The sequence below is a fragment of the Euleptes europaea genome, chromosome 18 (genome assembly GCF_029931775.1).
Source record: "Euleptes europaea isolate rEulEur1 chromosome 18, rEulEur1.hap1, whole genome shotgun sequence".
NCBI lineage: Eukaryota > Metazoa > Chordata > Lepidosauria > Squamata > Sphaerodactylidae > Euleptes > Euleptes europaea.
Genome location: NC_079329.1, coordinates 31,260,103 through 31,321,061, shown reverse-complemented (window position 1 = coordinate 31,321,061; position 60,959 = coordinate 31,260,103). Strand labels below are relative to the sequence as shown.

Below are 60,959 nucleotides of genomic sequence, written 5' to 3'. Positions count from 1 at the left end.
GCTATTTTGGAATGTATGGTGAATCTGATATGTTTGTTTGCTGTGGTCTGTTGGCTCAAGGTAGATGCAAGGAGGGCAGGCCACCAGTTCATACAACAGGTAGCTTGAAAATTTTCTCCGGCCTTTGCATACTCCAGTTCATAAAATTCTCAAACTGGGTCTCTGAACATCATCTCTTGGGGATGGAGATGATAGGGGGTGTCTACTCTTTCCCGGTTACATATTCCATCTATAGAGTTAGACTAACATGCTACTGAAATTCCAGTTTGACACTGAATTTGTGTTTCCACTTTGTGCCACACCCACATGTCAGTCAGTGGGGAGATAGAAATCTGCATTCAGTCAGGCACTGGCTGGAGTTGCCTTTGCTTACTGACTGGGGCCTAACTGTAACCTGCAGAACATGTTGTGGTATGTAAGAACTTCCTGGGACAGGAAGGTACGCTGAACCATTTTTAAGCAACATGTTATTACCTTAATGTTCAACTGCACATAGAGGAAGGCCTCATGGAATTTTTCTTTAGGGCAGTTGTGGTTTGTAAACGTAGTTGCAGCGGCAGCTGATCACACTTTCCCCAAGATCACTGAACAGCCCCTGAAGAGTCTTAAATATCGCTAAGCACATAACACTACATGTATAAGCAGAATCTAGAAACCAAAGCCATGTAATGTTTTTCATTAAATAAAATTTATTATAATTATAATTATTGACCAAAATTAGAACGTCACAAGCTTTGGACTCTAGAACTCTTCATGGAGCTGGATGTTAAGGGGGTGGGAGAAATCTCTTAGGCTAGGATCTTAAGGGCTTTTCCGTAGAGCCCTGTGTGGCCTGATACTTTTTAAATCACCCAGTCCAGCCTGGAGATTTGAAGAACACTAAAATGTACACACTGTGACATATTGTTTGGGTTGGTCTTAAAAGTTACCTACTTTGTCTACTATAGCCATAAATTATATCCCCAAATGCACAAAGAACTATCAAATTATCAATGTGTGGAACTGTCAACTTTGCCAAGCTATTCCTCTCACCTTAATTACTTACAATACTTATAAGTTCACCTTTGTCCCAGTAATTTGGGGCCCAAGGGGGCTAATGGCGTATGATTAAAGCCATTTTTAAAAGAACTTGCTTACTACAGCAAAGCAGCCATTTTTTTCCAGGGAAGCTGATTTTGGTCGTCTGGAGATATACAGTAATAGCGGGAGATCTCCAGGTGTTACCGGGAGGTTGGAAACCCCAGTGAAGGGGTAGGCATCACCTTATACTTATAAGCCCAAAGCAAAATCCAACCCTCCCCAAAATACTTTTTTGTAAAGACCAATCAAAATGACACAACCCAGTTGCAATCCGCCCCAGACTAACTCCAAACTAAACCTGTTGACATCTGTCCACCCTGCATAGGCTTGAATCTATCGTGCAACACGTGGCTTTGGCTTGTGGAGTCTTCCGGGGAGGAAAACGAAAGCCCTCCTTCTGGGCGGGGCTAAGTAAGGACAAAGAGACGATTGGCTGAAGGTCGAGACTGCGACACCCCCCCCGGAGAAGAGGGGGGAGGCACGTCACGCAAGCTTTTACGAGCCGCGCGAAGAGCGGCGATTGGCTGTAAGGAAGAGGCGCGGGCGGGAAACAATGGGCGGGGCCCAGGAGAAGAGCGCGCGCGGAAGGTTCGGCTTGAGGCGAGCCAATGGGCGGGGTCAGGGGGGACAGAGTCGGCGATTGGCTGGAAGGAGCCCACGAAAGCCGATGGCTGAGCCAATGAGTGGGACGCGGGCGCGCGGAGGAAGGGATTGGCTGGAAGGGGCGAACGGGAGCCAATGGGCAGGCCGGAGTCGGTAGTGCGTCAGAGTGGGAATTCAGACAGCGCGGGAAAGAGCGGAGGTCGCTCGGGGAGGCGGTTTTGTCGGAAGGGTCGACTCGTGTCAGGTGCGGCGTGGGAGTGCTGGAGGCATTTGGAGGTTCGTGGAGTCAAAGGCGCGGGGTTATCTGAATGGGGCTCCTTGCTGCAGGGTTGCAGCTGCATAAGGCCCGCTTAGAGAAGCCATTCGGACTTGGGTGGGGGCCCTTCTGTTTAGACCACTGGTTCCCAACCGGGGGTCCGTGGACCCCCAGGGGTCCGCGAGAACTAAATTAAGGTCCGCGAAACAAAGTTATAAACCCATAATAAATTAATCTTTTCAATTAAAAGTTTTCTATTATAAAAAACATATTCAAATATTATTCTAAGTTTAATGTTTAACTAACAGTTATGATTAAAATTTATTTTCAAATTCTCGGAATTTTTATTTTGAACCTTGGGGTCCCTGCACCGAACAAAAAAGTCCTAGTGGTCCCTGGTCAATAAAAGGTTGGGAACCACTGCTGTAGAAGATGATAATTCACAGTGGGTAGCCGTGTTAGTCTGTCTGCAGTAGTAGAAAAGGGCAAGAGTCCAGTAGCACCTTAAAGACTAACAAAAATATTTTCTGGCAGGGTGTGAGCTTTCGTGAGCCACAGCTCACTTCTTCAGAAGTGATATACTTTTTGTCGAAGGCTTTCACGGTCAGAGTTCATTGGTTCTTGTAGGTTATCCGGGCTGTGTAACCGTGGTCTTGGTATTTTCTTTCCTGACGTTTCGCCAGCAGCTGTGGCAGGCCACAGCTGCTGGCGAAACGTCAGGAAAGAAAATACCAAGACCACGGTTACACAGCCCGGATAACCTACAAGAACCAATGATACATTTTTTGTTAGTCTTTAAGGTGCTACTGGACTCTTGCCCTTTTCTACTACTGTAGAAGAAGAAAAAGAGTTGGTTTTTATATGCCGACTTTCTCTGCCACTTAAGGAAGAATCAGACCGGCTTACAATCACCTTCCCTTCCCCACAGCAGACACCTTGAGAGGTAGGTGGGGCTGAGAGAGCTCAAAGAGAGCTGACTAGATCAAGGTGACACCCAACTAGCTTCGTGTGTAGGAGTGGGGAAACAAATCCAGTTCACCAGATTAGCCTCCGCCACTCACGTGGAGGAGTAGGGAATCAAACCCAGTTCTCCAGATCAGAGTCCACTGCTTTTAACCACTACATCAGGCTGGCCAGCGTGGTGAGAGCCAGAGTGGTGTAGTGGTTACGAGCAGTGGACTCTGATCTGGAGAACCGGGTTTGATTCCTCACTCCTCCATGTGAGCGGCGGAGGCTAATCTGGTGAACCGGGTTGGTTTCCCCTCTCCTCCACATGAAGCCAGCTGGGTGACCTTGGGCTAGTCACAGCTCTCTTAGAGCTCTCTCAGCCCCACCTACCTCATAGTGTCTGTTGTGGGGTGGGGAAGGGAAGGTGATTGTAAGCCAGTTTGAGTCTCCCTTAAGTGGTAGAGAAAATCGGCATATAAAAACCAACTCTTCTTCCTGGCTCTCCTGTACAAAAGGCTCCACAAAGTCACTTGGATAAATTATTGGGGACTTTGGTCTGTACTACTGTGTATAGCTTGCTGAAACTAGGATCCTGCAATGGCATCGTAGTCCTGTATTTGCATCATTTAATGTGTCATGTTATTGCTCATGCTCTGCGTTAGTGCTATCTTTTACTATTTATCTGTTTGATTTTTACCCCATCCTTTCCCAACCAAAGTTGGGCTCAGCAGGTAACAACAAATAAAATACATACAATTTAAAATAAATACACTAAACAGCATATAGGTCAGCCTTTAAAAATTATTTCCAGCATTAATATTTTAGATTAGTGTGGTTCCAGACTTCTACAATCCTATTTAATTGTTTATTGAATGTCCTGTCTGTCGATTGACTTGTGAAGCCTCTTTATGAGCTTGGGTGTGAGACTGGTCCAAGCTCTCCTGGGAAACATTTGTGGCCGAACAAGGAAAAATCCTGTGCCGGTCTCTTCTCTCCCTGCTCCTTCTGTTACTAAATATAGGCCCTTGCATCGCCCCTGGCTAGGTTATCCAATCACAGAAAGGAAAGCCTATATTTTTAATTCCCAGGGGATAACTGTATAAGTTTGTTCTAGTAAAATTACATTTATTTCAGAGTAACATTCATCAAATGCGTGTAGTCTAGCCAGTCCTTAGGCCAACTTGGGGGGGGGTTACTTTAACAACCTAGATATGAATGCCATGAAGAAACTGGCATCTGGAACCCAGAGCTTACTGCCAGGCCACTTTAGAAATGAAGAAGAGTTGGTTTTTATACCTCGTTTTCTCTACCCTTAAGGAGTCTCAAAGTGGCTTACATTCCCCTTATTATCCCCACAAGGTAGGTGGGGCTGAGAGAGTTCTGAGAGAACTGACTGGCCCAAGGTCACCCAGCAGGCTTTGTGCGGAGGAGTAAGGAGCTGAACCCGGTTCTCCAGATTAGAGTATGCTGCTCTTAACTACTACACCACGCTGGCGTTGTGAGTGTTATAATAGTAGCCCAGCGCCCTTGCTTCAATCATTCTGTTGGTCTGGACTCAGTCCACTTAGTTCTCTGTACTTCCCTATTGAATCTGCTTAACGTATCTCACACTGTATTTTCCTCGATTGGGTTGTTTGTTACTCCAACTCTATTAACAGTTTGTAGTACTTTGCACCAGCTCTGAATGAGCTGATTAGTCTTTGATCCTTGCTTTGCAATGGAGTCTTCTTGTAAGTTCTCCCCCTTTTCTGTCGCTTAAGCTCTTTCGGATGAACGCTGTGTGGCATCTGAGCTCTGATTTACAAAAGCTGGAATAAATGCTGTTGGTCTTTAAAGTGCTCTGGGACTCCTGTTTCGTTTTGCTCCAACAGACTAACGCTGCTGCCCCTTTGGAATTATCCATTAGGTGATATCCTCTGGTTTGGTTGGCTTACAATTAAAAGCATGGTGTAGTAGTTAAGAGTGGTGGTTTGGAGTGGTGGACTCAGATTCTGGAGAACCAGGTTTGATTCCCCGCTCCTCCACATGAGTGGCGAAGGATAATCTGGTGAACTGGATTTGTTTTCCCACTCCTACAAACGAAGCCAGCTGGTGACCTTTGGACAAGTTACAGCTCTGTTAGAGCTCTCTCAGCCCCACCTACCTCATAGAGTGTCTGTTGTGGGGCAGCGCAGGGAAGGTGATTGTAAGCCGGTTTGAGTCTCCCTTAAGTGGTAGAGAAAGTCAGCATATAAAAACCAACTCTTCTTCTTCATTAATGGAATAGAGATGTATTGATTATTGGTGCTTCCCCAATCCCCCCAAATTATGGGGGGGGGGGAGACTTGCAAATACAGCAAAGTCCAAGGATGGCTATCTTTCACGATGGCTAGATGGAACTATGCAGAGAGACACTAGGCTTTGCAGTGTTGGAGATAAACATCTGGGCGGTCCCTGCCCTCATGAGTTGCTTGTGTGCTTCTGAGAAACTTTGCCCAGTTGTGTATGGAAACTAAATGGTGACCTGGATGCTTTAGCCTGTTGCAGAAAAGCTGTCATTACATTAAGAGACGGGTAGACTTAATTAATGACTTGCCTGCTATCCACAGTTTAAGCTTCTCTTCCTGTTCCCATACACATACACACTTTGAGAGGCCGTGAGTCTTCTGATATGGCTTAAACATGGCAATACCTGGCAAGTGCAGGGAGGAAAAAGCATAGAGGTGGTGTGAGCAAAGAGAATGAACGCTTAGAATCATAGAGTTGGAAGGGGCCATACAGGCCATCAAGTCCAACCCCCTACTTAATGCAGGATGAGCCTAGAGTGTCCCTGACAAGTACTTGTCCAGCCTAAAGTGTTTGTCCAGCTTAAAGTGTTTGAGCTCAGCTGGATCTGTAGTTCATCTGGGGGCAAGGTTTATCTGGGAGACGGAACTAGTATCTGGTTGGCCACTGCATGAGACGGGATGCCGGACTAGATGGACCACTTGGCTGATCCAGCAGGGCTCTTTTTATGAGTTAATCCACTAACTAGAACGGTCATGGGCCTCAGGCCAGTCTGGATCTTCTGCCCCTGACTCAGCTGTGAGATCTTGAGCATTGCTTGCTAAGTGAGGAAGGGGAAAGTATTCTACATGAACGCTGATTCTCACTCCCAGTTTGTTATTGACATAGAAACAAGGTGTGGATGGGAGGCAGAGCAGTTACAGAGCTATTGTGATCTGCCCCCCCCCAAACTTGTCCACTAACCTCTCTGCTCATTTGTGTACCAGATTCCATGATGCGCGGTACCAGATCTCAGTCCCGATGCCAAAGCCAGAACACCATCAACTTTCCAAAGCGGAAATCCACCAGAATTCTGCATAAAGAACTGGAGAATGAGAGAACTTCAGAGCCGGACCCAGGGCCTCTGGCTGCCTCACCACGTTCCTCCCGGAAACAGGTCTTGCCTCTGAGCCCTCGGAAGCGCCTAGGTGAGTTGTTGTCCTTTCCCACCTCCAATGATGTAGCATGGTGTTAACCAAGTAATGGAGCTCTGCTAAACTACGGTGGGAATTGAGGCGCTATGCCAAGATAAAAATTATTTTTAAAAATAGTGAAAACAGCACAATGGCATTTCCTACGGTTACAGCATATCAGCCTTAGGAAATGCCATCGTGCTGTTTTAACTGTTTTTAAAAATAATTTTTATCTTGACATAGTGAAAATATAATTTTATTTAAGGCGCTATCAATTTATTTTGTTTATCCCACCCAACCTTGGGTACCCAGCATAGTATGGTGTTAACCAAGTAATGGAGCTTTGCTAAATAATGGTGGGAATTGAGAGTTTTCACTAGGCTATGGCAGCAGCGAAATACTTTTTGGGGTAATTCAGCCATGACCTCTCCAAATTAGACAGAAGGCTTGAAATTTAATTAAAAGATTGGTGCCAGATCTTGGGTAGACATGCAGCAGCCCAGTGGTATGTACTGTTAGCTCTACTGAAGCTAACTGCATTCCGTGGGCTTCAACGGGATCTTTTAGATCGTTTTGCTTTTAGAAATTAGGTAGTCCTATCTGAAGAAATATTCTTGAAATAATATATATGCCTACATAAACACAGAGTGTTATTTACAAGAACAAGGCAATTTTATGTCTTCTGAACTTGGTTTTGTTTAAACAGCAGGAGACACACAATGGTATTTTTTATTTAACTTCATTTATACCCTGACTTTCTCCCCAATGGGGGCCCCAAGCAGCTTACATTGTTTTCCTCTCCTCTGTATTATCTTCACAACCACCCTGTGAAGTTGGTTAGGTTGTGAGGGTGTCACTGGCCCAAGGTCAGCCAGCAGGCTTTCTTGGCAGAGTGGGGATTTGAACCTGGGTCTCCCAGATCCTATCTTGATGCTGTAACCACTACACCATGCTAGCTCTCAAGTGGTGAGCTTAGTAGAACTGTTCATTTGTGAATGTATACCATAAGGTCAGGAAAGAAAGGGTCAAGCAGGGTGTTTAATAAATACTGATTGTACTTTTTCAAAATGATCATCAGTGTTGGAAGGTTTCTTTTTTAAGAAGGAAAAAATCTTCAGAAATTAATCTAAGTTAGAAATAGATGTTTTTATAAAGGGAACAGGACCGTAGTCCATGCTGCTGTTTATGGTATGTATTATCTGTTTATTTTGTGTCTTACACTGCTCCTACTGCATTGTGTTCTAACTGTAATTTTATTCTTAGTAGTGTTGGATATATAATGTTTTTTACTTCTTTGCGTCTTTTTAATTACTGAAATTCTAGTCCTATTGCATTGATTAACAGATCTCATGCCAGCGTGGTGTAGTGGTTAAGAGTGGTGGTTTGGAGCTGTGGACTCTGATCTGGAGAACCGGGTTCAATTCCCCGCTCCTCCACATGAGCGGCGGAGACGAATCTGGTGAACTGGTTGGTTTCCCCAGTCCTACACACAAAGTCACCTGGGTGACCTTGGGCAAATTACAGCTCTGTTAGATTTCTCTCAGCCCCACCTACCTCACAGGGTATTTGTTGTGTGGAGGGGAAGGGAAGACGATTGTAAGCCGGTTTGAGTCTCCCTTAAGTGGTAGAGAAAGTCAGCATATAAAAACCAACCTTCTTCTTCTATTTGATTGCTTTGTTTAAACCACGTGATCTGCCTAGAGCCTCAGTGAGAGAGGCTGCAAAGTGAATAAAATAAGTGGATTCTGTGTAGACCGGAAGGCAGCCAGCCTGCCGAGTGTTCATGAATTGTAGGCTTTCGGGAACCTTCACTTCCTCCCATTGCAGTCATTCTCTAAACTAGCTTCCTTTTGCGTTCCGTAGGAGAAGACAACCTCTGCAACATTACCCAGGTGTTGACTTGCTCCCCAACTAAGCAGAGTAAGAAAGAAAACAGCTTCTCGCCTGCCTCTCCCAAGGGACAACGTTTACTCTTCAGCGAACAATCAACTACCAAGACTCCAACGAAGAGTACCGGTTTAGTCCCTTCTCCCCTCCGTAGGTGCCAGGAGACCCCCAGGGCTCCGCTGCAGGGGCACCCTAAAAAGAAGTTGGTGTGTACTCGTCTCTTTAAGCAAGAAGGTAGGCTAAAAAGATTGCATGGGGCAAATGGCCTGGGTTCGGTGCCTTCCAAGTTGTCACTTTTAAACTGCTTCCTGGCTTGGTTAATTGCAAAGTTGTTTCCAAACAAGATGCTTCCACTGTTGCAGTTCTGTGAGAGGGTTTTGCATCTCGCACAGAATATGCTCAGAATATGCCCCAGAGTTCTTTGGAGTGGCGTGTCCAAGACAGTTAAATTACTCAGATTTTTAGCACGGATCTGGGAAATTGTACCATTTTATCTTGGATCAAGCAGTCGGTCAAAGTGTTACAAGCAAATTATATTAATGAAATTAATTATTAGGGATTCTTTAAACATCAGGAGGGATCCCCTGAACATGTTTCCTAATTTCCCCTTTCTTTGCATGTATTGATTGGATTCATAGGTCACCTATTAAACAGCTGGTGACAAAATTCAAAACTCCAGTTCGTACTTCAGTATTGTAGAACAGCCCCAAAAGGATTACCACTTGGCTTTATTGGGCCATGGTTTGTCTAGCTGAGCAATCTTTTTTCAGCAGCAACCAGATAGGACCATAACATATTCTGATAAAAGTTACATACCAATGGATTAAACATGGTTGTTGACCTTTTGGAATTTATTTTAGCGTTTGTTCAGTGTGTTTTTTTTTACCTTATCTGATGGTTTGTAAACTTACTGATTTCATTGTATTTAGAGTCTGGTTGCCTTCACCACTTTGAGATGCAGTATATAAATTTAATTTGAGTTTAAAAAAATAAGGGGCCATGAGTGAACTGTCATGGTTCCTTTCCTGCAACCAGTTCAAGTTCTGGCAGTTAACTGTGTGGCGGAAGGCAATTCTACCACTTTTGTGTTGGTCCTTGTTTGCCTGTGTCATTGTGTGTGTTAAACGTGCTTTGTGTTTAAAATGCGTTTGTTTATGCAGGCACCTGTTACCAGCAAGCAAAGAGTCTCCTGCACACCGCTGTTCCAGACCAACTGCACGCAAGAGAGAAGGAGACCCAGTTCCTACATCAATTCCTCAAGGAGCACGTCTGTGGAGAGAAGCCTGGAAGTCTTTACATCTCTGGAGCCCCAGGCACGGGGAAGACCGCCTGCCTCGGCAGGGCCTTGCTGGACTTGAAGGTAACTCCGAGGTCTGAACTTGGGCGCAGACCTCTTTTAAAAGCTTTGCTATGAACTGTTATGCCAGAGCAATCATTTCCCACCTCTGGCAATCTGCACTGAACATTTTTATGTCGATGTTCGGAGCCCCTTTTGTGTGTCATTTTCGACCCCTTGCTCCTGGACCCTTTTCTTAACTGCCGTTCTGTGAAAGCCTGTGCTCCTGTCTCTTCCTTCATGCTTTCAGCACTTTGGGACCTGTGGTTCAGTGCAGACACCTAAGCAAAGCATGGTTGAGGGGTAGGAAAGGTTTATAAATCGTGGTTGGTGCAAACTGTGGCTTGATGTGGTCTCAGAATGTAGCGACGATCACGGTTTACCCTTCAAAGGCCACTGCGTTGTGGAGACAGATACGGACTAAAGAATTTCAGTGCTGAGAAGATGGAAAACAAAAACAGACCAACATTTCTAAACCACAGCTTGCCCATTGTAGTTTTGGTCTCCCAAATGTCCAGTTCATTTTAACTATTGCTGCCAGGAAATCTAAATGAATCTTATGAGAAAACCAGTTCATTACTCCTCAATTGGACAACCTACGCTGTTGGACATTGATAGTCCAGTCAGTCAGTCGACCTTTATTGGTATATACATCGATAGTCCTTTTGGGACTACTTTCAACTGGAATTTCCCCCCCATTAGGCAATTCCCCCACCCCGTTTACTTTCTTTTTCCTCTCCCCAAGAGAGGAGAGAAAGAGAAAATGAGAGAGCCAAGCCTCTGGCTGAGTGGGAATTCTGCCCCAGGGAATGGCCACAAGGAAACGTGAAAGAGGAGGATTTAAAGATAGAGGGTTTTTAAGGGAAAAGGAATGAATAGAGACGGAGTACGCCTATCCTCCGTCTGCTGAGCTGGGTATGTGGTCTGTTTAGATGATCAAAAGGTTCAAGGTAAACATGAACACATGAAGCTGCCTTGGTCCATCAAGTTCAGTATTGTCTACTCAGACCAACAGCGGCTCTCCAGGATCTATTAATTGGTGTTGCACTCCCCTACAAAGTTCTACTCTGCTTTCCCTCCCTTTTGTCTCTGTCATAGGGGGACCTTGCAGGGAGCAAGATCATTGTCCTGAACTGCATGGCTCTGCAGACCTCCCATGCTGTTTTCCCGGCGGTCGCTGAGCAGCTGGGCCAGGCAGAAACAGACAAAACAGCCCGGAGCGACATTATCAGGAAGCTGGAGAAGCGGTTGACGGCAAAAAGTGGCCCCATGGTGTGAGTAAAAAAACCTCAGGACGGAAAGCTTTCAACAAGCTGGATTTAAGCAAAGGTGGCCTAGGACTTTCCAAGGTGGCATCAATAACGCTGGTGTTGTGGCTTTTGGGTGGGACCTGCTACTAGTGCGCATGAGCAGAGGACAAAGAGCCATTTCTCTTTCCTCTCTTTGCATACAAGTTGAGAGGAGCCTTAGGACGCAAGGTGGGGGTCATTCAGCAGTGGCGAGGATTCCTTCATAGTTCTAACCAGTGTGGTGTAGTGGTTAAGAGCAGTGGTTTTGAGCGGCGGACTCTGATCTGGTTTCCCCACTCCTCCACATGAAGCCAGCTGGGCTAATCCCAGTTCTCTTAGAGCTCTCTCAGCCCTGCCTACCTCACCTGGTGTCTGTTGTGTGAAGGGGAAGGGAAGGTGATTATAAGCCGGTTTGATTCTCCCTTAAGTGGTAAAGAAAGTCGTCATATAAAAACCAACTCTTCTTCTTCTAATCCTTGAGTTGTTCCACACTGCTGGACACCTCCCAGTGCTCAGCTTGTGCTTCCTGCCCCCGGCTTCCTTGGTCTGTTGTTCACTGCCCCAGCCTTGACACTGGTGAGGTCACACCTCTGGCTCCCTCTTTTCTCATCTTGTACTTGTGATGTGATACATTTTTATTTATTTATTTACGCTCTTATATCCTGCCCTCCCCTAAAATTATTCCAATCCTTTAAAAGCCCCCAAAACAATCATAATGTCTAAGTTATATTCATCATTCATCTTTCTGCTTAGCGGGTTCCACGTTGTCATGTTCTGGGTGACTCTGGTTAGGCCCTATTCAGATACAGGTGTGTTCTTAAGAAGCCCTTGGCGTCAGGTTAGTGTTCCTAGTCCAGATTATTTATCTCCTGGCAAGAGGTACGCCTCAACGTTTTTGGTTTGTTTTGAGTATAGTATGCAAGTAGAAATAATTTCATTTTTATTTATTTTTATTCAATATATACCCCGCCCTTTCTCATCCCAAGATGGGTTCAGGGCGGCTTCCGACAATACATGCCATGCAATATACGTTAAAACATAAATTAAATTGCAATTTACAACACATCCAGTACAGGTTACAATGGCTGTCCAATTTATACCTACTACTACAATAGAATTCAATCCCAAAGGTGAGGAAGCCCATCATAATATAGGCAGAGGGCCAAAAGATAGTAAAAAGAGGAACGAGGGAGGTGGAAAAGGGGAAAGGGAGGCCAATTGATTGATGAAACGGTCGCTTTCATCAGTCCTAGAAGAATACTAGAAACTCGTGCCTCCATTTTCTTCTTATTGAAGCATAATTATTTTAATTGTTTACGTGAACGGTTAAAAAAAGATACCATCCATTGATTCTACATGGATAATTAAAGGAAAGCAATTAATTGGGCCGTTTATTTCTTATCAAAAGTAAGTGGGTGTTTTGGATGCTTAGATCAGGGGCCCCCGACCTTTTTGAGCCTGTGGGCACATTTGGAATTCCGAGGCGGCATGGTGGGCGCAGCAATAAAATGGCTGCCACAAAATGGCTGCCTCAGGAGGCGGAGCCAGCCACAAAATGGCTGCCACAGCTTAATTTAAGTAACACAGTACATGTTCTTGTGCTGTGGTGGCAGCTGCTGCCAAATCAACATTTTTTTAAAAATCTGCAAGCCAATCAGAAGCCTTGCTGGGCAAAAGCCCTGCTTGGCCCAACCCACTTCCTAAAAACACTTGGCAGGTGCCAGGAAAGGTGTCTTTGGGTGCCATGGTGCCCAAGGGTACCACATTGGGGACCCCCTGGCTTACATGGTGGTTGGAAACATGTTCTTGTGGTCACAGCTTGCTTCTTCTCTCCCATCCGATATAAAAATCTGCACAGGTATCTTTATCCCTAGCAGGACTGGTGCTCACATGCTGCGGCCTTCTCTTTGCAGTTTGGTTGTGCTGGATGAGATTGATCAGCTGGACAGCAAGGGGCAAGATGTGCTCTACACGGTGTTTGAGTGGCCCTCCCTCCCCAACTCCCGGCTCATTCTCATTGGTGCGTATTTGGAGGCATTGAAGCTGAATATTACTGTTGCTCAAAAGCCAGACTGAGAAGGCAGAGAACGGGAGTGGCATGATCACATCTCCTTTCAGATGCCACAGTGGCAGAGCATCTGCTTGGCATGCAGAAGGTCCCAGGTTCAATCCCTGGCATTTCCAGTTAAAGAGACTAGGCAAGTAGGTGATGCGAAAGACCTCTGCCTGAGACCCTGGAGAGGTGCTGCCGGTCTGAGTAGACAATACTGACTTTCATGGACCAGGGGCCTGATTAAGTAGAAGGCAGCTTCATGTGTTCAGATCTACCCCGTTAGCATCTCTCTTTCTTGTTTCCCTTTGTTTTTGTTTTTCTCTTCCTTTTGGGGATAGCTAAGTGCTGAACCCTAGGATTTGCCCATTTGAAACCTGGAAGCTCTGTCTCATTTCTTAGCTACTTTGCCACAACGGCATGGCGGTATGAATATCAGCAAGCGGCAAGCAGGGAAATATTTTCCCAGTGTTTCAGGCAACAAATACCCCCCCCCCCAAAAAAAACTTGTCTTTTGGGGGTGAATTCTCAAAGGGCCTGCTCGCTTGTTTGGCGTGAGGTCTCCCATCTTATGAGGAAGGTCTTGTCAGTTCTGCAGCAAGCTATATGAAAGTCGATGATCGGAAACCAGGGTGTGCCTCTTCTCATACACATACCTTTATTGGCATAATTACATACTTTAGCCAATGATCGAAGCAGGATATAAGTACAGCACACTTTAAATTAGGGATTAGTAATGATCCCTATAAATTTTGATTTACAAACCATACTAGTTAAAAACAGTTTTAATCTTCAGCACCTCAGTAAGAAGTGTTCCTCTTCTCTCTTGACAGGGATAGCCAATGCTCTGGATCTCACCGATCGCATCCTGCCCCGCTTGCAGGCTCGCCCCAAGTGCCGGCCGCAGCTGCTCAACTTTCCCCCATACAGCAAAGACCAGCTTGCTTTCATCCTTGAAGAACGCTTGAAGCAGGTAAGATCCTGGCTCCAAAATCACATCCCTGACTGTACAGAAGAGGCACATCCCGTATCCAACCTTACGCTAAGTTTCAGACAGAACAGTCGCATCTGCATGGTAGCCCTGTTCCAGTGGAAGTTGATGTTATCTGCAGTGTGTATCCATCCAGCATGGTATAGCAGTTGAGAGCAGTAGACTCTAATCTGGAGAACTGGGTTTGATTTCCTCACTCCTCCAAATGAGTGGTGGACTCTAATCTGGTGAACAGGGTTGGTTTCCCCACACCTACGCATGAAGCCAGCTGGGTGACCTTGGGCTAGTCACAGTTCTTTCTGAACTCAGAGAGCCAGCATGGTGTGATAGTTTGGAGCGGTGGACTCTGTTCTGGAGAACCAGGTTTGAATCCCCACTCCTACACATGAGTGTGGAGGCTAATCTGGTGAACTGGATTTGTTTCCCCACTCCTACACATGAAGCCAGCTGGGTGACCTTGGGCTGGTTTCACTCTCTCAGCCTCACCTACCTCACAGGGTGTCTGTTGTGGGGAAGGGAAGGTGATTGAAGGCTGGGTTGATTCTTCCTTAAGTGGTAGAGAGAGTCGGCATATAAAAACCAACTCCTCTTCTTCTCTCAGCCCCACCTACCTTGCAAGGTGTCTCTTGTGGGGAGAGAAAGGGAAGAAGATTAGAACATAAGAAAGGCCATGCTGGATCAGACCAAGGCCCATCAAGTCCAGCAGTCTGTTCACACAGTGGCCAACCAGGTGCCTCTAGGAAGCCCACAAACAAGACAACTGCAGCAGCATTGTCTGGCCTGTGTTCCACAGCACCTAATATAATAGGCATGCTCCTCTGACCCTGGAGAGAATAGGTATGCATCATGACTAGTATCCATAGATTGTAAGCTGGTTTGATTCTCCTTAAAAGGTAGAGAAAATCAGCATATAAAAACCAACTCTTCTTCATTATCCTTCACCTTGCACCAGGAGCTCTTTCAAAATTACTTGCAGCTAAGAACTAGCCACCTCTCTTCCTTGTTGCAAGTGAGGATGACAACAGTTTCCTAAGGTGAAGGAGAATTTAGGGTGGCCTGCATCAGAAGCAAAATAGTCTGTGCCTAAAGCTTGTGAGTTCAAGAAAAGGCAGGATTGGAAACAGTGCATATCCTGCTACCAGGGAAAATATAAGGGACAACCTCAATTAGTCAGTAACTGTTAATCTGGCCTTGCAAGGAGACTGAAGCGTCCCATAGTGACCACGAGGCATCATATATGCAGAGAATTTCATAGCACCGGCCTTATTGTCGCTTTTAAGCCTGGTTGCTTGCTAAACCTGGGCCTCTGGCTTTAACTACATTCGCTGCCTCTTTCTCTCTACCTAGCAGCTAGGCTGAGAGCCAGCGTGGTGTAGTGGTTAAGGTGTCGGACTAGGATCTGGGAAACCCAGGTTCAAACCCCACTCTTCGATGGAAACTCACTGGGTGACCTTGGGCCAGTCACACACTCTCAGCCTTGGCAAGTATTTGGATGGGAGACCTCCAAGGAATGCCAGGGGCATAACACAGAGGCAGGCAATGGCAAACCACCTCTGAACGCCTCTTGCCTTGAAAACTTTACAGGGTCGCCATAAGTCAGCTGTGACTTGATGTCATTAAAAAAAGCAGCTAGGCTACATCTTGATGACAACAGATGTAGCTGGAGGATTCTTTGGAGAGAGCGTGAGCTTTTTGGGTTGCAGCCAGACCCTTTGCTGAGGTTTCTCTTTGGAGCTGGCAAAAACATTGCCTGAGAGGGGCTCCCGAGTTACTCTTGTAACCGCCTCGCCTCCCTGCCTTATCCCTTAGGTGTCGGGGGAGCAGGTGCTTGACCGCGCCGCCATCCAGTTCTGCGCTCGGAAAGTCTCGGCTGTCTCCGGGGATGCTCGCAAAGCGCTGGACATCTGCAGGTGATGGATATATGGCGCTTTCAAAATCTAAGCTAATTGCAGCGCATGGGATGTGATTTAAAGCTTCGTTATTGCATTTGGTCCCCTGCCTGGTGGGGGGGGGCACATGTCTTTTTGGTGAGGAGGGAGGGTGCTGCCTCCTGGCTATGTTAATGTCTGGAAACGTTCACAGCCCATTACCTAGGAAGGGTGAGAAGAATTGTTCCCTCCCTGCTGCGATTATAGATTGGTTAATTACATTTGGATTGCAAAAGGCCCCCATTAACGGTGCTCAAGCAGGCTTCTTTATGGCACTTGGAAGTGTTTTCTTTTCCCTGGCAAGTTAGTTTATAGTAGTTGATTTCCGCCTTCCTTGACCTCACTTGCGCATTTGCTGGCTGGCCCACCTTTACCTGTGTTTGCCTTTCAAGCAGGGCAAAAATGCTTTTGGGTTTTCTCTTTTAAGTTAACTGTGGCAGTGGAGGTTGCAGCCTGGCAGAGGGAAGAATCCTATCACTTTCTACTAATATCAGGCCAGATTTTTACCTGGTGCTATCCCAAGAGACTTACAGAGCAAACAACTACAGATGATTTTATTGAGTAAGGCTGTCCTTCGATGTAGTTACCTGAAAGAAAGCCCCCTTGACTACTACAGGACTTGCTTCCAAATAGTCATGCAGTGGATTATGCTGTAGAATAGTTTAAATCCCATTATTGGCTTGATTGAGTGTTTTTGTCTGCAGAGGAAGGTATTCCTTTTCAACCCCAATGTGTGGGGGCATTTTGACTATGGAATTCCCCTTCTAGGAGAGCCAGTCAAAATCAGACCTTATATTGTTTTAGGAGGGAAAGTTAAAATACTCTTATCAAGTTGGATATTTATAATCAAGTCTCTTAGTCATCTCTGTTTATAGGGTTCTTGGAAGAACTTGGTCTCTGCTAGATGAATTTGTTGTATTTTCAGTGCCTTTTATGGCCTTAGCTGTTGGCTGTAAAAAGCAGACCCGAAACAGTTTGCCCGTACCGGTGGAGAATCATTCAGAGTGAACCGCTTACTAAGATAAGGTCATAGTTTAAAAAAAAAACTTGTGCCATAGCAATCCTGAATAATTTTTCAAGTCAGTAGGGGATTCTTAATAAAAACTGATACAAAACAAATCCAGGAAGTGAAACCTCAAGAACAGAAATGAAAGTGCTTTACTTTGACTGGATTATCCAGTTAATCTGTAAAAAAGAAAAGAAAAAAGTTACTTAATTCTGCCAAGAAATGTAAGCCTTGATCACCCAAGACCTGAAAAGTCAATACTACTACCTTATCCCTTTCTGTTCAAACCAAACAATAATACTGGTCTTATAAACAGACAATTCAATTTTTTTCACTACTCAGATCTCAGTAGGGGTGTCCACAAAACCTTAAGAATATAGTTTCATATGGGTTTTATTTCCCTACCAACAAGAATTTGGAAGTCAACTTCCAATGCAGTCCTTTTAGCAAAAAGTACTGAGGTACTTATAGGGAGTATATTAATATTTCCAATAGAAATGTTTCCTGTATCTATGTAGCATCATTCAAGAGGTGGTAACCCAACGCCTATTAATACTCTGTCGCATATTAAAGTCCCTATTCAGAGATGTAATATGTAAAGAGAATCTTGGGGTGGGGGGAGTATCCTGAAGAACCAGATATGGAGATGCAAGTATGAAGTCGCTATTTTTAAAAAATCCGTACCTTACCGTGAAAAGATTCCACTCTGGTTCTACACATAAGCAAATAAGCAAGTCTCATCTGTGTAGGCAGGTCCCTGCTTCAAAACTGCTGATACTTCACAACATATGACAATTGGTTCCACGTCTCTCCTGAGCAGCTTCAAGTCTCTCTGAGAATATTACACGAAGACTTCTGCCTTTCCAATACAAATTGAACACCATCCTGAGCAGAATTAGGGAAATAATCTCTTCCCTGAACGTAGCGCTTCCAGGCATAAGAGTTTTCGTTGCCTTCTTTAAAACCACTGAGATGACAAAGCGAGCACTTTCAGACAAATAAGCAAAATCTGAATTAAACTGCTTAAAATCGGTTTCCTTAAGGGGCTCAGAAAAGACGGAACAGGCACCTCCTAAACCATCAGGCAGAGCGACACAGCTGTTCTCCCACTCTGGGTCTAGAACTGATTTTTTTAATTTGCTTTAACTGTGTTAGCTACTTTGTGTTTCCAACTGGGAAGAAAAGTGGATGGAAATTAAATAGGTCAGAGCCTCAGCGTGACCAAAAGGGAGCAGTTTTATAGAGGATCACATACACTGGTGCTAGGATCCCATCTCTGATTTGGGCAGTGTCCCAGAAGAGGTGGGCGGGGAGAGTAGTTATTTATTTTTACCAAGTGGTCCCATACCAAAACACCAGAATAGAACCACAAGGCATTTTTGCAATTGTCCTGCCCTGTTTTAAAGCCAACCTGGCTCTTTTCTTCCAAGAAATCCAGCTTCAGAGGGTAGCCATGCCAATCTGCAGTAGAACAGTTAGATTTGAGTCCAGTAGCCCTTCAGAGACCAGCAAGAGTGTCAGAAATCCAGCTGTAAATGTAACTTTGCGCCAGCCGTTTTTTAAGGCGTTTGGCTCGATCGCTTAAATCTTGTTGTAGCTGCTGAACAACTGTCAACTTAAATGAGAGATTTAGCCTTGCCGCTGACCACCTGCCGGGTGCCCAAATTAGGCAGTGCTTGGCTCGGAGGCTTTGGGTCGAAAGGCTGCCTCCAGCGCCACTTCCACGACGACAAATAGAGCATTAGTCTCATTAAGAGACGAGATAGTAATGAGCTTCTGTTAATGGGCCTTGCATGCCACCCCAGGTCTCCTTCCTCTAAAAGTGCCGAACGCGCTTGCACCGTTTCTCCCCCTCGGGTCTCTCCCAACACTGCTTTAGAGCATTTAGGTCTTGGTGAACTGCTGTGCAGAAGAGCAGAAACAAGCGCACGTACCCATCCTAGGCTCCGTTAACCGCACTGGCTCCAGTTGGAGTACTGGATCAAGGTGCTGGTATTAGAAGAAGAAGAGTTGGCTTTTATGTGCTGACCTTCTGTACCACTTAAGGATAATCATACCGGCTTACAATCACCTTCCCCTCCACACAACAGGCACCCTGTGAGGTAGGTGGGGCTGAGAGAGCTCTAAGAGGGCTGTGACTAGCCCAAGGTCACCCAGCTGGCTTCATGTGTAGGAGTGGGGAAACCAACCCGGTTCTCCAGATTAGCCTCTGCTACTCATGAGGAGTGGGGAATCAAACCCCGTTTGATTTGTATACCTATTTTATATACCTATATGCCCGGGGTCGCGAGTGGAAAAAGTTTAAGAAGCTCTGATCTAGTGCAACCTCCTGCTCAATGTAGGATCATCCTAGAGCATCCCTGACAAGTGTTTGTCCAGCTGCTGCTTAAAGACTGCCAGTGAGAGGGAGCTCACCACCTCCCTAGGTAGCCAATTCCACTGTTGAAGAGCTCTTACTTTTGCCTAATATCCAGTCAGTACCTTTCCACCCATAATTTAAATCCATTATTGTGAGTCCTATCTTCCCCTGCCAACAGGAACAGCTCTTCCCCCTCTAAGTGACAGCCCTTCAAATACTTAAAGAGAGCAGTCATGTCCCCCCTCAACCTCCTCCAGACCAAACATTCCCAACTCCCTCAGCTTTTCCTCGTAGGGTTTGGTCTCCAGGCCCCTGATCATCCTTGTTGTTCTCTGCACCTGCTCTGTTCTGTCCTCATCCTTTTTGGAGTGAGGCCTCCAGAACTGCACACAGTACTCTCGGTGTGCCCTGACAAATGCAGTATACAGTATGCATTGCTAGATCCTGGTCAATGTGAGCACACTTTTAACTGTCCCTGTGGCACTAGGGTGGCCAAAGCAATACTTGCATGATGGTAATCATTATTCACTCAAAGAATTCCAATGAAGATTCAAATCCCCCAATGTGCTATGACGTCTTTTTACTGAAGAAACACTCCAAAACGATGACAGTATGATCCTGATGCCTTTAGAGTATTAAAACAAAACAAAAAATCAACCAAATGCAAAATATCTCATCCAGGATACCTGAAATTACTTATCCCCTTGGAAGAAAGGGAGTCGCGTCTCATACTTGAAATGCACCTGACACAGAGTAAACACTCTGGGTTGCTGCTTTAAGGAGTTCTCATAGCACCTTTCGAGACGCATCTCTTTTTGTTTGGTTTTGGTATCTGGCACTGCCTTACTTTTGGCATGAAGCAGCTTCCGAAAGCTACTAGAAGATAAGCGGTGTGGGTGGCTGTGATTAGCACCTTTCGCACCAAAGCCCATGGCAGTGCGGGGCACTAACGGCAGCCACACATGTGCCAGATCAAACAGTGGGTTCTTCTGCTTACCAGCCCGACGTGAAAGAATACAGAGTTGTCCGTGTTTGGAGCAGAAGCAAAGCGTCGCACTTGCGTTATGCTGTTAGCCGCTAAAAATGTCTTTAAATGTTAATTTCACCCTTAGGAGGGCCATTGAGATTGTGGAATCTGACGTGAAGAGCCAAACCGTCCTTAAACCACTGTCTGACTGTAAGTAGTGCTTCTCGCCCCCCGCCCCCAAATCCCCAGCAGGGCTTCGTCTGAGACACTGTGCTGTCCTGTTTCATTAAGCATTTCTCTGATTGGTAGCCCTCCTTTCCAGGGACTCACTTGAGCCTTGGTGGAGGGTTTACACGGAGGGTTGGCGTAAAATGTGTTTTCTCCTCCAGCATTCAGAAAGCAGGCAGAGGTTATAGTTGCTGCTCGTCTCCCCTTTCCGCCGCTGGCTTGAAGCGAGACTCGTGCGGTGTAAGCACAGGTGTCAAGCAGCTTCATACGGGAGCTGCAGGCAGGAAAAGTCCATTTTCCATAGTCAGGCTGTGAGCGGTGAGCTGGGGCAGCCTAGGGACTGCGTACACATACAGCAAACTTCACCGAACTCGTTAGTGGGGCTGCAAGCTTGTCTTTCCCCTCCACTTGTGTTCTGTAGGATGTACAGTTGGGACATATGCCCAGTAGCAAACAATCCCAACTCAAAAATAGAGGACAAAAAAACTGCTTTTTATTAAAAGGTAAAGGTAGTCCCCTGTGCAAGCACCAGGTCATTACTAACCCATGGGGCAACGTCACATCCTGACATTTACTAGGCAGGCTCTGTTGACGGGGTGGTTTGCCATTGCCTTCTCCAGTCGTCTACACTTTACCCCCAGCAAGCTGGGTACTCATTTTACCGACCTCGGATGGATGGAAGGCAGAGTCAACCTTGAGCCAGTTACCTGAAACAGACTTTCTGGGATCGAACTCAGGTCATGAGCAGAAAGAGCTTTTGACTGCAGTACTGCAGCTTACCACTCTGCGCCACAGGGCTCTTTTTATTAGGCTTGTATATAATCTGAAGGCATGTGATGCAGTACTCTGGTGCCAAGAGATCTGCATTGACTTCCCATTTGCTTCCAGGCAGAATTCAGAGTGCTGGCTCTTAGCTTTAAAGCCCTACATGGGGTGGGGCCAGGGTGCTTGAAGGATCGCCTCCTCCCATATTATCTAGCCACCAGTTGCGATCTCCCTCTTAAGCCCTGCTATCTGTCCCCCACCCCACCCCCTACAGAGGAGAGGGAAGTGGTAGCTAGAGACAGGGCTTTTTCAGTAGTGACACCATGTCATTCCCTTGAAGCTTTTCTGGTACTTACACTACTCTCTAATAGGCACCAGACCAAAATATTTATTTTATAAGCCACTTTGGGCATGGAGAGGCGGCATAGAAACTGTCTAAATAAGCAGATCTGAGTCTATTCAGTAACTGGGGAGACTGCCCCAGGAACCCGATGTATGCCATCTTGAGACGACACGTTACAAGAATTGCATGGTGCCTTTTGATTAGACAATGCAGAGCATGGCTTGCATCCAGGGGTTTGACTGTGCCATTTTCCTTCCTGCCCAGAAGAAAAAAAGTTGGTTTTTATACCCTGCTTTTTCTCTACCTCTAAGGAGTCTCAAAGCAGCTTACAATCACCTTCCCTTCCTCTCCTCACATCAGGCACCTTGTGAGGTAGATGGGACTGAGAGAGTCTGGAGAGGACTGTGACTAGCACAAGGTCATCAAGCAAGCTTCGTGTGACGGAGTGGGGAAATGAAGCCAGTTAACAAGATTAGAGTTTACCTCTCTTAACTACTACACCACGCTGATTCCAGTCCTATTTTTCCCCCTGACTTCATCCTCAGGCAAATCATCTTCAAAACCAGCAACAGATTCTCCAGTGCCCAAACGAGTGGGGCTGCTCCACATATCCCAGGTGGTCTCTGAAGTGTACGGCAACCGGATGGCAGCTGGTAATAGCTGTGGAGATGCTGATTCCTTCCCGTTGCAACAGAAGATCTTGGTCTGTTCTCTGCTGCTTCTGGCTAAGCAACAGAAAGCAAAGGAGGTGACCCTGGGAAAGGTGGGTGTGTGGAGCTCCCAATTGCAGTTATGAGGTTATTTTATCATTTATCCAATCATTTTTATCTCACTTACCTTGCTTATTCCCTTATAAAAGTAATCTCACGTGCTGTGCCATTACTCTAGTGTTGTAATCCCTTTGTAAAAATGCCCTCCTGAACACGTCTGTTTTGCACAAGCTGCAGAATGGAAGAATGATCTCCTCAGACAGGTTGTTCCAAAAGGTGCTTTTCATTCGGCAGATGCTTTGCTTGTCCCCAAAAGCCCTATGAGGCTTAAAACTGGAGTAATATCTATCACATGCACTACCATTCCTCCAAATAGTTCAGGGTAAGACTTGGTGGAAAGTGCCATCAAGAGGTAGCTGTCTCTGTATCTTTTGCAGTTGTGTGTCTTGTCTTTCCTCCCGCCCCTCTCCTTTTGAAGGCACAGGAAGGAGCAGTGGTATTCATTACCCAGAGATCTGTAGCAATCAGGCTTAGCCTTGGTGGCAGCTTCTTTGGAATGGGTACACTGAGATGCAGGATCCAGCTAGCCTTGGACACTCAGATGAAAGCAGAGACAGCCAGTTCTGTTACACTTTTGCAAGGGAGGCATACAAGGACGGGCGTCGGGCACTTGACAACTTTTGTTTTCATTAACAATTCTTTCTTCTAGCTCCACGAGGCGTACAGCAAGGTTTGCAGGAAGCAGCAAGTGGGAGCTCTTGACCAATCAGAATGTCTCTCGCTGTCATCACTCTTGGAATCTAGAGGCATTCTGGGGCTGAAGAAGGCGAAAGATGTGCGGCTGACCAAGGTAGCGCTGCTGACATACTCTTCTCACGCATGAAACTGCAGAGGTGACAGAAGTAGCCAAGACCTTAGTACCTCTGGGAAGGGGCTCCGGCCCAGGGGCAGAACATGTGTTTTGCATGCATAAGATTCCAACTTTAATATCGGGCATCTCCAGTATCTTGGAGGCTCTTAGGTAGTGGAACAGGAAAAGGCGTTTGCCTGCACCCTTGAAGCGCCACTGCCAATCAGAGTAGATGGTGCCCAGCTCAATGGACCAGTATACTGACTCAACATGAACATGTCCAGAGGAGGGAAACAAAGATGGTAAGGGATCTGGACACCAGGTCTTATGAGGAAAGGTTGAAGGAGCTGGGTATATTTCGCCTGGAGAAGGAGACAAGAGGTGATGTGAGAGTCATTCTCAAGGATTTGAAAGACTGTCATATAGAGGGTGGAGCGGAGTTGTTTTCTGTTGTCCCAGAAGATTGGACCAGAACCAACAGGTTGAAATTAAATCAAAAGTGTTTTTGGCTAAGCATTAGAAAGAACTCCCTGCCAGCAGTTCCTCGGTGGAAAAGGCGTCCTCAGGAGGTGGTGGGCTCTCCTTTGGAGGTTTGTAAGCAGAGGCTAGATGGCCGTCTGACAGCAAGGCTGATTCTGTGAACTTATGCAGATCATGAGAGGGAGGGCAGGAAGGGTTGAGTCAGTGCTCGGCTTTCGTGGTCCTTTCTTGCATGCCCAGAGTAATGCTGATCGCCACTTTGGGGCCAAGAAAGAATTTTCCACCAGGCTAGATTGGCCAGGGATCCTGGACGTTTTTTCCCTTCCTCTGGGCATAGAGCAGGGGTCACTGGGGAAGTGTGGAGAAAGGTAGCTGTGAATAGAGCCAGAAGAGCAAGGGCAGATCCTGTCTGAGTATGGTATATTCAGAATTCTGCCCTGCATTACCATAAAAGGGTTAGCATTCAATCTAGCCAAGCAAAAAGCTATACAAAGACAAGGAGTTGTCAGATAATATGTATAGGCAGGCAGACCACATGGAGGGGGTATTCCGAAGAACTGGGATGAACAGACGCAACGAGCACGAAAAGTAGTGCTTTTATAATCAAGCTCTTTAATGCGCTTTTTAATTTTGGTAAAAGCTTCAGTGTTTCCAAGATCTAATAACATATCCTGCGAGAAGCCCAACAACGACAGTTTCTCATCTAGGATTTTTTGCCATGAGGATTTAAAAGGGTCATGCTTCAGAGAAGCTAGGAACCCCTCAGTGCTAAAGCACAGTTTAAGGTGTAGTTTAAAGGCACCCAACCACGCCCTAGCTTCAAGTGACATTTGGCCAAACTCGGAACAAAGAGTAACGCCAGCAACACATCGAGGGGCATTTAGGAGTTTTCGTAAGAACTGAAGCAATGGATGATCTATAGATTCATTGATGACTGTTATCCAGATGGCAACACCAAAGAGGATAATTGGGGTAATTTTCAGATTAAAAACCTGAATAGCCCCTGGAATATATTTGCCACCTTTGGTGTGAAAAAAGTTGACAATAGCACCAACCCCAGGTTTAATTTTGTTGGACACTGCTTTTTGATGGGCATTCCAATTTAGGTTATGGGGAAAAAGAATGCCAAGGTAAACAAATTCTTTGACTTTGTCAACCTCAAAGCCATCTAATACCCAGCGAAAAAGAGGCATTTTTCTCCTCTTAGTGAAGATCATAATCTTAGATTTATGATGGTTTATTTTAAGACCTTCCCTAGAGCAGTACTCAGAAAAAGTTTGCAGAGATCTTTTCAAACCAATTCTTGTGCGGGACAGGAGAACTGCATCGTCAGCATAGAGTAGAATTGGGGTGGGATGACTTGCAAGCTTTGGGGGGTGGCAAAACTCTGAGAAATTGGTTGCCATATCATTCAGGTATAGATTAAACAAGAGAGGAGCAAGGAGGCAACCTTGTCTAACTCCCTTGACCAGTTCAAAGGGCTCGGTTAGTTCTCCTTGGTCACCACAGCGAACCTGAGCTGTGAGGTCAGTATGTGGCCTTCTGCCTTTTGGCCATGCTGAATTCTCACCAGTTCCACGAGTAACAAGACTTTTTTCCCTTTTCAGGTTTTCCTGAAAATAGAAGAAAAGGATATAGAGCATGCCCTCAAAGACAGCGTCCTGGTTGGAAGCATCCTGGTTGGGGGGCTTTAAAATGCTTGTGCATCTCTCTCCTTGTGCAGAGGGTCCCTCATGCAGCCCAGTTTCTCCCTAGTGGGCTTATCCTTAGAACCAATCTTTACAGAATCACATCAGTTAGTGGATACCTCTAAATACAGGTGCACAGAGTTTTTTTAACTATATTGGTGCATCTTGTTGTAAAGATGCCCTGTTTTTATTTTCAAGACATTTGTCTAAACCGTTAAGATGTCCGTTGATTGACTCCTTCAGTTTTGGATGAAATCCCCACCCCCTGGTCTCTTAACACTCAGGATGTGAACTTTTACAAATCAACAAAACATCTCTCTCTCTCCTTGCCTTCCTGCTCTCCTGGATGCCAGAGGGATTTCTCCCCCACCCCCATATTTTGACATCTTTTTTTCCTCCACTACCCCCCACATCTGTACTCACACATTGGAACGGCTTGTGCTCTTTCTGGCGCGTGCGTTGCACATGTGTCTTTAAACATCAGAGAAGAAAGAGGACAGCAAATTGTCTGCAAGAGAAGCCCATTCACAGAAACAAAAAAAAACCCGAACGTCGCAGGAGGAAATAAGAAGGCAGCCGCTTCTCTCCCGAGTTCTTTGAAGTTGGGCTGTTTCCATGAAGCAGATGTCAGTCTTGTTAAAGCTTAGCGTCTCAGGAGCTGCAGTGGGGCTTAGTGGGGGGGGGCGGAGGTACACACACAGACCTGCAGGCTCTGCACATCTTAATGTTTATGAACTGTGGATGCCACCGTGATGTGGAGACTAGGTTAGGCCTGGGGGGGCAAGGAGCTTTTCCTTGCAAAGTGTTGTCTGGCTTGCTTTGACATCTTCAGCATGAACTTAATATTCTTAATAAGCACATACGAGGTGGATTTCTGAGCCAGAACCTGCTTTGTGTACGCGCCTCAGCGAATACTTTTATCTAGCTGAATGACCCAGTTCGCACATGAATTGTTATATGTCTGCCTCCTTTTTAAGAGTCGTTTCTAATACAATGAAGAGGAATATTCTGAACTGTTTCCCCTCTGCCCTTGGTCAAAGGTACATACAGCTGGATATTTTAGCAACTGGAATATTAATTTCCTGTTGTGGTTTTTTTTTGGGGGGGGAGTATATAGATTAAAATAGTCTATTTATTATTTGCGTGTGTGTCATTTGGTTTGGCTGCTCATATCTGCGTCTTCAATGGGCGGAGGGGGGGCGTAGCTCAGAGACCGAACACCTGGTTGGGATACAGACGGCATTTCACCCTTGGGACCTGCAATTTAAGGGACCTCAGGAAGGTGGTGAGAAAGATCTATCTCAGCCTGAGGCCCTGGACAGTTGCTGCTACGTGGCCAAAACTGAACTAGAGGGAATTTGTTTAAGGTAGCTTCGTGTAGTCATGTGACACGAACAGGCTTTCCAAGAGGATTGGGTGGTCTCAGTTCCCTTGTGTAGGTCTCCTGGGTTCTGTTGACGTTGCCTGGTATTACATTTTCCCCCAAAGTAGCTTTTTTGGTGAACAAAAGAACTACCTCTCCTTTGCGTTGCAGAGGAAGATTAAGCAATGGCTTGCTGCATTTGTTTTCTCTAGAGCTTTCAGCATGTCCTGCGCTGCTCAGATATTTCAGAATTAGCGTTTGGTTTTGCAAATCAGGTATGTTTCTAGCCCTCATGATCACAGTTACATATTTTTTTTGAAAACACGGCAAAAATAACGAAAATTTGGCAACAAGCAAAATGCCTGGAAGCTGAAATGGCTTGTATGGCAGTGGTAGTGGTTAAGAGCGGTGGTTTGGAGCGGTGGAGTCTGACCTGGAGAACCGGGTTTGATTCCCCACTCCTCCACAAGAGTGGCAGAGGCTAACCTAGTGAACGGGATTTGTTTCCCCACTCTTCCACATGAAGCCAGCTGGGTGACCTTGGGCCAGTCACACTCTTTCAGCCCCATCTACCTCACGGTGTCAGTTGTGGGGAGGGGAAGGTGATTGTAAGCCGGTTTGATTCTTCCTTAAGTGTTAGAGAAAGTTGCCATATAAAAACCAACTCTTCTTATACATTTACAATTTTTCAGCTATTCATATATATTTTTTCATACTTGGAGATGAGAATTTCATGCTTGTTCTTAATTCAGAAATGCCATGTGTCCCGCCAGGTTATGCCTTCTGCTTTCAGGGGGGGCGTTGAAGTTGGACTTTTATTCCTTGTGTCGTTCCCGCCTTGTTTCATATTTTTGTGCAAGCCGTGACTCAATCACCGTTACTTCTGTGGGCCAGAGAGGCTGGGGTAAGCATGAGAGAGAGAGAGATGCACAAAACCTTGGTGGTAAAATCCCAGGGGCTGCCTCCCCTTTCTGTAGCTGTTCTGCTGAATTATACTTTTAGCCAGACTCACGATGCTAATCAACATCTCGAGATCTCCGCTTCAGCTGTATTGTGCTCTTAATTCTCTTGATGCTTAACAACTTAGTGCGAAAAGCTTTGCTTTAAGCCGAGTGGCAGGGCAAAAGAGCACCTTGAAAGCATCTTCCTGGCAAACTGGGGCGGATTGACGCATCTTGCTGGTAAGCTGGGGTGGACTGATGCATCCCTTGGCCCCGTAGCTGAGTGGCACGGCTGGGCTCGCGGTCGGCACCTGTATACCACAACAGTGCTGACTTGGAAAGCCCAGGCAGTGTTAAGAGAAACCATTCAACCTCACTAATAAAAAGGGTGTTTTATGGCTTCTGCCTTTCAGCCTAATATAATACTTCTGCTGCACAGATCGCTGAAGCCAAATGCTCCCACTTTCCTTCCTTTCCTAGCTGCTGTAGGTTTTTTCTGGCCTCCCTCATTCCTCCAGCACCTCAGGATCCATTTCTAGTTTTTGGACTCCCAACACTGCTGGCAAGCTCAGTCTTCATAAGAACATAAGAAAAGCCCTGCTGGATCAGACCCAGGCCCATCAAGTCCAGCAGTCTTCACACTGTGGCCAACCAGGTACCTCTAGGAAGCCCCCAAACAAGACGACTGCAGCAGCACCATCCTGCCTGTGTTCCACAGCACCTAAGATAATAGGCATGCTCCTCTGATCCTGGAGATAATAGGTATGCATCATGACTAGTAGCCATTTTAACTAGTAGCCATGAATACCCCTTTCCTCCATGAACATGTCCACTCCCCTCTTCAAGCCTTCCAAGTTGGCAGCAAGCCGGCTTTCAAAGAGTTAAAGACCTAGGGCAGCCACAGCTAATGGAAACCAGGCCCCAGGAAGGATTGGGAGCAGATGGGCAGCTGGATTTTAAATTATACTTTTGCTGGCTGCTGGGACCTTGAAAGCCAGACAGTTCTCAAATACATCGTGGGCACCAACTGTCCACTGTGAGGTTAGGTTGTTTGTGCAGGCTGAACCAGCTATTTTGCAGCCAATATTGGAGGTGGAAGGTGAGAATGGGATACGTTGAGTAACAAAATCCATAATGGCTTGCGCAGTGCAAAGAGTGATATCGCTTTAGCACAGGGGTTCCCAGCATGGAGCCCGTAGGCGCCATGGTGCCTGCAGATAGTTTTTCTGGCACCTGCCTAGTGTTTTTAGGAAGTAGGTGCGGCCAGGTAGGGCTTGTGCCCAGCAAGGCTTCTGATTGACTCTTGGACCATTTATGCAGGGTCGATTTTGATGCTTGCTCAAAGCTGCTTTTTTAAATCTGCCCTTTAAAATGACTATTCGCAGTCCCATAGCTAAGCCCAGCTGGGATTCTGCATGCTTCCTTCAGTGAATGCTTTGATGCGGGGGCGGAGCAAATACAAAAGGTCACGTTAAAAGGGCTCTTAAGAAATGCGAAGCAGGTATGCGCAGGCTTCGCAGTGACTGCTAGAATGAAGGTTCAGCATGAAAAACTCAAAAATATATGCGGGGCACTTCAGCCTGAAACATTCTGCTAATTACCAAGCATAAACGGTCTTGGAGATGTGATTGACTGTGCAGATTTATTAAAGTTGCTTTGGCAGCAGCTGCCACCTCAGCACAAGGATCTTAATTGGGTTACTGAAGTTAAGCTGTGGCAATGGCTTGGTGCCTGGCTCCGCCTTTTGTGGCAGCCCTTTTGTTGCTGCGCCCACCACGCCAGAATTCCAGATGTGCCTGCAGGCTCAAAAAGGTTGGGGACCCCTGCTCTAGGAGATAAATGAAGTCTCATGATGACATCGAAGGCCCTTTCCACATCTTTGTCCCCATAAGTCATAGCAAAAACCCCCAGCAGTTATTTGACAGTGGAATCAGCTACGTAGGGAGGTGGTGAGCTCCCCCTCACTGGCAGTCCTTAAGCAGCGGTTGGACAGATGCTTGTCAGGGATGCTCTAGAAGAAGAAGAGTTGGTTTTTATATGCCGACTTTCTCCACCACTTAAGGAAGACTCAAACCGGCTTACAATCGCCTCTTCCCCTCCCCACAACAGATACCCTGCGAGGTAGGTGTGGCTGAGAGAGCTGTGACTAGCCCAAGGTCACCCAGCTGGCTTCATGTGTAGGAGTGGGGAAACAAATCCAGTTCGCCAGATTAGCCTCTGCCACTCATGAGGAGGAGTGGGGAATCAAACCTGGTTCTCCAGATCAGAGTCCACCGCTCCAAACCACCGCTCTTAACCACTACACCACCCTGGCTCTGTCTACTCTAGGCTGATCCTGCATTAAGCAGGGGGTTGGACTGTATGGCCCCCTTCCAACTCAACGATTCTATGATTCCTTTTCTTGCCCAGGTCACTTTGGGCTTTGTTTGGGTGGGGCTTCCAGTCCTTGGATTAGGTTATTTGGGACGACGAGTTCTACACAATGTGCACAAGTTCTTAAATTTATTGATTAATTTGTCCACCCCCTTTCCAAGTACAACTGACTATTTTTCTTTATTTTGCTTTGTTTATAATCTGTTTTTTTCGCTGAGATTCAATGCAGGTTACAGGTTATGAAACAGTGAAGGCACCATAAAACAACCAGGGAACAATGCAAAATAGGACAAGGGTTTTTGCCTTGCTGATTCACGTCATGGCCTTTGTAAATCCCAAGGCGTCCTGGAATATAATGAGATGGAAAAGCTGCGTGGTCTTGCGTAAAGCATCTCTCACTCCACCCCCAAAATGAGCCAGGGTTATAAATTAGAATATCCCGGTAGGGGGAAGCTAATTTACTAATTTCTCAGGATATAGTAAGCTGTGGTTTTTGCCATGCTGTTTTTGTGTTTGTTCCCCTCTCCCCCCCCCCCAACCACTCTAACAAGCGATGTTTGAAAACAGAAGTCCTGGCAGGGTACACATCAAGAAGAAGAAGGGAGGGGCTGTGGCTCAGTGGTAGAGCCTCTGCTTGGCATGCAGAAGGTCCCAGGTTCAGTCCCCAACATCTCCAGTTAAAAGGACTAGACAAGGAGGTGATGTGAAAGACCCCTGCCTGAGACCCTGGAGAGCCGCTGCCGGTCTGAGTAGACAATACTGACTTCAATGGAGTCTGATTCAGTATAAGGCAGCTTCATGTATAAGAAGAAGAGTTGGTTTTTATATGCCAGCTTTCTCTACCACTTAAGGGAGACTCAAACCGGTTTACAATCACCTTCCCTTCCCCTCCCCACAACGGACACCCTGTGGGCGTGGGTGGGGCTGAGAGAGCTGTAACTAGCCCAAGGTCACCCAGCTGGCTTCCTGTGTAGGAGTTGGGAAACAAATCCAGTTCACCGGATTAGAGTCCGCCGGTTCATGTGGACAAGTGGGGAATCAAATCTGGTTCTCCAGATCAGAGTCCACCGCTCAAAACCACTACACCATGCTGGCTGGTGTATCAACATCATGGATGAAGATGTTGATATGCTTGCCCCAGATTCAAGAGAGGTAAAAAGACAGTCATGCTAGGAAAAGTTGAGGGCAGCAGGAAAAGAGGAAGACCCAACAAGAGATGGATGGACTCAATAAAGGAAGCCACAGCCTTCAATTTGCAAGATCTGAGCAAGGCTGTCAAAGATAGGACATTTTGGAGGACTTTCATTCATAGGGTCGCCATGAGTCGGGAGCGACTTGACGGCACTTAACACACACAAAAACCCTGTTGCAGAGAACCTGCTCATCCAAGCCACAAACTACAAACCCTTTTCCTGATGTGACTAGCTGCTGTTGAACAGGAGCTGTTCTCCCCACCCCAATCCATTAGCAGCTTCATTTGAGGAACAAGGAATTGAGTGAGATTTCCCACTTTTTTTCAAATTTTGAGGGGCCTTAATTGGGTTCCGAATCACATCCACTTTGATCTCTCCGCTGGTTCCCGCGTCCACCCCAGAACAGCCTCATCAGCAGTTTGTAATGAGAAGGCTGTAGCCCGTCCCGCTCTGGCAACGAAATGGTAAAAAGGAACTGGCTGTCCAAATGCGTCAAAGCTGTGAAGCTGCTACAGTAGCTCCAGAGGTCCCCGTGCAGTATTTCGAGAAAGGGAGCCCAACGTGGTGCCCGCGGACACCATGCTGCCCACCAGTACTTCCCCTGGCGCTTGCCAACCTTTTCAGTAAGTGGGTGGAGGCTTTGTAAGGCAGGGCTTATATTGGATGCTCTAACTTAAATGAAAGCATTTCCCATAAGCTGCAATGGTGGCGGCAGCCACTGGAGGATTCTGGACTGGTAAGCATCCAGAGTTGTGGTTCTAAACCCCCTTCAGGCTTTCCTTCTTTTTATTCCCCCTTCTTTCTCCCTCCCCCAGAGTTTCCTTTTTATTTGCTTTCTGTGATTCTTTTGCAAAGTCACAAGGGAAATGTTGTGTTTGGCTCCATCTCCTGGGGCACTCAACACCCAAGGCTCAAAGAGTTTGGGGACCCCTGGTTTTGAGAAACATGGTTCACTTGTAACTAGACAGTAGGGTTGCTAACCTCCAGGTACTAGCTGGAGATCTCCCGCTATTACAACTGATCTCCAGCCGACAGAGATCAGTTCACTTGGAGAAAATGGCTGCTTTGGCAATTGGACTCTATGGCATTGAAGTCCCTCCCCAAGCCCTGCCCTCCTCAGGATCCACCTCAAAAATCTCCAGATATTTCCCAACCCAGAGCTGGCAACCCTACTAGGCAATGTGGTTCTTCCACCTTTGTGTATCCATCCCAACTTGCTTTATAGCTGCTGCTGTGAGCTCTGCCACTTGAAAGCGCTGCTTTAGATTTCTCGGTCTGCTTGTGTGCAGGGAAGAACAGGAAGGGGAGGTCATCCATACGCACCCCTTATTGATCACTTGTAACTAGACAATAGGGTTGCTAACCTCCAGGTACTAGCTGGAGATCTCCTGCTATTACAACTGATCTCCAGCCGATAGAGATCAGTTCCTCTGGAGAACATGGCCACTTTGGCAATTGGACTCTATGGCATTGGAGTCCCACCCCTCCTCAAACCCCGCCCTCCTCAAGCTCTGCCCCAAAAACCTCCTGCCAGTAGCAAGGAGGGACCTGGCAACCCTACTGATTGCCATTATGACAAGATAGTTAAAGGGCAATTAATCAGTGCAGGCAAACTTGACCATGCGCCCTTAAGGATGGGGTAAATTGGGACTGCTGGTAAAGTTTGTATCGACTGTGTACTGGAGTTTTTAGAATGGGCTGATTGCCATGAGTTATTAACAAACCTAAATCATGCAAAATACAACTTTCTCATAATGAATTCATTTACCATATTACGCATCGTTACTTATTTAGTACCTTTGTCTCCTGCCTTTTCTCCAAGGAGCGCAATTAATGTAAACCAATTAATTCATACTATTAAGTATTCTGAGAACTGAACAATATGCTAACTGTAATTCCACTTTTGTGTGTGTGGTGTCAAGTCACAGCTGACTTATGGGTAACTCTGCGGAGTTTTCAAGGCAAGAGACGTTCAGAGGTGATTTGCCATTGCCTGCTTCTGCATCGTGAGCCTGGATTTCTTTGGCAGTCTCTCATCCAAATACTAACCACGGCCAACCCTTGCTTAGCTTCTGAGATCTGATGAGATTGGGCTAGCCTAGGCTATCCAGGTAAGGGCAAGTCCTCTTAAAGGTAAAGGTAGTCCCCTGTGCAACCAGCAGGTCATTACTGAGCCATGGGGAGACGTCACGTCCCTACGTTTACTAGGCAGACTTTGTTCACGGGGTGGTTTGCCAGTGCCTTCCCCAGTCGTCTACACTTTACCCCCAGCAAGCTGGGTACTCATTTTACCAAGCTTGGAAGGATGGAAGGCTGAGTTGACCTGAGCTGGTTTCCTGAAACCAACTTCCGCTGAGATCGAACTCAGGTCATGAGCAGAGCTTTGAGTGCAGTACTGCAGTTTACCACTCTCCGCCATGGGGATCTTCAATTCCTCTTACTCCTGGCTATAAACATTTGACTAATTTTCCTCATCTCCTCAAAGGGCAGGACATGTTTCTGTCCCCCCACCCCACCCCGCAATACTGGAAAGGAAAAAATCCCATCATTTCCAATCCCTGTGCTTAATCGATTTTTATCTTCTTCAAAGTTTACCTGTTATTTTAGTTTTAAACATTCTAACCCCCCCCCAACTGTTTTGTCGTTTTAATGTTGCTTTATTCTCTTCTTTAAGTGGTAGAAAAATGGGAGGCGGCAGCAATATCTTGGGATGTAGCTGAACCCAAGGAGCCCCATGGCGTAGATTGGTAAGCTGCTGCACTGCAGCCAAAAGCTCTGCTCACGACCTGAGTTTGATCTCAACAGGAATCAGTTTCAGGTAGCCAGCTCAAGGTTGACTCAGCCTTCCATCCTGAGGTTGGTAAAATGAGCTTCTGAGTTTCAATTCAAGAGCCCAAATAAAAGAGCTTTTCCAAGCACTTTCAAAGAAGATGATTTTGTCTGATCACTTGGGAGCCAATGTGGTGTCGTGGTTAAGAGCAGCAGACCATAGTCTGGAGAACCATGTTGGTTTCCCCACCCCTACACATGAAGCCAGCTGGGTGACCTTGGGCTAGTCACAGGTCTCTCAGCCTCAACTCCCTCACAAGGTGTCTGTTGTGGGGAGGGGAAGGAAAGGCGATTGTAAGCCGGTTTGAGACTTCTTAAAGGTAGAGAAAATCGGGGTATAAAAACCAGCTCTTCTACTACTACTTTAAAGCCTAGAGGAAGAGGAAGGACTGGGCAAAGTGTGTTGAGAATGTGAGCAGGCTCTGATTCCTGCAAAGCTCTGAGACAAACCTTTCCTGGCCCAAAGGTCACCCAGCAAGCTGCCAGTGGTGTTAAACTCACTCTGTTGTTTTTGGAGATTAACAACTCTAGAAGAGCATTTACCCTTGCCAGGTGTGCGGCACTTCCCTCCGCGGTGCTTGAAGCCAAATTCAAGAAGATGCCGTACCTAGAAAGGTTGTGTTCATGCCTGTTAAGTGAGATAGAAACAATAGAACATAAGCTGTTGAGATGTCCTTACTATGAGGTGGCTGGACTAAAAATTAGTTAGGATTTCCGGATAAAATTAAACTGGACTATTTATTATCAGATAAGAACTCTTAGACAGCTTGCCAAGTTGCCAGATTTTGTGTTTTGATAAGTAGGATCTGGAAAACTATAGTTGCGGCAGATTTTAAATGGTCTTAAATAGGTTTTAGAAAGTCACACTTTAAATTTATTCCCATAAGCAAAGTTTTGTGCCACTGGACTGATTTTTATTATTGTTTGTAATGCTGGTCAATGACCGTAATAAAGATGATTGATTGATTGACTCACTCTGTTGGGCTGGACAGGGATGGCCCAGAAGCAAGATAAACTGGGTCTCAGTTTTGGCCGCACCATGGTGGCTGCTTGGTTTTGACACATCACCGCCGACTGGTTCAGAGCCACCACCGTTGGGACTCTGCTCTGCTTCTTCCTACCTTCCGCAGTAAAGGTGCACCACAGTAAAGGTGCACCGGTAACTTTCCCGCCCTTCATAATCAGGTGTAACCTTAAAGGGCACAAGTCCATCTGGAAACTCTGTCGCCCCATTGACATGAATGGGGACTGTTCAAATCTCCAGGAATTTCCCAACCCAGAGTTGGCAACCCTACATGAACATGCTCCAATTATTGGGGCGATGTGAGCACATCGCAAAACCGTTTCATCAACTTCCGCTATTGATTTCCAACTCTGGTTGGTGGCAGCAAACTTCGACCTCCCCTCTCCCTCCCTTTCCCCACAGGTGACCTTTGCAATGGGATGAAAGTTTAAAAACAAACACGGCGGTGCCATCCAGGGCACTGCTGCAGCTGTGGGAAAGCAGGCCGGCGCAGGAGGGGTGTTAGGACCCAGTGGGAGCTGACTTCGGCTTGCAGCGTTAGCAGACAGTCCAGGCAGTGAGCTAGACAGAGGGGGAATCCTGTTTTCCACCAAGAAGGGCTTCCCCCAGGACCGGAGGAGAGACCCACTTTCCCTGGCAGCCCCTGAGCTGCTCCACCAGGTAAGACACCTTCGCTATTGCCTTGGCCCTGAAATGCAAAGGCTCAGGGCTGGACTCTGGCTGGAAAGAATGCTTTGCAATTTTTTTTTTAAAGCTCCTTCCTTTTTTCTTCCTCTCTGTCTGATCTTGGCTTCCTTTGCCTTCAGGGCAATACCTTATTCTCGGCGGGCCACCCAGGGAATCTCTTTCCACTGTAAAGTTGTGTGCTGGGAGGGTGGGAGATGGGTGCAGCAGCTTCTTCTTGCGTCAAATTTAAAAGGTGATCCCTTTAAAAATATATATATACTTCCGTGTTACTCTCTTTCCCATTCCCATGATCTTCCCTGCCGACCTGCGCCAGAAAACATGGACAAAGTTGGGATAATTTTATGAGTTTAAAGAACTCTTGATTCTACTCTGGCAGTAGCATTGGTGTGAAGCCCTTTGCTTCTGCTGCTGAAGCGTATATGCTTGTCCCATTGTGATTTGACAATTCCTGTAGTTTGTGCTGAGAAAGATAAAGCCAGGGTGCTGCAGTAGATGGGCAGGCTTGAATGGGAAAGACCCGAGTTTGAATGCCGCTCGGGCATTAACAATGACACGGGGCAAGCCGCTGTGTCTCAGCCTAACGACAGATTGCCCTGACCCCCACGTACTCTGCCCTTGAGCTCTTTGGAGAACGACCAAGTATAACTGATAAATCTGAAAAATATTAACTTAGGCACTGTTGTACCCATTTTAATGACAGAGAACTTGAGGCCCAGAAGGCTGATGAAGCTGTATAATGAATCCATAGAAAGAGTAGCATTTGGACCGAGATCTTCCCAACTCAAGGCTAGGGTAACCACTTGGATTAGACTCAAAGAAAACCTATGCGGAGCTACTCTGGTCTAAACCCAGTGCGTGTAGAATGGAATATGAATAGGTGTCTTCTTAGGGTTGCCAACCTCCAGGTACTAGCTGGAGATCTCACGCTATTACAACTGATCTCCAGGCAAGAGATCAGTTCCCCTGGAGAAAATGGCCACTTTGGTAATCAGACTCTATGGCATTGAAGTCCCTCCCCTCCCCAAACCCCCCTCCTCATGCTCCACCCCCAACATCTCCAGGTATTTCCCAATCCGGAGCTGGCAACCCTGTGGCTTCTGGATAGAGTTGGACTGAGGGCTAAGTTCTGGTCCAGTTCTGATCCCAGATTGCTTGGTGGTGTCAATAAACTGAATCTGCCTCTGGCGTGTTACCTTGTTTGTAAATGGAAATGGCGATGCCCTCTTTTTTATTTTTAATAGAGGTACTTGTCTACGAGGAGCCCAGTGGCGCAGAGTGGTAAGCTGCAGTATTGCAGTCCAAGCTCTGCTCACTACCTGAGTTCGATCCCAATGGACGTTGGTTTCAGGTAGCCGGCTCAAGGTTGACTCAGCCTTCCATCCTTCTGAGGTCGGTAAAATGAGTACCCAGCTCGCTGGGGGTAAAGGGTAGACGACTGGGGAAGGCAATGGCAAACTACCCTGTCAACAAAGTTTGCCTAATAAATGTTGGGATGTGACATCACCCCATGGGTCAGTAATGACCTGGTGCTTGCACAGGGGACTACCTTTACTGGTCTACTGTTGTGAAAAGTACTTACTTGTGCTAGCTTTCAGATTGTGGCACCTTAAGGACTCACACATTTTTATTCAAGGATAAACTCTTGTGGATTGGAGCCCACTTTGTCATATACATGTAGTAGGTCTTGCTTGGCAGACATTTGTAGACAATTGGTTAAACCAGTAACTGGTTAGCGTGTCAGACTAATATCTGGAAGACTTGGTTCAGATCCATCCTCTGCTATGGTAGCTTGCTGGGTAGCCTTGGGCCAGTTACACACAAGCCTTTTATGCGCGGGTTGTTTCCGTCGCCGTCAAGCTCCAAGTACTTCGTGGCTTTGTATTCATTGTGCATGAGTTTTCCAACTTCTAGTCGCCTCGCTTTCCCCTCACGTTTTCAGGATGCTTTTTTACCCCGAGTTTAAAGTCTGCCTCGATCCCAAATTGAAAGCTGGTCCTGTGCATACTTGTCACTTTGGGTTTTTCTTCCCACGCCTATTCTCACGTCTCCCTCCCACGTGTCTATCCCCCTCATCCAACCCCTCTAAGCCATTATTGAGCACACTAGCAAGAGAATAATGCTGAAATACCATGAGGCTGCTTATTTGGTCAGTTTCACAGTGAGTGTGGGTCAGTTTCAGTTCTCAGCAGGATTGAACAGAACTGGGCTGATTTGCCCCCCTCCGCTTATACACGTCCTCTTATAGGTAGGAAAGCCTTTTTTGTTTCTTTGCGAGTGCAAGACTACTGATGGAACGATTAATGTCACAAATGACCGTTGGAGTGTTTTCATATTCTTTTTACCCATGCATTGATTTAGGCAGAAACAAATAATTGGGGGGGGGGGTGTTGTCCGGACCCTTCTCTACTTTGACTGTAAAATGGCCGCTCAGTTCAGATGAAATGAAAGAATCCTGCTGCGGGGCTGGTGGGAGCTGGTGATGTATTTAAATATATATATACTACCGCCAATTACAAAGCAGCATTTTCAGGGGGGAGGGACTCAGGCATGGTTCAGAAGCTCCACATTTTTGCTGGGGATGCATAATTGATCACAAGGTACTCCAGGAATTTCTTCAGGGCAAAAAGCCCCTGTGCATAGTGTTTTGAGAATTCAACTGCAAATACTGTGCAGCAGATCCAGCGGAAACAGACCATACATAAAAGGCCACATAAAAGGGTTTATAATTGCTTTTTGTTCATAATCACCTATATAAATGTCTGCCCAGTGAGGATCTGTTCCATGCATTTGATGAAGTGGCTCTAGACCACTTAAGCTGGAACAAAATGTGGATGGCCCTTGCCGACTTTTCCTATTTGTTTTTTGCTACTGCAACAGATTACCTGGCAACTGCTCTGTCATTACTTTCAAAGGAGAAATTATTTGCATAAGTGTCTAATTTGAACCCATGTTCCTACAGGAGGTCATGCATTAGAGAGGCTATGTAGATGTGGCAAAGGCAGGTATGGGAAAGCCTCACTCAAGCTTCACAATCTCCAGGACCTCCCAGGGTCTTACGGCGAAAGGTGGTAACAGCCAGCAATTTCATGCACATCCTGGAACTTCTGCTGGATCTTCCAAGCTGAATCAGATTTCTGGGGTGAAGGGATCCCTATGGCGGCAGGATACGTCCTCCTTAGTTCTGGTGATGGAAAATGTAAGAGGCCCTGTCCCCCCACCCCCCCGCTAAACTTTTATCAGTTCTGTTGTGGCACTAAAGTCTTGCCATAACAGTGTGGCATGGAGATCTTGATGCATGTGGATTTTGAGTTGTCTGTTTTAGATTGCCCTTGACTTCCAAAGTTTGTTAGGCTCCTTGGGGCGTGTTTTTCGGGGAGAAAAACGGCATATAAATATTTGAAATACATAAATAATGCAGGGATTGTCAGTGATTGGAGCACCATGCATGTTAAAAGCGTTTGGTGTTTCTCTGATTTAGAAAAATCAAAGATAAAGATTGGAGTGCAACTAGGACCACTACAGAGTACCGGCAAGAAAATGGCCATAGTGGGATCTCCCATTGGTGTGGCTCTAGCCTAGGCGCTTCCACAGGGGCAAGGATTTCCACCCACAGAGCCTTTCCCCCTCCTCCAGCAGCTGGAAACCCCCCATCCTGTTCTTGAGGAAGAGGGGGACCCTCTGGTGCAGGATTCCAGCAGGCATTTGGGGCTGTAGCAGGTGAGGGAAATGGGAAAGTCCTGCTCTATGAAGTCTGTGGGAAGAAAAAGAGTTGGTTTTTATATGCCGACTTTCTCTACCACTTAAGGAAGAATCAAACCGCCTTACAATCACCATCCTTTCCCCTCCCCACAACAGACACCCTCTGAGGTAGGTGGAGCGGAGAGAGTGTGACTAGCCCAAGGTCACCCATCTGGCTTCATGTGTAGGAGTGGGGAAACAAATCCAGTTTACCAGACTGGCTCTGGGTAGGGTTGCCAGGTCCCTCTTCGCAACCGGTGGGGGATTTTTAGGGTGGAGCCTGAGGAATGTGGGGTTTGGGAAGGGGAGGGACTTCAATGCCATAGAGTCCACTTGCCAAAGCGGCCATTTTCTTCAGGTGAACTGATCTCTGTTGACTGGAGATCAGTTGTAATAGCAGGAGATCTCCAGCTAGTACCTGGAGGTTGGCAACCCTAGTTCTGGAGGAGGGTGAATTTTATTAAGTCCTAGAATGACTTCACATCACTACTGACCTCCCTCCACAGCCCAAATTTTGCCGTACCCAGGCACTTCCTGCAATCACCGGGAATTTCCCAAGTAGGATTGCCAACTCCAGGTTGGGAAATTCCTGGAGATTTGGGGGTGGAGCCTGGGGAGAGCAGGATACATCCATAAACATTTTCTTCTATTTTTGCCTTGGCGGGGAATGTGCTTTGGGGTAATCCTTCTTGTCATGTGAGGTCACCAGCTTCTAGCAGCAAATCTGGGTCACGAAGATGGGGGGTGGTTTATCTTCTTCAGCTGGAATATAGCATAAAGTTCTAGGGATGGGTTGAGGGTAAGAGATTGGGAAGAGACAGATTTCATGGATTTAATGACTGCTCTTTATGAGGCATGTGGATGCCAACCTCCAGGCGGGGTGTGGAGATCACCTGGAATTAAAACTGATCTCCAGGTAACAGAGACCAGTTGCCCTGGAGAAAAATGTCTGCTTTGGAGGGCGGGCTCTATGGCATTATACCCCATTGAGGGGCACCAGGCTCACCACCCCAAAATCTCTAGGCATTTCACAACCCAGAGATGGCAACCCTAGCTGGGACATCACCCTCCGACCCTCCCTTGCCTGAGTCAAGGGAAAAGGTTAGGGTTTCCATGCCCTTCTTTGCCACCGGCAGGAGGTTTTTGGGCAGAGACTGAGGAGGGCAGGGTTTGGGGAGGGGAGGGACTTTAATGCCATAGAGTCCAGTTGCCAAAGTGAATGCATCTCTATCGGCTGGAGATCAGTTGTAATAGCAGGAGATCTCCAGCTAGTATCTGGAGGTTGGCAACCCTAAAAAAGGTCCTTCAGTCTGAATGAACTGCTGAAGATAGTGGTGCAGCTCCCCCCCCCCATACTTTGTGGGAAAGGTTTGTTCCAGACACAAACCAATGCCTTTCCCAATTGACCCTTTGCTCCCGAGAAGTGGAATGTCACAAGTCTTGTGACCCAGTAGGGCACATAGCGGCAACCCTGGGCTGTTTCACATCAAGAAAGCAGTGGGGGTAGGGTTTAACCCCCCTTCCCTATGTGCTTCAGTGGTAGAGCCATCTGCTTGGCACGCAGAAGGTCCCAGGTTCAATCCCTGTGGCACCTACGGTTAAAAGGATCAGGTAATGTGACGGGAAAGATGTACATCTGAGGCCCTGGACACCCGCTGTCAGTCAGAACAGACAGATTGACCTTGACAGACCAGTGGTCTAATTCAATACGAGGCAGCCTCATGTGTTAGACTAGGGGAGGGGTTGTGGCTCTGGGTTGAATCGTTTACTTTGAGTGCAAAAGGTCCCAGGATCACATGAACATATGAAAGTGTCTTATACTGAATCAGACCATCAAGGTCCATCCAAGTCATAAGTGTCTGCTCAGACCGGCAACGGCTCTCCAGGGTCTGAGGCAGAGGTCTTTCACATCACCTACTTGCCTAGTCCCTTTAACTGGAGATGCCGGGGATTGAACCTGGGACCTTCTGCATGCCAAGCAGATGCTCTACCACTGAGCCACAGCCCCTCCCAATCAGTTTCTTGAATCCCCAGTGAAAAGGATCAGGTGATGGGAAAGAGGGTTACCTGAGACCCACAGCCAGTCCAAGTAGACAGTGCTGAGCTTGGTAGACCAATGGTATGATTATATACAAGGCAGCTTACTAATGTGAGTTCAGTGTCTTCTCCATCCTCTGACTTGCCTTTCTTCTGTATCATGTCTGGGTTGTCGGAGGCCTAGAGCAGGGGTGTTGAACTTCTTCATCACGAGGGCTGGATATGACATAAATGTCACTTAGTCGGGCCATGTGTACTATAACATTTAATGCCAGGTACTGGACTTTATAGAAGACTCAGACAAAGCCAATTAATGATATTATTTTTTTACTTTATCTTTTTACTTAAAATACAGACATGCTTAAAACAATAACACTCTTACAATATTTTCTTTTAACAGTCTTTGATCATTGACACCTCAGGGCTGGGGGGTGGCTGCCTTGTGGGTCAGATAAGAGCTCTCAAGGAGATGGGCCTTATCTTTGACACCCATGGCCTAGAGCATTTGGGTTATAGTAAGAATATATACTGTAGTATAGGAATATCACCATTAAATGTGCAACCTTGATATGAAAACTTGATAAAGATTATAATAGGTTGTTTTTGCTAGAACACAAGCCCTGGAGATTGGCAACCACATCATTTCAGTCCAGAAAAGCCCTTGAGATTGGCAAACGCTCTTTTCTCCAGGCAATTCCTCTGGTTCGCCCAGGAGGGTAGTAACCACAGAACTTGCAACTCTGATTTTGAAACTTGATTAAGATTATAATAGGTTGTTTTTGCTAGAACACCACCTGGAGGTTGGCAACCCTATCTCTGGCCTTGAGATGGAGCTGAAGTGAAAGGGATGGGACAAGGCAGAAGGTACGGACGGAGGCTGGTCTTCCTGTCCTTCCCTGGCTCTGCTTCTGTCCCCCTGTGGCTTCACCGACCAGCCAACGCCTGTGTGAGCTAATCGGATCTGACAGCTGAGAAATACTAAGTTGGCTTTTAAGGCCAGAAGTTGTGGTGTGTGTGTGTGGGGGGGGCTGCCAGAGGGAAATGCATGGTGGGAAAAGACGCTGTGGGGAGTCAGTGCAGACAGATCTTAAAAGAACAGCTTGTGGGCCTCATAGTGAAAAACATGGGATCAATTGCCAGGGACCACCTCTGGATGCTACATGGCAAACTGTGGGCTGGCTCTTGGCACAGCCTTACTTTCCCTAACATTTTGGTTGGGGATGCACGATGCATGTCATTGCATGGAAATAACACAAATGTGTGGCATTTTGAAGAAGAAGAAGAAGCAGCGCTGGTTTTTATATGGTTTTCTCTACCACTTAAGGGAGACTCAAACCGGCTTACAATCACCTTCCCCTCCCCACAATAGACACCCAGTGAAGTAGGTGGGGCTGAGAGAGCTGTGACTAGCCCAAGGTCACCCAGCTGGCTTCATGTATAGGAGCGGAGAAACCAACCTGGTCCACCAGATGAGCCTCCGCCGCTCATGTGGAGGAGTGGGGAATCAAACCCGGTTCTCCAGATTAGAGTCCACCGCTCCAAACCACCGCTCTTAACCACTTCACCACGCTGCTAAGCAGATCTTCTGGTCCAGGCTATTATTCATTTATTTACATGTACCCTGTATTTCCCCCCAATGGGGACCCTACATTATTCTCCTCTCCTCCATTTTATATTTACCGTTAACAACCTCGAGAGTGTGTATGACTTGCCCAAGGTCACCCAGCAAGCTTCCATGGCAGGGAGTGGGTTTGAACTCTGGTCTCCTAGATGGCACCCTAACCACTACGCCACACAGACTCTTGGCCTGGATTAATGCATAGGTTGGGTAGGGGTCTCATGTGGTTGTATAGAGCAGAAATCTCGCATAGAGGTGATTGGTGGGGGGGGGGGGTTAGACCACATGCTGTGGCAGAAACATTGCTGTACCACTGGATTTTGCCCAGTGCCATTTTTGGATTTAAGAGGGATGTAAGAGGGAACTGTCTCTCTCTCTTTTCCTCCTTCATTAAGGTTGCCAATGCCAACCTCCAGGTGGTTGCTGGAGATCTGCAGCCGATAGAGATCAGTTCACCTGGAGCAAACGGCTACTTTGGCAATTGGACTCTATGGCATTGAAGTCTCTCTCCTCTCCAAGCCCCGCCCTCCTCAGGCTCTGCCCCCAAAATCTCCAGTTATTTCCCAACCCAGAGCTGGCAACCCTATCCTTCATGTCCTTCCTCAAAGCCTACCTTCACTGTGACACCTAGAATCAAAAATACTTGGGATGTTTGACATCTGACTGGATTTCCTAGCACGTTTGTGCATCTAAAAGAATCTGTTGTGGTCCCGATGTGGACTAGGGTTGTGGCACTATAGAAGGGGGACAGTTCTTCTCCTTTTCTGCTATTTTCACAATTTAAAAATTCCACCTTTGGTTTTAGCTTAGTGTGTGTGGGGGCGGAGGAGAGAGAAGCCCGGTTCAGCTCCAGAACTTATTTTTTTAGTAGGGTTGCCAGTCTCCAGGTAGTGGCTGGAGATCTCCCAGAATTACAACTAGAATCCAGGTAAAATATATTAGTTCATTGGAGAAAATAGCTGCTTTGGAAGTTGGACTCTATGGCATTATACCCCACTGAGGTCTCTCCTCTCCCCAAACTCCATCCTTCCCAGGCTCCACCACCCCCCAAATCTCCAGGAATTCAAAAACCTGAGCTGGCAACCCTATTTCTGAGCCAGGGTTGAGCTCCCGAAATATGAAATGCTATAGTATAATGTGATATTGTTTCTTCCTGATTATGAGATTTGTTCACCGACGTTGGCATCTTTCTCCGCAATGGCTCCTTCTGCTCTACACACAATATATGGGAGATTCACCTCTCCTGGGGGCAGTCCTAGGCCCAGAGGAATCTGAGTGTAGGTAGGTTTACTTGGGCGCCTGAGTAACAGAAGATCTAGCATCAGTGCTGAATTTTCTAGTGGAATTGGCTGGCACAGTAAGTCCATTCAGAAATCACTCTCCACCTGCAAATCTGAAACCCAGAGTGTCTCTGAGCCATGTGTCAGATGTTCATCCCTTACTGACTGAGCACACCGCATGAAGCCTCAGGCATTTGAGATCGAAGCTGGACTTCGGATGCTGCAGGTGGGTTTTGGACGCAAGCACTTAGGGCCCAGACAAAACAGTGAACGAAAGTAACGAAGCGCTTAACTGACTGATACTGAAAGACGTGAGCAAGAGTTCGAGGTCTGCATAAATTGGATTGTTGCTGTGATGAAGCACAATGGCCACCGGGTGTCACCATTGATCAGAATGAGAGAAGGAACCGCTTTGGGGGTCCTGGACCCTGGATTTGGGGCATTGGCGAGTGAAGGAGAGGAGGATCCATCTCTTGAGCTTCCTGCCCTGAGAGCGACGTCTGGGTTTGATGCACGCCCTTCAGCTGTTTCTTCAAGCCCCTTCATCTTTGGAAGGAAGCAGGGCATCAGCTGTACGCCGCCGTTCCCTGTTTTCACAAGCGACTCTCTGCCATTCCTTTGGGATTCCCTGTTTGGCCCTGGCTACATTGGGCTGGACGCTAGGCCCTGCTTTCTTGGCCTCGTGCCCCAGAATTACCCCCCCCCCCATGCTCCCTCCCTTCCTGCCAGCCAGTCGCTGATGCCTTGTTGACCTTTAGCCAACTTGGCAGTCAGCAAAACTAGTGGCTCAGAGCCTGATTTTTTTTGCAGGGGGACGGGACATTTCCCGCTAAGAATTAACCTGTGGCTGTCTGACAAGCCCTATCCCAAATTTGGCCATAAGGAGTCAGGACGTGCTTCCAGTCGCTTAAAAGTCAGTTCAGACCCAGGAGTTCTCCCCCCCCCCCAACTCTTGTTTTTAATCCACTTGTTCCTTACTTTTGTTGTGGTAACGCCAGTTCCTGCTCTGACCCAGTAGATCCTGTTCCCAGAGCTTTAGGAGTTTTCCAGGCTCTCCCAATTCAGCCCACTCGATCCCTGTAGAATTGCTGAGTACTAGAAGCTAAAAAGGTAAAGGTCCCCTGTGCAAGCACCGGGTCATTCCTGACCCATGGGGTGATGTCACATCCTGACATTTCCAAGGCAGACTTTGTTTGCGGGGTGGTTTGCCAGTGCCTTCCCCAGTCGTCTTCCTTTTACCCCCAGCAAGCTGGGTCCTCATAGAAGCTAAATGCCAATAAAGGTTCTGTTTTCTGAGTACTAGAAGCTGTTTCTGCAGTTTCTGGGAAACTGGGAATCTTGCTTCCAGAACCCTTGCCCAGTGACCGTCTTCCGAAATCACCTGGGAATTTTGGCTCCCAGGATCCTTTGCTCTTACCTGTTCCACCCCACCCTAGAGCGCTCTGCAATCCCGGCTCCCGCGTCCCATGCTGTGCCCAGTTTCTTTCCTCTCCCAGAGCAGCTGAGAGAACCCCCGGAGACCCGGGCAGCTCCTAGCTCAGCTGCATTCCCTCCACCCCCATGGGCCACTAAGCAGATAACATCCCCCAGTGGCTATTTATAGTGCATGGTCCCTGGTGTGTGTATGTGTGGTACGTGCGCAGCAGCCGAAGAGGCGGGCATGGAGGGAGGAAGATGCGTGCCAAGTTCAGATCAGGAATCTGGCTTCTTCAGGGAATGCAGTTTGTGCCAGCCGGCGGGCATATCCCACTGTCCTCCCGTGTTGCGGCCATGGAGGCTGTCTCTGCCCTGGGGATTTCCCTGGCAGAATAGCGCCTCCTGCAGGGGCAAGTGAGGGGGCAAAGGAATGGATGTGGAGGGAGGATGTGGGTGTCTTTTACTCTCAAACCTGTGCCATTAGAAGATGCTAATCCGGAGCAGGTATGCCTGGAGAGAACCCTTTTTTTGGAGTATTACTAGCAGTGAAATGAGTTGGCAGAACTAGAGAAATAAGTTTTTAAGGAAGAAAAATAAGAGTTTTTTATATGTCGACTTTCTGAACCGCTTAAGGGAGACTCAAACCAGCTTACAAGCACCTTCCCTTCCCCACAACAGACACCCTGTGAGGTAGTTGAGGCCGAGAGAGCTGTGACTAGCCCAAGGTCACCCAACTAGCTTAATGTGGAGGAGGGGGGAATCAAATCCAGCGCACCAGGTTAGCATTTGCCGCTCATGTGGAGGAGTGGGGAATCAAACCCGGTTCTTCAGATTAGAGCCCACGGCTCCAAACCACTGCTCTTAACCACTACACAACGCTGGCTGTTAGAAATTAGTATCCTGTGGCAACACATTAGAAAGCTCTTTTGGGTGACGGCAATACATTTTGTCACTCCGCTTGCTGGTTTTAGTTGAGTTTGATGAATCACATAGTTTGTCCCATTTTTTAAAAAGAAGGGGTCTTGATAGCAAGGCTTGGAAATCCTGACACTTTGGGGTAGGGCAGCCAGAGAGAACGATACTGTAATGACTCCCTTTAAGGGCCTTCACACTTTCTCAAATGCACGGTTGGCCAAAAAGGCTGCTTTTTCTGGGGCTCAGCCATAGCTGGGGGGGGGGGTATCTTCTCACCCTGCTCTCTCACAAACAAAGAAAGCATGGCATAATTGTTGAGTTGTTACAAGTTGAGAGCAGGACGCCGGTGCCAGTCATTTTTGCGCCCTAGGCAAGGCTAACTACTTCTGCCCCCCCCCCATTGCTAACCAATTTTCAAAAACAGATGTCTTGTAGAAAAAATAAAAGTACAAAACATTTTATAAAATGTTATAATTAATTATATTCCATAGCACTGTTGTGGTACTTATCTTAAAATTAAAAAGTATATATAAATTGTCAGTTGCATTTTTTCCCAAGAAACTAATCTGTTTAAGACAGAGCCCCTCAGGCCAGTTTTGTGCCCCTCTGAGGTGTGCGCCCTAGGCAACCGCCCAGTTCACCTAAAGCACTGGTTCCCAACCAGGGGTCCGTGGACCCCCAGGGGTCCGTGAGAACTAAATTAAGGTCCGCGAAACACAGTTATAAACCCATAATAAATTAATATTTTCAATTAAAAGTTCTCTATTATAAAATATATATATTCAAATATTATTCTAAGTTTAATGTTTAACTAACAGTTATGAGTAAAGTTTATTTTCAAATTCTCCGAATTTTTATTTTGAACCTTGGGGTCCCTGCACCGAACAAAAATGTCCTAGTGGTCCCTGGTCAAAAAAAGGTTGGGAACCACTGACCTAAAGGTAGCACCAGCCCTGGTTGAGAGACAAGACGGAGCCAGAAAATGAGAGATACGAAAGATGCTATCCACAGAAGGTTTCCATCTTCACTCTGGTATTAGGTTCAACTTTCCTGTTTCCTACCCTCGTCTCCGTTATCCAGTGGTGTAGCATGCAATCCCTTCCTAGCCTAGGGTTGCCAACCTCCTGGTTCTGCCTGGAGAGTTTCTGGAATTACAACTGATCTCCGGACTGCAAAGGGTGGACGCTAGGGCATTATACTCTGCTGAGGTCCGTCCCCTGGTTCCCCCCCCCCCCCCCAAAATCTCCTGGAATTTCCCAACCTGCTGTTGGTAAGCCTATCCTAGTTGCTTCCTGTCCCAATTGATTCAGGCCTGATCTGTTCCATGTAACTGTACGACCTCACCGCAAGCTGGCGACATTAAGAGCCCAGCTGTGTAATAGTGGATGGGGATAACATTATGTTATTTATGGAACATGAAAAATATTCTACAGCTTTTCTTGTGTTTGGCGAGATAGGCCATAATCTCTTCATTTTACAGAGGGGGGAAAAACTAGTGCAGGGAAGTGGTTGTATCTAGAGCGGTCAGTCTGTAGCCGAGTAAGGATTTTAATGCACATTCTGCAAATTCCTGCCCAGCTTTCTCGCGCACTGCAGCATGCGGGTTCTCGACCATTTACTTGGCCAGATTGTGCTTCGATAAAAGCCTCGTATCCGGTCTCTTCATCCATCCCTCTTAAATTCGGTTCATCCAAGCGATCACCCACGTTGGCCAAAGCTGACTGGTCTTGATTTCAAAGAACCAATGAGGAATATCTTGTCTGTTTCCTAGTAGCTTCCAACCCTGGTTGTAACCAAGTTAAATTTCCTTCCAGCAACAAGGTGGACTAGGGTTGCCAACCTCCAGGTATTAGCTGGAGATCTCCTGCTATTACAGCTGATCTCCAGCTAATAGAGATCAGTTTACCTGAAGAAAAATGGCCACTTTGGCAACTGGACTCTATGGCATTGAAGTCTCTCCCCTCCGCAAACCCTGCCCTCTTCAGGCTCCACCCCAAAAACCTCCCGCCAGTGGCTAAGAGGGACCTGGCAACAATAAGGTGGACAGAACAGCACCCCGGCCATTGTGCTGGAGGTGGACAGGTCTCAGGGGAAAACAGGCGAGAATTTCTCTCCTTGGCCTCTCTAGTATTCTCACTCACTTCCAAAGGGACTCGAGAGAGAGCAGAAGACAGAAAAAAGTAAATGAAATAAAATTAGGGATATCAGCCTCCAGGTGGGACCTGGGGAATCCCCTGGAGTTACAGCTCATGTCCAGACTACATAGGTCAGTTCCTAGGGTTACCAACCTCCAGGTACTAGCTGGAGATCTCCTGCTGTTACAACTGATCTGCAGCCAATAGAGATCAGATCACCTGGAGAAAAAGGCCATTTTGGCCATTGGACTCTACAGCATTGAAGTCCCTCCCCAAACCCCGCCCTCTCAGGCTCTGCCCCAAAAACCTCCCGCCGGTGGCGAAGACGGACCTGGCAACACTATCAGTTCCCCTGGAGAAAATGGATGCATTGGAGGATGGACTGCATGGCATTGTAGCCCACCGAAGTCCCTCCCCTCCCAAGCTCCATCCCCAAATCTGTAAGAATTTCCCAACTTGGAGCTGGCAACCCTATCCCCTGCCGGGGGTGGGGGGACACCTGGAAATCCCAAATAAAATCATTACCCTAGGAAGATGGAACACATGCTCAAATGGAAACAAGTGCCCTGGTTGGCTGTTTTCTGCAGTTTGAGAAGACGCTGCTTTGCTTTCCCAGCCTGAGTTTTAGACCCTGTTCAATTCAAATGAAGTCAGAAGCCCCATTTTGCAATTATAAGCCACTTACGCCCGTGTGCTCTCTCCAGAGCTATGGACAGTGGAGATTTAGCTTTCACCGAAATTTATACCCTCCAATCCTTTTTGTTTTTCCTTTTTTCTTCTTCTTCCAATTTTCCATTAATATTTTAGGCAGATTTGAACTGCTGAAAGTCCAGATTTTGGAATTTGCTGTTTTCTGCAGTTTGAGAAGACGCTGCTTTGCTTTCCCAGCCTGAGTTTTAGACCCTGTTCAATTCAAATGAACTCAGAAGCCCCATTTTGCAATTATAAGCCACTTACGCCCGTGTGCTCTCTCCAGAGCTATGGACAGCGGAGATTTAGCTTTCACCAAAATTTATACCCTCCAATCCTTTTTGTTTTTCCTTTTTTTTTTTCTTCTTCCAATTTTCCATTAATATTTTAGGCAGATTTGAACTGCTGAAAGTCCAGATTTTGGAATTTGCTGTGGTGGTATTATTATTAGGTAGCCGGGGCATATGTAGTGGTGGGGTGTGTACAGAGGGGCTCTCTTTGTGGCCTAGGTTGCTGCCTGGCGGCTGACCGCAGGGGGATTCATCTTCCCGCCATCCCCTCGGTCCCCCCGTTTCTGCCGCAGTGCGTGAAAAATCGATGCCGCAAATTGATTCACTTCCGCCGGCGGCAAAAAAACCCACCCCCCACCCCCACTTCCCACGGGAACCGTTAATCAATTCCCCCACCAGAAGCTCATAAACAACTGTTTCCTGAAGGGATACGTTGGGGGGTTGGTATTACAGGCAGGAGGGAGAGAGCCAGCCGTGGAGAATATCCCGGCCCCACAAATTGCGTTCGGCTCCAAACAGCCAAGGGGGTTGGCTGGTTTGGATTGTAGGGCAGTAACCAAAGTGAGGAAGTGGTGCTGAGACCGGTGGGGAATGTCTGGGGTGGAATTGGTGGGCATCTTCCGCTAGGACCGATGGGCAGAAAGGGCCGAAAGAGACCCCAGTGAGCGGCGAGGGGCATCTAGTCTGTGCCAAAGGGCAAAACCAAGGGGATGTATTGTGGGGTGGGACAGGAAGGGCCGGAGTGAAGGCTGAGAGACATCGTGGTGCTCTGCATCCCTCTTGTGCAACACAAAAGCCACTGGGCTCTGTCCTCTCCTAGTTAGTGGCTAGGCCACATGGAGATTGCAGGCCTGGGGCTCTGTCTGGCCATGGCTGCTAAGTAGGGTTGTCAGCTCCAGGTTGGGAAATTTGGGGGGCAGAGCCTGAGGAGGGCAGGGTTTGGAGTGGGGAAGGGCTTCAATGCTGTAGAGTCCCATGGCCAAAGTGGCCGTTTTCTCCAGGTGAACTGATCTCTGTTGGCTGGAGATCAGTTGTAATAGCAGGAGATCTCCAGCTGCCACCTGGAGGTTGGCAACCCTACTGCTAAGTAATGGAGAAGCTGGGGCTTTTCATATTCAAACTTTAGGGGCCTAGCTCCCCCGCCAAAAAAGCCCTCCCGTGGCTCTTTCTTGTATGGTGGTAGCCCATGGTGGCCACAGGAGCCACATAGGTCGTGGGGGTTGTGTTACGATTACCAACCTTCAGGGGCCTGGAGTTCTTGTGAGATTACAACCGATCTCCAGAACACACAGATTAGTTCCCTTGGATGTAGGGTTACCAACCTCCAGGTGGTAGCTGAAGATCTCCTGATATTACAACTGATCTCCAGTCAATAGAGATCAGTTCACCTGAAGAAAATGGCCGCTTAGGCAATTGGACTCTATGGCATTGAAGTCCCTCCCCTCCCCAAACCCAGCCTTCCTCAGGCTCTGCCCCAAAAAACTCCCGCCGGTGGTGAAGAGGGGCCTGGCAACCCTACTTAAATGTGATGCTTTGAAGGCATCCCATCCCTGCTTAGCTCCCTCCCCAAACTCCATCCTCCTCAGGCACTACCCCCAAATCTCCAGGAATTTTCTAAGCTTGTTGGCAACCCTAAGTTGTGGCCTACCTGGAATTGCAGTATACAATCATAGAGTTGGAAGGGACCACCAGGGTCATCTAGTCCAACCCCCTGCACAATGCAGGAAACTCACAACTACCTCCTCCCCCACACCCCCAGTGACCCTTACTCCATGGCTAGAAGATGGCCAAGATGCCCTAGAAGATGGCCAAGTAGCACTACTCTTAACTAATGCCAAGAGCCAGGCCTGAATTCAACTGGTCCGAACTGCATCATTGCTGCTTGAGAGCCATTGTGTTATACTGGTGAGAGTTTCAAAGTCTAGGGTTGGCAGCTCTGGGCAGGGAAATTCCTGGAGATTTGGGTGGGGTTTGAGGCGGGACGTCAACGGGACATAATGCCATAGAGTCCACCCTCCAAAGAAGCCATTTTCTCCAGGCGAACTGATCTCTGTAGTCTGGAGATCAGTTGCAATTCAAGATCTCCAGGCCATACCTGGAGGTTGGCAACTTCAGGCAGAAGCCTAGCGTTTTCCTTTTCCTATCTCTCTTCAGGTCTCTACCCCGCACAAAGTCACTGATCTCCATGCACTGGTGATTTTTTACGGCGGTGGCCACAGTCCGCCATACCCTTAGCTGAACTCGAGCGAGCCCCCATTTCGACAGCATGGAGGCAACCTGAATGTATTTTCAGAGGTAAAACATGGCACGGGCTGCACTCAGTGGGGGAAAAAAGGTCCTGTCCCATCTGCCTTGTGAGGAGGGGATCCCTGTCTTCTGCCAAAAGCCCACTCCCCAACGCAGTATCCGGAGGGTCCCCTTACCCGCCTGACTGTGCCAGCCCCCGTCTTTGCATCCTTCCTGTCCTCCCCTGCCCTCCCCTTACATAAGCCGCACGTGGCAATGTCACCGGCTTGGCCCAGATTTCTTCTGACAGCAAGTGTTTTCCACACGGCTGGGCTTTCTCTGCTGCTAGAGAAGCGGCAGAGGGGGAGGGGGACCCCAAGCAACCGCCCCCCCCTCAACAACGAAGAACCGAGCCCACCACCACCACCACAGTTCTCGTTTTATTCTAGTGGTTCAAAGCAGGGGCGTGCGCTTGTTTGCTAGGTTGGCTTCTGCTCCCAAGTTAGATGGTCTTTTTTCTTCCTCGCACGTCGTGATCCCTAAAGGCAGGGCACCGGTTGTAGGGCAGGCCTGTCAGTCAAGAACTAGGGATGCCAAAGTGTTAGGGTTGCCAGGTTCTTCTTTGCCACTGGCGGGAGGTTTTGGGGGGCAGGGTTTGGGGAGGGGAGGGACTTCAATGCCATAGAGTCCAATTGCCAAAGGGGCCATTTTCTCCAGGGGAACTGATCTCTACCGGCTGGAGATCAGTTGTAATAGCCGATCTCCAGCAACCACCTGGAGGTTGGCATTGGCAACCCTAATGAAGGAGGAAGAGAGAGAGAGAGAGACAGTTCCCTCTTACATCCCTCTTAAATCTCCTGCTACTACCTGGAGGTTAGCAAACATAGAGCAGCACTTGAACTGTATTCAACACAATTTATCTATACAAGACTCCAAATGAACACAAATTGTGCAATGTTAAAGCAAATATTCACAATCACTGTGCATTTACAACTGAATAATACAGAAATGCATCATGAACATTTCCGTATTATTCAGTTGTAAATGCACAGTGATTGTGAATATTTGCTTTAACATTGCACAATTTGTGTTCATTTGGAGTCTTGTATAGCTAAATTGTGTTGAATACAGTTCAAGTGCTGCTCTATGTTTGCTAACTAACTATCAGCACGCTAACGCTTGTATACCTAACTACCTGGAGGTTGGCAACCCTAATTCGCAGCTACCCCTCACGCAGCTTGGTTTAATATCTATTGCGACGGGCCAGAGGAGGCTTATGTGTCTCCGCACGTCACACGCCCAGCAGGACGGGGGGGGGGCATCTGTGTCGTAGAGGGGCCAGCGGGTGGGCGTGGAGTACCTTTGAGGCTCCCCCTCTCCATGCAGAGTTATGTGTTCGCTCCTTGTCTTGCAAATCTAATCCAGCTGGGCCAGTTGTGTTTGGGCTCCAGATGGAACCCAGGCTCCCAGTGGCTGATGGAAGAGCCTGCGGCTATGTTCCTCTGCAAGCCGGCTGGGGGGTGGTGATGGGGGGGGGGATGTTTGGGCGTTGATACGACCCACTCCCCCTTGGAGAAGTCTCTGCGGAAGGATGAGCTGTGGCCAATTAAGAGCTCTTGCGTACCGCTTGGAGGGGGTATCCTCGTATTCTGGCGTCGGGCGGACAGACACATGTTCCTAACCCTTAATTTGTGACATCGGGTGAACTCTTTTCGAAGTACCAGGGACTAGCTCCTGGCTTTGAGGTCTTCAGAAAGAAAAGGGTGCCTGAACATGTGGAGAGTGCAGCTCAGTAATCATAAGGCCCTACGTAATTCTTCATAGCTGTTATTGCATTGCAAAACAGTATGAACAATGGGTCGGAGCTTGTGGATCTGTTCCACTAGCCGAGGCCCCTTCCTCCTCTAGCAGAACAGATTCTCCTCTGGGTGCCAGCCTCCAGGCGGGAACTGGGGATCCCCTGGAATTACAGCTCATCTCCAGACTACAGAGCTGAGTCCCCATGGAGAAAATAGATGCTTTGGAAGGTGGACTCTGTGGCATTGTACCCCCACTGAGGTCCCTGTCCTCCTCAGTCTCCATCCCCTAATTCCTATGAGTTTCCCAACCCGCATCTGGCAATCCTCCCACCCACCCCCACCCCGCCAGGGACACACACACCTGGCAACCCATATCCACAGGTTCCAACCCGCCAGCTGTCAGTACCCATTCCCTTCTTTCCATTGTAGCTTGTCCACATTCATTCATGCTCATTACGATTATCAGTACACACTGCTTTATGTTTGCTTGGTTTTTCCCAGTTTAGTGGCTTTCCTTCAAACAAGAAAAAAAATATATATTGGCTGCTGCTCTTCCATAAAATGGTCCTTCATTCGTCTCCCTTGTTGGGTTCTAACCTGTTTTGACAGCGGACAATTATAAAGTCCCAGAGTCTTGGAAAAAGGGCTTCCAAGTCAAAGGGTGTGGTGTTCCGGGAGACTTGCGCCCCTGGCTCCTCTTCTTCTGTTTTTGGAAACTGAAGCGCTTCATGTCCATGATTTAGCATCGCTGTGGCTGAAGGGTGAAAGGGGCTGCATTTAATGTGGCCATTTCCACTGATCTTCAGAAAAAGTGGCATGTGGCAAGTGAGATCCCCCCCCCCCGTCAGTCTCTGTCCAGCCAGTCAAAGAAAGCTGTTTATTGCTCACAACAGTTTGTGGTAACAAACTGTGGCCATTTGTGCTTGGTAACTAGCAGCACGTTCCAGGCTGAATTGCCCTGCATATTTTTTTGAGTTTTTCACGGTGAACCGTTGTTCAGGAAGCGACTGCAAAGCCGGTGCATACCTGCTTCACCTTACTTAAGAGCCCCTTTAACGCTACCTTTTGTGTTTGCTCCGCCACCGGCGCGAAGAATCCCCTCAAGGAAACATGCAGAATCACAGCTGCGCGTTAGCCATGCAACCGGCGATTGCTAATGGCTATGCAAACGAGCAGGTGAGTGGGGTGTGTGGAATTTCTCCTTTTGCATTGGGACCGTGAATAGTCATATTAAAGGTCGCATTTAAAAAAAAGAGCTTTGAGGGAGCTTCAAAACTGACGCTGCATAAATGGCGTGCGTCTCTGAGGAAAAGCTTTTTGAACATCCTGAATTCACTCACCACCCCTCACCCCATCTCTGTCCAGTATCTCCAGGATCACAGCGGTGTGCTTGCCCTAGGATTAGTGGGGTGGGGAAGCTGGGCGACAATGCACACATCTGGCAAACATTTGGACCATTCCTGGCAGCTGAAGTACATGGTGTTGATGGATGGATGGGTCCGGTATGGGGCTCCATTCAGGAAAGGGTATAGTGTATCTGTCTGCGCTTGCTTGCTTTTTCTTGGTTTCCCACCTCAGGAATTGGTGCAAAAATATGGGGGGTGGACTTTGGGATAGGAGTTTTCTTGAACACATGAAGCTGCCTTATACTGAACCAGACCCTTGGTCCATCAAAGTCAGTATTGTCTACTCAGACCGGCAGCGGCTCTCCAGGGTCCCAGGAAGAGGTCCCATGCATCATTCTTTGTTGATACAATCTAATTCTAATAAGTACCAACTAAACTGTCAACAAATATTGAACCACTTTCGGAGTTTCCCAGAATTATTCTTCATGCTACATGTTTGTACAAAACAAAAAAAGTTTCTGTTCCATGGTGAGGTGGGGAAGACACTCACTTATTTAAGTGAACATCTAGTCTGACGAAGAGTTATGTGGAGCTCAAAAGCTTACTTCTTTATCATGTTTTAGTTGGCCACGATAAAAGGTATGTGTAATGCAGCTATTGTTTGGGGATTTCTTTTTCCTAGTGCTGTTGCGTAGCTGCCTGCAAATAAACTATATCTAGCTGGGTTGTGTGTCCTGGGAAGTAGGCCTTATAGGCTTATAAAAGAAATGAAGGTTTTGCAGATTCCTGCAGGAATCAGTACTCTAAAGCAACACAAATAATCATTTTCTTTGTAAAGGGAACTAGATTTAGGATGTACTGGTTTGGTTTGTTGTTTTCACCCTACCTGTTGATTTTACCGCATACAAAAAATGGCACCTATGCGCCAACCTGGAGTATCTACCGGCCCCTAGATCTGTGCTTATGACACGTCATCCAGTGTGGTGGGTGCTTATATGTTTTTACTGAATCATTTAAATATTTTATATATACTCCATTTTAAATGCTGTCAAGGTTTTCCTTTTGGAAAGTTTCAATGTTTTCATGTTTGCCACTGTGGGGACTCTATTTGAGTAGAAAGATGGCATAGTAATGCTTTTAATACATTTATGATGCACAAAATCCATAAACCAGATTTGTGAGAAGAGCCTCAGTTGATCTACTGTGATGCTTATTAGTCACCGATAGATGACCAGGGAAAATTTTCTAAACTGCAAAAAACTTGGTTCGGTTTTAGTCTCGGGCCAGCCATACACCATGCAGGACTGACACAACTATGCAGTGGCAAGACGGCTAGTCAAAATGTTTGTGGGCTAGCAACTTTTGTGGATTTATTTGAAAACATCCCTTAAACATGCAATGGAATGGCAACTCAGTTACCCACACTGATGTAAACTGCTGTATTCTTTTTCACAAAATCCCAAAAGTACAACAATTAAATACCTTTCAGAACGTAAGAACATAAGAAAGGCCATGCTGGATCTGGCCAAGGCCCATCAAGTCCAGCAGTCCATTCACACAGTGGCCAACCAGGTGCCTCGAGGAAGCCTGCTAACAGGACGACTGCAGCAGCATTGCCCTTTCAAAGCACCTAATATATTCGTCATGCTCCTCTGATCCTGGAGAGAATAGGTATGCATCATGACTAGTATTCATTTTGACTAGTAGCCATGGATAGCCCTCTCCTCCATGAACATGTCCACTCCCCTCTTCAAGCCTTCCAAGTTGGCAGCCATCACCTCATCCTGGGGCAGGGAGTTCCACAATTTAACTATGCATTGTGTGAAGAAATACTTCCTTTTATCTGTTTTGAATCTCTTACCCTCCAGCTTCAGCAGATGACTCCGTGTTCTAGTATTATGAGAGAGGGAGAAAAGCTTCTCCCGCTCTCTCCATACCATGCATAATTTTATAGACCTTTTATAGACCTTTCATTGGTGGTGGAAAGCACCATCAAGTCTCAGTTGACTTTTAGGGACTCCATAGGGTATTCAACACAAGAAGAGATGAACAGAGATGGTTTACCATTGCCTGCCTCTGTTTAGCAACCTCGGACCTCCTTGGTAGTTTCCCATCCAAGTATTAACCAGGGCTGACCTGGTTTAGCTTCCAAGATGGGACAAGATCAGGCTAGCCTGGGCCATCCCCGTCAGGGTAATGCCTTTCATTAGGGCCAACCAAATCGGCACAAAACATTGTGCAAACTTGTGAGCTCAATAAGATCATCAGGCTGGATGTTAACAAGTTTTTAACAGGTTTTTTGTTGGAGGGGTTGGGGGGAGCAGATTTTTCAGGTCATGCTCTTAAGACCAGGCTTTACTGAGCCAGGACTGGCATTCTGGACTTCAAGCTGAGTAGTATGCAGTTGGTTAGAAGAGTGGTAGATCTGAGGTTGAGTTCGATTTTTTGTCTCCGTCAATTCTCCTTTCCAATGAGCCATGAATTTAAGGTTCCTTCTGTTGTAGAAATGTCTTTCCCTTCAGGGGTGGGGGAAGAAAAAGGAGGAATACAAGCTGTTGTTTTGATCCAGCCTGTTTATTGCTGTATGCATGTATTGCTATTTCTTTCTATGTAGGACAGGGTGGCACTGATTTCAACATGTTAACAAGGGCATTCAGAAAGGAAGAATGGTTTTGTGATCTGGACAGGGGACGTGGGGGTCTGGAGATGTTCCAGCAACTTCTGCTCTTCAGCGGCTCCCCTCTCCCTGGGCCCCACTGTTGGCTTCAAAGGGTCCCGGAGGCCTTTTGCTTTGTAGGAAAAGATAAATCTGCCACTCTCCCCCGGCCTGGTTGGGGAAAGAGCCTAAAGGCTGGGCTCCGTCAAGACTGACAACCAGCATGCGGGGAGGGGTGGTGGTGAGCCGAGCCTTTTAATTTGCTTGTGGAAGGGTTGTCTCCTCCAGAGGGGTCGAAAGAAGGTTGCCATCTTTGGGATCAGCCTCTTGTGGGGTGAGATGAAAACTGTGATTCTGGCCCCGAGGATGCTTGTGGAACCAAGCGAAAAGGGGTTCAAGTTAAATCGGTCTCGGGCACAAGGAACAGAAACATACACTGCGTCGATTAACAATTGGGACAGTTCGCCCTGAAGAGTGGAATGGACTCTTTATGAATCCATTCTTTATGAATCCCTTGTGCAATGGAGACTGGATGCTTTGCTTCTGGAAGGATTGGGTGTGTGTGTAAGAAACATGATTAAATAACTCTGAAAAGACCAGAGGGACATTGCTCGTTCCTGTTCCTCTATCACATAAGTTAGCACATCTGCCTCTGGGGTAAGATAGGGCCACAGTTTAACATTGTCATTATGGCAGGGATTGCTGAAATGGTCGGAGTCTGTCTACTGTGATTTCTATACGTCTGGAATTTCACACAGAATGTGTAATGTTAGGATGTATAAATCTTAAAAATTTAGCTTTGAGGAAACGGAATGGCATAGCTTTCTTTCCTTGCTTCTGTGGCTGTAGAAATGTTTTGGAAGTGCATGCCATCTCTGCAAAATACTACTGAATGCAAGGGAATTGAAGATTTCAGCCCTGCGATCGCATTTCTTTCTCGGTACGCTCTCCAAGTCCACCCTCCTCTTCTACATCACTGCTTCTATACACAAAGAATTCCAGATTCGGCAAGTTTATGCACAAAATATACATTTGCATGTATTTGCATGTTTTTCTCGTGACACTTTTGGGTTCCCTTGGAACTGGCGATTTGAACTGGCAGCCCTCTGTGACAGTGATGGCGAACCTTTTAGAGATAGAAATTCAATTGAAGAATATAAGCATCCTGTAAGCCAGGTAAGTCAATGTATATTGTCCACAATATGTTGTTATTTCTTCTCTGTATATAACAGGCTGGACGGTAAACAGCGATGGCGAAGCCACAACGAGGAAGTATCAGGACGTGTCGTCTAGATCAAAAGCACGTTTCGCACTTGGTTTCATCAGCTACATGTATCTAAGAGAATTCATAATAGTCATGATAAATAAAGTCTCAAACAGAACCAAAGCCTTCCTTGTGTAGGTCTCTCAAGGGCTAGGATAGTCACTATCCTACATGTAGCTGATGAAGCCAAGTGCAAAACATGCTTTTGATCTAGACGACACGTCCTGATACTTCCTCGTTGTGGCTTCGCCATCGCTGTTTACCGTCCAGCCTGTTATATACAGAGAAGAAATAACAACATATTGTGGACAATATACATTGACTTACCTGGCTTACAGGATGCTTATATTCTTCAATTGAATTTCTATCTGTGCTGGATTCCTTTGATAATTTGTATCTTATTGTACCCTTGTATTTATGTATATATATATATATTCACTTTTTTGCACCCTTTTCACTTTATAAATCCTTACTTTATTATTATAGTTGTGAGTGCTGTTGTGGATCTTTTCTAGTATTTTGAGGTTGGCAACCCTAACATTTACAGACATATATACATATACAGACAATATAGATCAAACCAGGCATGTATATAGCTTGTATAATATATTACCAATTATACAAACATCTGGTAAGATTGTCTCCAGTTGTTATGCTGGGCTGTATATGACTCCCATATAAAATGTGTGCAAAGGAAGACAGTGGCGGCTGTGAGATCCGGCATAAGGCCCTAGCGTTCTCCGATCTCGCCTTGAGCGCAATGGGGCGAGGGGCCGTGGATCGTCACAGCCTCGGAGCTGGATCAAGACACGCTTAGGCCTTGTGGCTTTCCTGGAAGAGGTTTATCCTTCCTTAACGACTCCTGTTGTGCGTCGAAACCCACTGCGCTGGGCCTGAACCACTTCCCAGAACTGATGGAACGGGGTGGGGAGGAGGGAGAGGAAATCTAGGAATACTGGCGCCCGGTTCCCCATTGCTCGAATGCAGGCCGGCCAGCTCTGGTGCGCTTGGCCATAGGAGCCAACACGCATCTAGCGAAATCCCCACCTCCCTGCCACAATCTTGAAAAAGCATTGCCGTTCTTCTTGGAGATGCGAGGCGTCCCTTTCGGAGCAGCTCCTCTCCCCCCACCCTCCTTCCCATCACGATGCCCAGAAACTCCTGCCTGGGATGCCAGAACATAAATCAAGTCTGGATCGGAGGGGAGGGGGGGGAGAGATTTCCCCCTTCTGCTTCTCCTCCCCCTCAAATCCGTTTCCGGTCTCTCTCCAGCAATTAATATAAAAGGACAACAATGTGCTTGGCAAGGGGAAACGCAGCCTTTACCATTGGGGGGGAACAGGGGTTTGGGTTGGGAGGGGGAGCTGCTGCTGCTTCTGCAGACGGTTCCTCCTTGTTCCTGGGAAGAAGGGCTGGACCCACCCCTTAGCCAGTCTCCCACTGCAGGCTAAGGCTTGGCTTTGGGACAGCTTCAGGGCTGAAGACCCAGCAGAATTAGTGTCCCCGTACTTAAATGAAACGAAACACATTAACTCCTTGCTAGGCTGACCGAAGGGAGTCGTTCTGGTTCTGGTTCTGAGTTGCAGATTCCCAGCGCCCACATTAAACGGTAGGGTTGCCAGGTCCCTCTTCGCCACCGGTGGGAGGTTTTTGGGGTGGAGCCTTATGAGGGCAGGGCTTGGGGGGAGGGACTTCAATGCCATAGAGTCCAATTGCCAAAGCGAGCATTTTCTCCTGGGGAACTGATCTCTATCGGCTGGAGATCAGTTGTGATAGTAGGAGAGCTCCAGCTAGTGCCTGGAAGTTGGCAACCCTATTAAGCAGGCATCTAAAAAATGTTCGAGGTTATCCTTTGAGCTGTTGCAGGAAACCTGGCGGTGGAAAGAAAGACGGCCTTTGAGAGTGAAAAGTGGCCGTCCGCCACCACTGGGTAACTAC

At 47.1% G+C, this 60,959-nt stretch overlaps 1 protein-coding gene across 1 annotated transcript; it reads left to right on the top strand.

Annotated features, from left to right (window-relative positions):
• The first annotated feature begins 6,142 nt into the window (after window positions 1–6,142).
• On the top strand, window positions 6,143–25,207 carry CDC6 (cell division cycle 6). The gene is made up of 11 exons (XM_056863261.1): window positions 6,143–6,339; window positions 8,188–8,445; window positions 9,372–9,571; window positions 10,646–10,821; window positions 12,750–12,856; window positions 13,720–13,859; window positions 15,687–15,787; window positions 20,283–20,347; window positions 22,019–22,236; window positions 22,893–23,033; window positions 25,121–25,207. The coding sequence occupies exons 1-11, from the start codon at window positions 6,144–6,146 to the stop codon at window positions 25,205–25,207; spliced, it is 1,689 nt and encodes a 562-aa protein (XP_056719239.1). The 5' UTR covers window position 6,143.
• Window positions 25,208–60,959: the final 35,752 nt, after the last annotated feature.

Excerpts from the sequence above, each read along its gene's own strand:
- CDC6 (XM_056863261.1), top strand. The coding sequence starts at position 6,144 with ATGATGCGCGGTACCAGATCTCAGTCCCGATGCCAAAGCCAGAACACC. Across the intron at positions 6,340-8,187 it reads GAGCCCTCGGAAGCGCCTAG|GAGAAGACAACCTCTGCAAC; the intron begins GTGAGTTGTTGT and ends TGCGTTCCGTAG. Across the intron at positions 8,446-9,371 it reads TCGTCTCTTTAAGCAAGAAG|GCACCTGTTACCAGCAAGCA; the intron begins GTAGGCTAAAAA and ends TTGTTTATGCAG.